Source organism: Nicotiana tomentosiformis, chromosome 12 (genome assembly GCF_000390325.3).
Source record: "Nicotiana tomentosiformis chromosome 12, ASM39032v3, whole genome shotgun sequence".
Classification (NCBI taxonomy): Eukaryota; Viridiplantae; Streptophyta; class Magnoliopsida; order Solanales; family Solanaceae; genus Nicotiana; species Nicotiana tomentosiformis.
This window is the reverse complement of record NC_090823.1, coordinates 50,689,264-50,761,352: the sequence shown is the minus strand read 5'-3', so window position 1 is coordinate 50,761,352 and position 72,089 is coordinate 50,689,264. Positions and strand designations below refer to the sequence as shown.

General features: G+C 39.0%; 2 protein-coding genes across 5 annotated transcripts; one reads left to right on the top strand and one right to left on the bottom strand.

Moving 5' to 3' along the window:
* The first annotated feature begins 37,257 nt into the window (after positions 1-37,257).
* On the top strand, positions 37,258-53,184 carry LOC104119946 (uncharacterized). 4 transcript variants are annotated; one of them, XM_009631580.4, is made up of 7 exons: positions 37,258-37,439; positions 37,653-37,798; positions 47,410-48,255; positions 48,325-48,474; positions 52,149-52,243; positions 52,621-52,689; positions 52,848-53,184. In XM_009631580.4, the coding sequence occupies exons 2-7, from the start codon at positions 37,663-37,665 to the stop codon at positions 52,989-52,991; spliced, it is 1,440 nt and encodes a 479-aa protein (XP_009629875.1). In that variant the 5' UTR covers positions 37,258-37,439; positions 37,653-37,662; the 3' UTR covers positions 52,992-53,184. The 4 variants fall into 4 exon arrangements, with proteins under 4 accessions (XP_009629875.1, XP_009629874.1, XP_070048399.1 ...); XM_009631579.3 differs by having other exon boundaries at positions 52,811-53,184; XM_070192298.1 differs by having other exon boundaries at positions 37,431-37,568.
* A 7,094-nt stretch (positions 53,185-60,278) lies between these two features.
* On the bottom strand, positions 60,279-61,384 carry LOC138902621 (uncharacterized). Its single transcript, XM_070190505.1, has 4 exons — positions 61,299-61,384; positions 60,977-61,099; positions 60,543-60,796; positions 60,279-60,442 (listed from the first exon to the last, which is right to left on the bottom strand). Exons 1-4 carry the CDS (start codon positions 61,382-61,384, stop codon positions 60,279-60,281), a joined length of 627 nt encoding a protein of 208 aa, XP_070046606.1.
* Positions 61,385-72,089: the final 10,705 nt, after the last annotated feature.

The following is a 72,089-nucleotide window of genomic DNA, read 5'->3' as shown; positions in this document are numbered from 1 at the left end:
CTGAGTCGATTCTCTTGACAATCCTCTAACACCCGTTAATTGTGACAAAACACGGAACAAGTCGTATGAAAATCTCGAAGCAATCATGTTGCTATGCAAAGAAACTCTTGGTCGAAACCTTTCCTTAAGAACTTAGCAACAACGTTGCTATTTGGAAAGTGAATTAATGTTGCTAGCATTAGAATCCTTTGTGTTCTGATTCAAGCATAATTCTCTTGATTTTTGAGAAGTCTTTTACTAAGTGGGGGTGGGCCCCACTTGTGGCTTATTTGGCCAAAACATTTTCCAAGTTTTGCCACATTTCATGTGAATTCAAGAGTCACATTTATATGAAGTATTTGGCTGCCACGTTAATGAGGTTCAAACTTTATCCAATATCATTATTAATCAACCACTAATCCCTTGATTAACTTAATAATCTCTCACTATCCAATAATTAACCAATTACCCATATAATTAAAAATTATCTCAAATTATTTAAAATACTATTCATTGTTAACACACCTTATATACCTCACTATCATGGCCATGTGGTACCTTGTATGGTAATAGTCCAAAAATACCGGATATTTTAGCTCGGGCTGAATTTTACCTTAAAATGTCAAACTTGACGAAACTCATTTTCTTCCACTTGATCACCCTCTCACCTTCACGGATTTACTTATCACTGGTTTGAAGTAGCATAATACTTATAATCCCAAAATAATCTCATTCCCGAACTTACGTCGATTATCTTACGACGAAACTTTAACGTACAAAAATGCGGGATATAACATCTCATTCCCGAGCTTTTATCAATTTACTTATAGCGTACTTTCATGTACGAAAATATGGGGTGTAACATCATTCCCCCCTTTGGAACATTCGTCCTCGAATGTTGACTGATGCCCTTATCATTTTCATAACCTATAGCTCTTGCGAACACTTTAATACTCTCCTTGTCATCTAGGCAACTGTTCGGCGAATAACTCTAATGGCCTGGGCATTCCCTTCTTTAGGCCTCTTTCCCACACCACGACTTATGGTCGGAATCTTTCCAATCTTGTTACTGTTGCTACTTTTTAGCATGCAGCCTATACGACTCTGACTTTGTAAGTGCGTCTATACGACTTTTCTCTCCTTTTTCCTCCAGCTTCTAGCCAATGTCTAGGCCTCACTTTGTAAACATATACAGAGCTTGATAAGATGTCCCTCTAGGCATCTATAGGTATACTGAAGTTCTTTGCTCGATACTTTGTTGAACTTACGAATATTGCTATACCTTAATTCATAGACTCGGTTATTCATTTGTATGACTTTACTGCATCTAAATAGGTCATACTATACCATAACTCTTACTTTGATTTATCGTTGTTGAGGTCTGCTACCAAACTCCAGATTGCTCTCGTTTGCTTATCCTATAGGTATAAATCTCAGTCCTTTAATGCTTCTTCATTACCATTAATCTTAATAATGATGGTCTAATCTCATGTCATACTTTGTAAATTTTATCCATCCATTGTTTATTCACCTCAATATTTATCTACAATTTACCACTGATAACTTGAAACTTCTTATGTAATCACTAGGGCTCACGTTTCATCGGGGAACAACTGAAATGATTAGACTGATCCACCTCTTTTCGTAACCATATTTCACATGTAATTCATCGTACGTGGGTATTTTAATCCTGTAGAATTCATGAAATCCCTTTCTTTTCTTTTTCAAATCATAACGAAGGCCCAAACATCATTCTTTATCTATCACAATTATACCATTATTCTACTACCAGGGTTGCATTCTATCTCATCTAAATACTACTAGTCTTAGATTCCTTTGAGTTCATTCAGGCTATACAGAATTTTCTATAACTTAGAGAAACCATTAGCTCTCCTGTTTTCATGGGCTTAATCCTGAGGACTTATTCATTCTCGTCACCTTCTCACTTGCCCTTTCTTATCCTTGCTCCTGTCTTCTAGAACCTTGTCGTTTTACCATACAATAGCTTGCGACCTGCACATTTCTATTTATACTACTCGCAACTTTCCTTCAACTTGCTTGTACCATAGATTCCCTCGCGTTATTCTAGAACATCAAGCGAGACATCACATCATTTCTAACTCTTTTTTACTCTCGTAACTGGACCTCTCGATACCTAGAAATCATCGACTAGAAGATATGTCACTAACGATGCCGCTATCATTCCTGAATACTGAATCCCCACGCTTCTAGCTTTCTATCCGCAGTACGGACTATTCCCAACCTTTTGCATTTAAGTATCTCGTACGTTGTTCACTTTTACCTTACTTACCTTAAAATCTTGCATCACATCTTCTATCTCTTTCATGATCTCCCTTTCACATAGTTATAATTCATATCCACAACTTGAAGCTCTATTATAATACTTGCACCTCTGGTGCACATACTATCCGGTGGGAGCTTCATACTGATTTCTTATAAGGCTTGTACTTTTCTGACTAGCATTATCGTAGAGCCGTTATAGAATATGGCTAATGTACTATCTATCTTGTATTTAAGAGTGATCATTCAATGTTCTCAATAATGAGGTCTAAAATTTTCTTGGTCCAATAATCAGACTCCTGATTTACTGAGTTGATGTAACTCTTTAGTTTCCTCTTCCTTTTGATCAGTCTTCATGTAGGCTTAAACTATCTTCCGATATGCGGCTCCTGTGATTAGTTATCACTTTAGCCTTTCATGGGCGCTATGGACTATCCATGACACAATCTTCTAACAATTCAATCCTCTGTTTATGCCTTGGGCTCAATTCTTTCTTTTACTTATACCGGAGTCTTCTACAACTGTATGATTGTCACATATATGTTGCATCAATAATACTCTGAAATCTTACGTGTATTCATAACGTAACTCACTCTGGATCACTGATCGAATAATTCCTTTCGTTCCTTCTCCACTTTCTTTAAATGTAAGCAATTACTTTTCCTGGTCGTTTTGCCACTTATTGCATGTATACTTGGCTTATCTTAGTTCCCGCGCATACCAAAATTTTCGTGCAACTCATATGATCTCGAATATTACTTTTGATTTTTCTTCCCGTTCCTTAGCCACTGTAGGTACCACTTCCTTATAGAGAGCATACAATGTAGTTGTGAGACTGTTGTTACAAAACCATTTCCTCTTTAGGTTACTGAGCTTAGGTTGAAGCCTTCTTCCTTACTTCCTCATCTAGTCTTTCATTGTAGTATTTAGGGAGAATCCTCTGATTCTTGTAAAGTTGTGAGCTTATCACATCGTATACCCGATAGAATTTTTGATGTCCTTCCTCGCCTATAATTGCCCGTAGTTACTTACCTCCATGCCCTTATGCTTGTAGGGTTACTTGTGAACTGATATTTTGACTGTCTTCCCAGTGGGATGCTTTTTTATTTCCGTAACACTCATACGGTACCTTTACTACCCTAACTCCTATCTGAATATTTCTCAAGGATCACGATGTCGTATCTGTGAGACTGAATTCCCCGTGTTGGGGTTCACTATGTTCATCTTGCACAATATATTGATTTATTTGTGTCCTCTTGTTTAGCCATAACTAGGCTCTTCCTGGATCAACTACTAACTACTCGTTGTCCCATTCTCATATAAATATTCCGCGTAATCTTTCTTGGGTTATTTCCTTTGCATTAACTTACGTTTCGCACTGGCTCCTTATTTATCAATAACATCTCGGGCAGGGACCCTTACTTTCTTTCCTTGACGTCGTGTTTGCATAATGTTCTGGAATCATAGCATATCTGTAGGCTTTGAATAAGTGAAATCTCATCCCTCTTCGCATTCTTCCCTTACCATTCCATAATTACTAGAACCACTTAATTCTGACTTAATACCACATCATTCCATATTCCCCCTTTAGGGGAGCACTAAGATTTAGTGTTAAGATGATCTACGTATAGATGTTTTACCTTCTCATCTGTGGCATAGTTTCACATCATCGATGATCCTTACTCACCTCGCGGTAATCATTCTGTACCAAGGATAACAAAATTCCTCGCTCGCGAGGGTGACACTTAGTGTAACTCGCACATACAGCCCCTTACGCTTAACTTTACTCACCTTGCTTACTTTGGGGAAGCGTCTTCCTAAATGACCTTTAAAGGGTATTCTTCTGTCCTCCATTCTATTATCGCCGGGACGCAATCTCTGAAATTCTCATGATGCCGACTACTACTCAGTCCCTAGTTCATGCTTAGTTTATCTTGTTCATCAGTCCATGCTGATTTCTTATTACTCTTGGGTATAACTTTTTCTTTTGGTAGTCGCGTTGGAGTCACGAACTTATTTCTTGAAATGAGAATATGACTTTATGGCCTATACTCTTTTGTTGTCTCAAGACCTGTAACCTCTCGCATTTTCCTTCACTTGAGTATAGACTCAGTAATACTGTCATCTTTTTTATCTACCGTTGTCATCCATGTATCACATCTTACTCATAATGCTTCATTAACTCTTTTCTTATTTCCCGCTAACATTTATGTCTATTACTTTATTCAGAAAACTTCAACAAGACATTCTTTGCTTTTAGCTCCCCTTGCTCCATCCCCTGGCTCTTCAGGTTGCCTAACATTCCCGTTCTACTAGGGACGGGAGCCACACTAAGGTAATGTTTATCCCTTCAAGGCTTTCAGTGCCTATCTTTGGAGTACTCATATCTAGCTGTACTATTTTAGAGTGCACCATCTGGGTGTCTCACAAGGATATCTATTACCACATTTGCAATACCTGTGGAAATGTCAATTAACACAAACAATCCATTCACCATTTTGGGTTACTCTAATCCCAGTCGGATCCTGATATCTCGTCCTTCTCTTAAACTACACTTGTCATCCCTTAGAGGGCATAACTGAAATGGGTGTGATCAATTGTATATACCTATATTATTGTTGAAGGTAACTCAAAAAGCTTATATTTCTCTACCTGAATTGTGAATACTGATAATCTTCATTAACTGGGTGCCTCGTACACTTCTTCATTTTGCTTCTTCTACTTGTTGAAACTTGTATCTATCTTCTGAATCTCATCGCCTTTCACCATAGGGGTGGATAGATATTCTTGCCTTAAGGCTCCTTATCAAGAGGCTTTCATATCTTAGTACACCCACGATCTACTGAATACCTCATATTTATCCATCACAAGCATGATGCAAAAATTGAGTTCCTCTGACTCAACTCTTCTACATCTATATCTCTTACCAACTATCTTTCTGGATGTAGGAATCGTCGTATTATGAATAAGATAGAGTTTAGGAAATTGAGTTCTTACAACTGAGCTCTACCACACGATCTAGAGTAAGAAGAAAGAGTGACAGTCTTAAATACCCTGTAGTATCCTGCTTATAAGTATGGTGCACAACACACCGATAAACAAGACTCTACTAGACACGGCTTGTAGACTCCCTAGGACAGAACTGCTCCGATACCACTTTTGTCACGATGCAAACCGATGGGCCGCGACGGGCACCCGGTACCTTACTTAATCGAGTACCAACGTAACGTATCTTTCTTATTACATCATCATATACACATGACATACGGGCCTAATAGGCCAACATCATCATTTATAAACTCAAAACATAGGCCGATAAGGCCGTACAATCTTTCACGTACACGATAGGGCCCCGCCATACTAATTAGTACATGTTCTAATCATACTGACCACATAAGCAACTACGTAACAAATGGAGTGCACCAACATCTTCTACTGAGTTGATCGCCTACTTGGAGGACTCTCGACGTGTCTATCGAGACATGCGGGCATGAAACACAGCGTCCCTAGGCAAAGAGACGTCAGTACAAATAATGTACCGAGTATGTAAGGAATGAAATTCAGTAAATAATAGACATGAGAGAAATATGGAGTAAAAGACTCGACATGTACGTCTGCATAGCTCTGTGAATCATTTCATTTTTATAATGTCATGCATATGCATATAAATTTCATATCATGCATTGGTATATGCGTTTATAATATCATCAAGCCTCTGAGGCATCCCATTATATCATTTCGGCCACTGTGGCCAAATCATCAACGTATACCAGCTGATCAGGTGGTGGTGCATATATAATGCCGTAACCTTTTCCCATATCCCATATACCTATAATATACATATATATGTGTATATAACGCCATCTGGTCATGGGTCAATGTGCATGTATAAATGAATGCAATGCATGAGAAGTACGTCAATAAAATATGTCGGAATGTCATAAGACCATTATGCCTTTGAATAATATCATGAAATAGACTTTATCAACTTACGTATTTTCTGAGACCCATGAACAGACGATAGAATAATAAGACTTATGGGAGAATAAGAATATACACATCTCTAGCATTTCTACGAATAGAATAATTTAAGGAAGTTGTGCATTTGCTCATTTCGTTTGTGTCGTATAGATCATGCCAAAAAGAAAGAAGGGATAGCCTTAACATACCTGAGTCGATTCTCTTGAAAATCCTCTATCACCCATTAATTACGAAAAAACACAAAACAAGTCATATGAAAAGGTCGAAGCAATCAAGTTGCTATGCAAAGAAAATCTTGGCCGAAACCTTTGCTTAAGAACTTAGCAACAACGTTGCTATTTGGAAAGTGAATTAATGTTGCTAGCATTAGAATCCTTTGTGTTCTGATTCAAGCATAATTCTCTTGATTTTTGAGAAGTCTTTTACTAAGTGGGGGTGGGGCCCACTTGTGGCTTAGTTGTCCAAAACATTTTCCAAGTTTTGCCATATTTCATGTGAATTCAAGAGTCACATTTATATAAAGTCTTTGGCTGCCACGTTAATGGGGTTCAAACTTTATCCAAAATCATTATTAATCAACCACTAATCCTTGATTAACTTAATAATCTCCCACTATCCAATAATTAACCAATTACTCATATAATTAAGAATTATCTCAAATTACTTAAAATACTACTCATTTTTAACACACCTTATACACCTCAGTATCACGTCCATATGGTACCTTGTTTGGTACTAGTCCATAAATACCAGGTATTTTAGCTCGGGCCGAATTTTACCTTAAAATCTCAAACTTGACGAAACTCGTTTTCTTCCACTCGATCACCCTCTCACCTTCACGGATTTACTTATCACTGGTTTGAAGTAGCATAATACTTATAATCCCAAAATAATCTCATTCCCGAACTTACATCGATTATCTTACGACGAAACTTTAACGTACAAAAATATGGGATATAACATCTCATTCCTGAGCTTTTATCAATTTACTTATAACGTACTTTCACGTATAAAAATATGGGGTGTAACAATTACCGTCGATTTGTGGAGGGGTTTTCATCTATAGCAGCCCCGTTGAGCAGGTTGACCCAGAAGGGTGCCCTATTCAGATGGTCAAACGAGTGTGAGGCGAGCTTTTAGAAACTCAAGACAGCTTTTACTATGGCACTGGTATTGGTGTTACCCTCAGGTTCAGGATCTTATACGGTATATTGTAATGCATCTCGTATTGGTCTGGGTGCGGTATTGATGCAGGGTGGCAAAGTTATTGCATATGCTTCATGGCAGTTGAAGGTTCAAGAAAAGAATTACCCTGTCCATGACTTAGATTTGGCAGTCATTGTTCATGCGCTGAAGATTTGGAGGCACTATCTTTACGGCATGTCACGTGAGGTTTTCACAGACCATCGGAGTTTACAGTACTTGTTCAAACAAAAGGATCTCAATTTGAGGTAGAGGAGGTGGTTAGAGCTATTGAAAGATTATGATATCACAGTCTTGTATCATCCCGGGAAGGCCAACGTGGTGGTCGATGCCTTAAGTAGGAAGTCAGTGAGTATGAGCAGCCTTGCGTATATTCCAGTCGGTGAGAGACCGCTTGCACTAGATGTTCAGGCTTTGGCCAATCAGTTCGTGAGGTTGGATGTTTCTAAGCCCAGTCGTGTTCTAGCTTGTACCATCGCTCGGTCTTCGTTGTTTGAGCGCATCAGGAAGTGGCAGTATGATGACCCTCATTTGCTTGTCCTTAGGGACACGGTGCGGCACGGTGATGCCAAGTAGGTTACAGTCGGAGATGATGGAGTTTTTAGGATGCAGGGTCGTGTTTGTATGCCTAATGTGGATGGACTTCGTGAGTTGATTCTAGAGGAGGCCCATAATTCCTGGTATTCTATTCATCCGGGCGCCGCCAAGATGTATCAGGACTTGCGGCAACATTATTGGTGGAGGGGGATAAAAAAGGATATAGTTGCATATGTAGCTCGGTGTCTAAATTGTCGGCAAGTCAAGTACAAGCATCAGAGACCTGGTGGGTTGCTTCGGAAGATAGAGATTCCTAAGTGGAAGTGGGAGCATATCAATATGGATTTCATTATTGGACTCCCACGGACTCAGAGGAAGTTCGATGCCATTTGGGTCATTGTGGACAGGCTGACTAAGTTAGAGTATTTCATTCCTGTGGCAGTTACCTATTCTTCGGAGCGGTTGGCAGAGATTTACTTATGCGAGATCATCCGTCTTCACGGTGTGCCCGTGTCTATCATTTCTGATCGAGGTACGCAGTTCACCTTGCACTTCTGGAGAACAGTATGGTGTAAGTTGGGCACGCGAGTTGAGTTGAGCAAAGCGTTTCATCCTCAGACAGACGGACAGTCCGAGCGTACTATTCAAATCTTGGAGGATATGCTCCGCGCATGTGTTATAGACTTCAGAGGATCGTGGGATCAGTTCTTGCCCCTTGCAGAGTTCGCCTACAACAACAGCTACCAGTCGAGCATTCAGATGGCTCCCTATGAGGCACTATATGGTAGACGGTGTCGATCACCGGTCGGATGGTTTGTGTCATGCCCCAAAATCGAGGAGCGCGACCGGCGCTCAACCGAGTGAACCCGACCGAGCAAGCCTGTTAAATTGCATTCTACCCAAACTTATCCACGAATGGAGATAATACATACTTTCATTAATTAGACAAAAAGGTGTTCATGTCTACAATACTAATTCATTACCAATAGTTTCATCATTTTTAAAGTCTAAAATGGACAAATAATACAACTACAACATAACATATTTTGACTTTCCCAGCACTAATACACAACCCACACTATGCCTACGGAGCCTCTATAGATAAAGAAGAGTACAATGATAATGCCGGCAACAAGGCCCTGGCTATACCTCAAACAGAATACACAAAGTACAAAGGATTCATGACCCCGGGATGAAGTGGGGCTCACTAAGTCAGCTAGGAAGAAGGTGTACTGCTATCACTAATCAATATCTCCTGTTGTAGAACCACCTACATCCATTTAAAGATGCAGCGACTCCGGAAAAAGGGACGTTAGTACCGTCGAATAGTACTAGTATGTATAACTAAATACCCTATCAATAGAATGACAAACAATACAACACGATTATCATAATATCAATGAAAGCCTTAATCAACATCAAACCTCAATTTAGGATCAAGACAGTGTTCAAATTAATTTCCATATCTCACATTGGGAGATTTTTAGTATCGATATACCATTGTCCAAAATACCATTATTCACAATACCAGTACCACTGTACTCTCAGCACGGAGTTCGATCATGACACTATCAGCTAGGCTATCTCATTAGAGACATCAACCACAATTACTCTCAATATCAATACCACCGTCTTTAACATGGAGTACGATCACGACCCGATCGGCTAGGCTATGTCCTTAGAGAATCAACCATAATTATTATCAATACCAATACCACCGTAATTTTAGCACGGGGTCCGATCACGACCCGATCGGCTAGGCTATCTTATTTGAAGACATCAACCAAAATCTCTATTTCAATTACAATTTCCAACATAATCACCACCATGTGTGTGGCATGGTGTCCGATCATGACCCGATCGGCTAGGCCGTCTTATTCGAGACATCAACCTTTTTATATCAATCATCGCATTTCATACTTCTTTTACATCTTTTCATCTCATTGGCACTAGTGGCCAAAATTATATAAATCATTCTTGGCACATTGGCCGTATTTAGTATTTCATGCTCACCTTTTCAATTTCAAATATCACCATCATCATCAACAACAAATACAATTCAAATCAAGGTGTGTAGTACACATGTGAGCAATTTAGAGTCTAAGGCACATAGAGATATTCCACAAAATTTGGCATAATAGCCTTCGTTTGAACTTGACTTGAAGTCGAAACATTATTAATGCACAGCCCATATTTAAACACATCCTCAATTGATAACATAACATGAATAATGCATTTGAGATACTTGTCGAATATATATCTTTCAACCCAATCTTACTTGGAATAGCCAATTTTATAATGAACCACTCGGGACTTACATAATTCACATGAATATCGTGGGATCCAATTCTAAGAGAAGAGTTTAGCTAACATACCTCACTTGAGCTTCCTTACATTCTAAATGTTTCGGAATTCTTAGCAACTTTAATCTATTTTAGAAATATAACAAATTGAACCAAAATTAGGAAGATGATCATGGTTCTAGCTCACTTGAGCATTTTATCAAACACTAGGTGTGCATAAGTTTTCAAGGTCCTTTTTATGAAGGATTCCATCATCCCACAACCTAATCTTTACCATTTTTATCTCAACAATCTTCCTACACCCTTTGATAACACATGCATGTAAAATAAACAAACCTCGTTCCCAAAAGTTATCTTGCTAATGATCCATTCCTACACAAAGTTCGAAATTGAGGGTTAGGGTGTAGATTTTAACCTCTAGGATGAAGACCTAGTGAGTTTTCCTCCTTAATCTTCCAAAACTTGAGCAAGAATTAAAGAACAATTATTGAAGAACACCTTCTCACTCTAGGGCACTCTCTCTCACTCTAAAGTGTCAAATTATTTCTCAAAAATGGCCAAAAGAGTGTATTTAACGAAATAGGGTCAGATTTTAAAAACCCAAAATGGAGCTCCGGAACTATTTCGCGGTCGCATATGCGACCGCATATCGGTCGAATAATTGCTGACAAAAATGATCAAAAATCTGTCTGTGTATGCGATCACTATGCGGTCGCATAGTCGACCGCATAGTTGCTTCCAGAATGGCCCTCTCCTGCTCACTTCTGAGGCCATTATGCGGCCCGCAGAGTGATTATGCGGTCGCATAATGGACCGCATAAACACACTTTTCCGCCAAAAATTTTCCTTTACTTTCCCGTGCATTGTTCAACCCAAAAAGTCAGAGCCGCAGCTCGCAAGCTCGCCGCGAAGAATTTCTATAATCCTCAACACGTAAGCCTAGTCCGGCACCATGAAACATTATTTTCTTTGCAAATTTTATCGGGCTTTACACTTAAGTACTTCAAAATTTTCCAGGGTGTTACAGTTTGAGCCGAGGGAGGCTCGGTTATTTGGTACAGATTTGGTACCGGATGCCTTGGACAAGGTCAAGATTATTCAAGATAGACTTCGCCCAGATCAGTCCAGGCAGAAGAGTTATGCCGACCGTAGAGTTCGTGATATTGCATTCATGGTCGGGGAGAGAGTGTTGCTTCGGGTGTCACCCATGAAGGGTGTAATGAGGTTCGAAATGAAGGGAAAGTTGAGCCCTAGGTATATCAGACCTTTTAAGATTCTGGAGAGAGTGGGAGCGGTGGCTTACAAGCTTGCGTTGCCACCAGGGTTATCATCAGTTCACCCGATATTCCATGTGTCCATGCTTCGAAATTATCACGGCGATCCGTCCTATGTGTTAGATTTTAGCTCTGTCCAGTTGGACAAGGATTTGACTTACGAGGAGGAGCCGGTGGCTATTCTAGCCCGGCAGGTTTGCCAGTTGAGATCAAAGAGTTATCCTTCAGTCCGAGTGTTGTGGATAGGTCAGCCCGTCGAGGCAGCTACTTGGGAGTCCGAGTCGGACATGCGGAGTAGATATCCACATCTTTTCACCCGCCCAGGTAGTTTTCTATGTCCGTTCGAGGACGAACGGTTATTTTAGAGGTGGAGAATGTGATGACCCGATAGGTCATCTTATATTTTATAACTTAATTCTGCATTTCGAGGTCTCAAAAAGCTCATCTTAGCCTTCCTCGATTTGTGTGCACAGTTCGAGTGTTCTTACGGAAGGCTTATATGTTAAAAACTGATAAAAAGAGAATTTTTGCCTTAAAAATCAAATTAAGTTGACTTCGGTCAACGTTTTTAGCAAATGGATCTGGACCCGTGTTTGACGGTCTCAGTGGGTCTATAATGAAATATGGGACTTGGGCGTATGCCCGGAATCGAATTTTGAGGTCCTTAGCTCGAGATATGAATTTTTGTTGAAAATGGAAAGATTGAAAATCTAATGGTTTTAAGAATTTGGTTTATGTTTGGCCTTGTGGATATCGGGTCTGTATTTTAGTTTCGGAGCCCAGTACAGGTTCATTATAATATTTAAGACTTGTCTGTGAAATTTAATGAGAAATGGAGTTGGTTTGACGTGATTCGGACGTCCGGTTGTAAAAATAGAGGTTTTAAAGCTTTCTTGAAAACTTCATTCGATTTGGTGTTCAATTCGTAGTTTTAGGTGTTATATTGGCGATTTGATCACGTGATCAAGTTCGTATGATATTTTAGAATTTGTGTGCATATTTGGGTTGGAAGCCCCGAGGGCTCGGGTGAGCTTCGGATAGGCTACGGGATGTTTGGACTTAGAAAATCTGGTATTTTTGCTGCAGTAGCTGTTCTGGTGTGTTCTTCTTCACGTTCGCGAAGATACTCTCGCGAACGCGAAGGGTAAGCTGGTCGAGGGTGATTTTTTCCTCTTCACGAACACGAAGGCCTGGTCGCGAACACGGAGTGATGGGGGCTTTACCCATCGTGAACGCAACCGGCTCATCGCGAACGCGTAGCATTTGGGACATGGGGGAGGGGTCAGACATTCCTTCTACGTGAACGCGTGCACGGGCTCGCGAATGCGAAGGCCAGGGGGCATAGCCTTCACGAACACGGTGAGGGTTTCACAATTGTGTAAGCCTAGTAGGGCAGCTCTTCGCGAACGCGATGAACACTGTCGCCCAGTTCATAAAGTCCCAAAACGGGACTTAAGCCATTCTTTCACATTTTCAAAAGCTAGACGGCCTAAGGGCAATTTTCAAAAGACATTTTCTTTTCCAAAGTGTTAGTAAGTGATTCTAAACCACATTCTTTCAATTACCCATTACATTTTATGAATTTTCAACCTAAAATATAAGGTTTTCATGGTGGAGTTGGGGATTTTTGGGTAGAAACTAGGGATTTCGAAATTTGGGGATTTAGACCTCAAATTGAGGTCGGATTCCAAAACCAATTATATATTAGGGCTTGGGGGTGAGTGGGTAAATGGATTTTGGTCCGAACCTCGGGTTTTGACCAAGCGGGCCCAAGGTCGATTTTTGACTTTTTGGGGGAAAGTTTGGAAAATCTAAATTTATGCAACGTAATTGATTCCTTTAGCAATATTTGATATTATTGAGTCGTTTTTAAATAGATATGAGTGGTTTGGAGGTGGATTCTAGAGGAAACGATGTGATTGAGTATTGAGTGGCCTTCGGAGCGAGGTAAGTGTCATGGTTAACCTTGGCTTGAGGGATTAGGTATCATTCGCTTATTTGCTACGTGTTTGTATATTGAGTACAATGTATATGTGAGGTGACTGGTACCTATGCGTTGTTGTCGAGTCATAACATGCGAGTGAGTCTTATTATTGTAATTGTGGTATTCCTTGATCATATTGATCATGATTAGACTAGCTATTCATTATGTTCAACAATTCTTATTATGTTTTACGAAAATTGGTATTGATTAGGTATTGACTCAAAGTTGAGGTTAGTAACATGGAATTGAATGTTGAAGTAAGACTTGTTCTTGATATTTCTATCTCCCTGTTGTTGTTGTTCATTGTCTTGGTGAGGGAGAGTGTTAAAGCATGAAGGGTGATGCCGTGCAACATTTTGTGAGTGAGTGTTAATGCACGAAGGGTCATGTCGTGCCAAGTTATGTCATTGAGAGCCCGAGAGACTGGAGATTTTGAGTGATATTGATGGGATTGGGCTGCACGACACAGCATATTTTATTTATTCATGCCTGGATCTGGCTTATTATAGTGCTTGGGCTGAAGGAGCCCCCCCGGAGTCTGCACCCCCTACATTGAGCATAGTTTCTTTATATTTGGGATGGAGTTCCCCAGGCATGGAGTTGCCTTATTTATTTATATTCGGGATGGAGTTCCCTAGGCATGGAGTTGCCTTATTTATTTATATTCGGGATGGTGTTCCCAAGGCAAGGAGTTGCCTTATTTATTTATATTCGGGATGGAGTTCCCTAGGCATAGAGTTGTCTTATTTATTTATATTTGGGATGGAGTTCCCTAGGTATGGAGTTGCCTTATTTATTTATATTCGGGATGGAGTTCCCTAGGCATAGAGTTGTCTTATTTATTTATATTTGGGATGGAGTTCCCTGGGCTGGATTGGCCTTGTACAGTACTGAGTGATTGAGTATTCTGAGTGTGTGAGTACACGAGGTTTCCATTGTGGTACATCATATACAGCATATATTTTTGGCATGTAGATATAGAGATGTCATATTCCTCATATCATGCAGAATTTATTTATTTTACTTGTATTGGGCTTATTTATTGAACTTGAGAACATGCCTACATTTTTGTACTGTTATTTTTATATTGGACTGTACCTGTTAAGCTCGTCACTACTTCCAGCCCAAAGGTTAGTCTTGTTACTTTTTGAGTACATGGGGTCGGTTATACTCATACTACACTCTGCACTTTGTGTGCAGATCCAGGTACTTCTGGATACGGCGTCTGCTAGATTTCGGAGTTTTACCTGCTGGAGATTATCGAGGTAGCTGCTTGGCGTCCGTAGATCTTGACTCTCTTCCCTTTCAGTTATTTGTGTTGTTCTATATTTCCAAATAGTATTTTTATTAGTCATACTGTGTTTTCATTTAGATGCTCATGTACTTAGTGACACCGGGTTTTGAGAGTGTATTTATATCAATATTTGTGGTATTTTCTATTGAATTAAAATATTATGTTTTCAAACTTAAAAGAATATAGTGTTTTATTGAGGTTATCGGATTGCCTAGTATTGAGATAGGCACCATCACGACATGTGAATTTTGGATCATGACAAGTTAGTATCATAGCCTAGGTTACATAGGTCTCACGAGTCATGAGTAGGTTTAATAGAGTCTTGCGGATCGATACGGAGACGTTTGTACTTATCATCGAGAGGCTGCTGAACCCTTAGGAAAATTTTACTTTCTTATATTCTGTCGTGCGAATTTGTTGATTCCGGAAACTAAATTTCTGTTATTCTATTCTTTCACAGATGATGAGGACACGTACTACCGGATCGGATGGCCAACCACCAGTGCCACCAGTTAGGGCCACGAGAGGTCGGGGCTGTGGTGGAGGCCGGGGTTGTGGTAGAGGTCGAGGTGTAGCTCGCACAGCAGTTAGAGCAGCACCTGTAGAACCACCAATTGCTCCAGATCAGGAGCCGGTTCCAGATATAGTTGAGCCGGCGGGGCCAACTCAGGCACCAGCTATGCCTATTGTGATTCCAGGCCTTCAGGAGGCTTTAGCCCAGATATTGACTATTTGCACTGGCCTTGCTTAGATGGTTTCGGCTCAGGCTGCACCAGCCACTTCTTAGGCTGGGGGAGGTACTTATACCCCTATCGCCCGTACTCCAGAGCAGGTAGTGCAGGGACTTCAGATACCGGGGCCACTACCAGTCCAGCCGGTTGCGGCTGCTGCTATTATGAATGACGATGAGCGGAAGAGATTAGAGAGGTTTGAGAGACTCCGTCCTCCAACTTTCAGTGGAACTGAGTTAGAGGATACTCGGGATTTCTTGGACAGATGCTAGTGAATGCTTCATACAGCAAGTATTCTGGAGACCAGTGGGGTCTCATTTACTACTTTTCAGCTGACCGGGGCATCCTTCAGATGGTGGTAGACTTATGAGAGGAACAGACCAGTTGGTGCAGCACCATTTTCATGGCATGAGTTCTCCATATTATTCCTGGAGAAGTTTGTACCACAGACCCGTAGAGAGAAACTGCGCATGCAGTTCAAGCAATTATGTTAGGAGGATCTTTCTGTGACCCAGTATGAGATGCGGTTTTCAGAATTGGCTCGTTATGCAGTTTGGTTGGTTCCCACTGAGAGGGAGAAGATCAGGAGGTTCATTAATGGCCTCAATAATCAGTTTCATTTTCTTATGACTTTGGGAAATGTAACAGGTGCTAAATTCGATGAGGTAGTTGACAGTGCTCGACAACTAGAAATGGTCCATACTCAGGAGCGTGAGGAGAGGGAGGCCACGAGGTCTCATGGTCTGGGTAATTCCAGCGGTATTCCTTCTGGGGGACAGTCCTATCACAGCAGGGGTTGACCTTATAGGCCGGCTCAGATGGCTCGTCCAACTCATCATGGCGCATCAGCTAGCCATGGTTCATATAGTGCTAGACCGAGTCAGTCTTCTCTTAGTGCGCTTCCAGCTCAGAGTTCATCTCATGCACCATCAGTTCAGGGTTCATCTGTACCAGGTTCTTCTGGTAGCTATTCTGGTTCTCGAGGTCCACCTCAATACTTGCCGCCATTGTTCGAGAAGGGTTGTTTTGAGTGTGGAGACTTGGGTCATATGAAGAGAAATTGTCCCCGCCTTTCGGGAGGTCCAACCCAGCAGAGGAGTCAGGCTGTGGCTCCCGCACCAGTTAATTAACTACCCGCCCAGCCAGCACGGGGTGGGGCACAAGCAGCTAGAGGTCACCCTATAGGGAGAGGTCGATCAGGAGGCGGTCAGGCCCGATTCTATGCTATTCCTGCCAGGCCAGATGTCGTTGCTTCAGATGCAGTAATCACAGGTATTGTCTCAGTATTCCACACGGAAGCTTCTATATTATTTGACCCTAGTTCCACATATTCGTATGTATCGTCATATTTTGCTCGTCATCTGAATATGCCTCGTGAGTCCTTAGTTTCACCTGTTCGTGTGTCTACACCGGTGGGCGATACTATTATTGTAGACTGTGTGCATCGGTCGTGTATGGTAACTATTGGGAGACTGGAGACTAGAGTTGATCTCTTATTACTTAGTATGGTTGATTTCGATGTAATCTTGGGTATGGATTGGTTGTCTCCATGTCATGCTATTCTGGACTGTCACGTAAAACCCGTGACGTTGGCGATACCGGGATTGCCGAAGATCGAGTGGAGAGGTTCTCTAGATTATGTTCCCAGCAGGGTAATTTCTTACTTAAAAGGTCCAACGAATGGTTGGGAAGGGGTGTTTGTTATCTTTGGCCTTTGTGAGAGATGTTGATGCAGACACTCCTCCTATTAATTTTGTATCGCTAGTGTGAGACTTTCCGGATGTATTTCCTGCAGACCTGCCGGGTATGCTACCCGACAGGGATATTGATTTTGGTATTGACTTGGTGCTAGGTACTCAACCCATTTCTATTCCTCTGTATCGCATGGCACTAGCTGAATTGAAAGAATTGAAAAAGAAACTTTAGGAACTTCTTGATAAGGGGTTTATTAGACCTAGTGTGTCGCCTTGGGGTGCACCAGCTCTATTTGTGAAAAAGAAAGACGGTACTATGCGGATGTGCATTGACTACAGGCAGTTGAACAAAGTTACAATCAAGAACAAGTATCCTTTGCCACGTATTGATGATTTATTTGACCAACTTCAAGGAGCGAGGGTGTTCTTCAAAATTGATCTGAAATCTGGGGATCACCAGTTAAAGATTCGGGATTCGGATATACTAAATATGGCATTCAGGACCCACTATGGTCATTATGAATTTCTCGTGATATCTTTTGGGCTGACCAACGCCCCAACAGCATTTATGCACTTGATGAATAGTATATTCCAGACGTATCTTGATTTGTTTGTCGTAGTATTTATCGATGATATCCTGGTGTACTCACGTATCCAGGAGGAACATGCACATCACTTGAGTATTGTATTACAGAGATTGAAGGAGGAGAAACTTTATGCCAAGTTCTCTAAGTGTAAGTTCTGGCTTAGTTCGGTGGCATTCTTGGGACACAAAGTGTCCAGTGAGGGAATTAAGGTAGATCTGAAGAAGATAGAGGTAGTTCAGAGTTGGCTCAGACCATCTTCAGCTACTGAGATTCGGAGTTTTCTCGGCTTGGCCGGGTATTATCATTGCTTTATGGAGGGCTTCCCGTCTATCGCGGTGCCTATGACTAAATTGACCCATAAAGGTGCTCCATTCAGGTGGTCGAATGAGTGTGAAGATAGCTTTCAGAAGCTCAAGACTGCCTTGACCACAGCTCCAGTTTTAGTTTTACCTTCAGCTTTAGGCTCTTATACAGTGTATTGTGATGCTTCTCGGATTAGTATTGGGTGTGTCTTAATGCAGGAGGGTAGAGTGATTGCTTATGCTTCACGCCAGTTGAAGCCACATGAAAAGAACTACCTTGTTCATGATTTAGAATTGGCAGCCATCGTTCATGCATTGAAGATTTGGAGGCACTATCTCTATGGTGTGTCTTGCGAGATATTTACAGATCATCGGAATCTCCAGCACTTGTTCAAACAAAAGGATCTAAATTTGAGGCAGCGGAGATGGTTGGAGCTGCTAAAGGACTATGATATTACTATTCTGTATCATCCCGGGAAGGCCAATATGGTGGCTAATGCCTTGAGTAGAAAGGTGGTGAGTATGGGTAGCCTTGCATTCATTCCTGTTGGTAGGAGGCCTCTTGCAGTTGATGTTCAGGCCTTGGCCAACCAGTTCATGATATTAGATGTTTCGGAGCCTAGTCGGGTTCTAGCTTGTGTGGTTTCTCGGTCTTCCTTATATGACCGCATCAGAGAGCGCCAGTATGATGATCCCCATTTGCTTGTCCTGAAGGACACAGTTCATCACGGTGATTCCAAATATGTTACTATCGGAGATGATGGGATGTTGAGGATGCAGGGTCGAATTTGTGTATAAAATGTAGATGGATTGCATGAGTTGATTCTTGAAGAAGCCCACAGTTCGCGGTATTCCATTCATCCGGGTGCCGCAAAGATGTATCAGGACTTGAGACAGCACTATTGGTGGAGAAGAATAAAGAAAGATATAGTGGGGTTTGTAACTAGGTGTTTAAATTGTCAGTAGGTAAAGTACGAGCATCAAAGACCGGGCGGATTGCTTCAGAGACTTGAAATTCTAGAGTTGAAGTGGGAGCGTATTACCATGGATTTCGTAGTCGGACTCCTATGGACTTTGAGGAAGTTTGATGTTGCTTAGGTAATTGTGGATCGGTTGACCAAGTCCGCGCATTTTATTCCAGTTGGGACTACTTACTCTTCAGAGTGGTTGGCTGAGATTTATATCTACGAAATTGTTCACCTTCACGGTGTGCCAGTGTCCATTATTTCAGATCAGGGCACGCAGTTTACATCACAGTTTTGGAGAGCAGAGCAGTGAGAGTTAGGCACACGGGTACAGTTGAGTACAACATTTCACCCTCAGACGAATGGGTAGTCCGAGCGCACTATTCAGATATTGGAAGATATGTTACACGCTTGTGTTATAGATTTTGGGGGTTCTTGGGATCAGTTTCTGCCGCTTGCAGAGTTTGCTTACAATAAAAGCTACCAATCGAGAATTTAGATGGCTCCGTATGAGGCTTTGTAAGGGAGACGGTATCGGTCTCCGGTGTGTTGGTTTGAGCCAGGTGAGGCTAGGCTATTAGGTACTGATTTAGTTCAGGATGCTTTGGAAAAGGTTAAATTGATTCGGGAACGACTTCGCACAGCAGTCTAGACAGAAGAGTTATGCCGACCGAAAGGTTCGCAATGTTGCTTACATGGTAGGAGAGAAGATATTACTCCGTGTTTCGCCTATGAAGGGTGTTATGAGGTTCGGGAAGAAGGGCAAGTTGAGTCCTAGGTATATTAGGCCTTTTAAAATACTTAAGAATATTGGAGAGGTGGCTTATGAACTTGCATTGCCGCCTACCCTATTGGGTGTTCATCCAGTGTTTCATGTATCCATGCTCCGGAAGTATGTCAGAGATCTGTCACATATTTTGGATTTCAGTGCAGCGCAGTTGGGTGGTAATTTGACTTATGATGTGGAGCTGGTGGCCATTTTGGACCGGCAGGTTCGAAAGTTGAGATCAAAGAACATAGCTTCAGTGAAAGTGCAGTGGAGAGGCCAGCCAGTCGGAGTAGCTACTTGGGAGATGGAGCGGGAGATGCAGACAAATATCCACACCTATTTAAGACTCCACGTATAATTCTAAACCCGTTCGAGGACGAACGTTTGTTTAGGGGGGAAATGTAACGACCCGGCTGGTCGTTTTGAGTCTTACAGTCCCGTTCCCCTATTTATTGCTTCTCCTGTGCTCAATTATAATTATGTAACTTGTCGGGGAGGTTTCAGAATGAATTGGAACACTTAGTTCCAAGAGTTAAAGCTTAAGTTGAAATGGTTGACCGGATGTTGACTTATGTGTAAACGACTCCGTAATAGAGTTTTGATGATTTTAATAGCTCCGTATGGTGATTTTGGACTTAGGAGTGTGTCCGGAAAATTATTTGGAAGTCCATAGTCGAATTAGGCTAGAAATGGCAAAAATAGGAATCTAAAGTTTGGAAGTTTGACCGGGAGATTGACTTTTTGATATCGGGGTCAGAATCCAATTTTGAAAATTTTCATAGGTCTGTTATGTCATTTATGACTTGTGTGCAAAATTTGAGGTCAATCAAACTTGATTTGATAGGTTTCGGCATCGAATGTAGAAGTTGGAATTTCTTAGTTTCATTAAACTTGAATTGGGGTGTGATTCATGTTTTTAGCATTGTTTGATATGATTTGAGGCCTCGACTAAGTTCGTATAATGTTTTAGGACTTGTTGGTATATTTGGTTGAGGTTTCGAGGGCCTCGGGTGAGTTTCGGATGGTTAACGGATCTAAATTTGGACTAGGAACAATTCTGGAAATTTTTCCAGTTCTGGTGCAATTGCACCTGCGATGGAATTGGTCGCAGGTGCACTGCCGTAGAAGAGACATATTGATCATAGAAACGGGCTAGAGCAGTGTGGTCAAAGGTCGCAGATGCGAGGGGGGTTCCACATCTGCGATCACGCAGATACGAGGGAGGCAGCGCAGAAGCGGAGGGACCTGGCATCGGGGAGTTCCGCAGAAGCGGTCCATGTCTCACAGAAGCGGATATGGGAGCGCAAAAGCAAAACCTCCGAAGGTACGGATGAATGACCGTAGAAGCGATTAAAGAGCCGCAGGTGCGAAAGCACTGGCAGTGTTAAAACGAGGGGTTCCGAGATTCTTTCTCATTTTTGGACGTTCAAGCACGGTTTGGGGTGATTTTTCAAAGGGAATTCATGGGAAAAGTTGAGGTAAGTCACTTGTGATCATTGTTAGTCAATAATATTGAATTATCATTAAGTATTTCAACTAGATTACGTGTTTTTGAGGTGAAATTCGAGGATTTGGGCCTAGGGATTTGAAAATAAGATTTGAGGATTTGAAGGTCGAGTTGATGTCGGAATTTGGTAAATTTGGCATGGTTGGACTCGTGGTTGAATGGGCGTTCATATTTTGTAACTTTTTTCGGGTTCCAAGACGTGGGCCCCACTGACGACTTTTGAGTTGAACTTCGGGTTTTGTTGGAAAAATAGTAATTTCATATGAAATTAATTCCTATAATTTGTGTTGACTGTATCGAATTAATTGTGACTAGATTCGAGGCAATCGAAAGTCGATTCGTGAGGCAAAGGCATATTGGAATAAAGAACTTGCACGGTTTGAGGTAAGTAACAATTCGAAACTTGGTTCTGAGGGTATGAATCCCTGAATTTCGTGTTATATGAATTGTTTGAAGGTGACGCACATGCTAGGTGATGGGCGTGTGGGCGTATGGGCGTGCACCGTAAAAAATTATGATTTAATTGATTCCGTGGAGTTGCATAGTCAAATACTCATGTCATTATCCACATATCCTCCACATGTTAGAGGAAATATAGCTAAGACTCATGTTAAAGATCATGTTTAGGCTACGTGCCGATATTTTGGGACCCACAGAGGTCTTATTGCTACTGAATACTTGTTTAAATTTAATATTTTGTACTCAGTCACATCTATCATTTGCATATCATATCTCAGTCTTTGTTGTCATTCATTGATACATCATATAATCATGTCGAGTTGATATTATGTCATTGAGAGCCCGAGCGACTGGAGATTTTGAGTGATATTTATGGGTTCGGGTTGCACGCCACAGCATGCTTTATTTAATTATGCCTGGATCTGGCTTATTATAGCACTTGGGCTGAAGGAGCCCCTCCGGAGTCTGCACCCCTATAGTGAGTGCAGTTGCTTTATATTCGGGATGGAGTTCCCTTGGCATGGAGTTGCCTTATTTATTTATATTCGGGATAGAGTTCCCTAGGCATGGAGTTGCCTTATTTATTTATATTCGGGATGGTGTTCCCTAGGCATGGAGTTGTCTTATTTATTTATATTCGGGATAGAGTTCCTAGGCATGGAGTGGTCTTATCTATTTATGGTGATACCAGTAAAGACGGAACTAAGTGCAGTATAAAAACAGTAAAGACAGTATAGAAAAGTCGTTAAAAACTTACTGAAGTTTATTGGATGAAGATTATAAAAATATAAGAACAGAAGAGAATAAGAGAATACTAGGGGAGAGAGGTCTTTGAAAATTGGGAGAATTTTCGGTGTTCCTCTTACAATGGGAATGGGGAGTCTTATATAGACTGAGAAGGGAAGCCATCTGATTCTAGGCTTACAAGTGTACCGTTAGCTTTGTCCGACAAAAACAAGTGGTCGACAAAAGCTAAAGTGGGGTGACTACTTTTGAAAAGTAAAGTGACTACTTTTATAAAGTAAAAGTTTAAAGAATAAGATTCCTTTTGATTTTGGCAGACCTAATGATGGATTTATAAAGTAAAAGTTTAAAGAATAAGATCCCTTTTGATTTTGGCAGACCTGATGATGGATCCCTTTCATCGCAATTGGGTTCCATGTAGGCCAGGGCTAATCCTTTTGGATTGCGCATGTCTCCATTGCTACTTTCTCCAGATGAAGCAGCATCTTCGATTAATTGCATAATCTGATGTTCTTCATACTTATCGAGCTCTATTTTTGATGTTGAAGCCTTTGTAAAGCTCTGTTGAACATTCTTTGTTATTTTGGGGGTTTGTTGTTTGGGAGTCCAGCCTTTGATCTTAATTTCTTTAGACAGAAATTTGATTCTTTCAAATTCTGCTTTTGAGAAATTCCAACTAATAATAAAGGAAATTCGTTTTTGAAAAAATTATTTGCACATTTTAATATGCTCTGGTAGGGATGAAATTGCTTCTTTGGTTTGAAAGTCTTCGAACCTGTTGAGGAATTGTTGTGGTAATATTTCTTTGTTACCTCCAAAAATGTTCCACCATTCGTAGAACCATCTTGGGATAATTGCTTTAGTAACTTCTAGGCAGTATTTGATGAACCAAGTGTGTCCTGGCCTGAGATATAAGAAATTGAACCAGGCAGCTTTGTAGTCATGCCAGTTGTAGGTCTGGGGTATGTGTGCCATTGACAGTGCTATGGGTGTGTGTAGGTAATCTGCAAACTATTCAAATGGTGATAGTATTTTCTTTATAGTGACTCTAGAGTAGTTGATATACTCCGATTTTTTCTCATTTAAGTGTACTCCACTTCTATGGAATCGGTATCTATTAGGATGGCCTCATAATACCTTCTTGTCTAGTATGGATTTTCTGTATCCACATAGTTGAAATTCGTGTAGCATGATTTAATAAGGTCTTCTATCCTGAGACCTTCATATTCTTTGTCAAGTGCCAATAAAGGTAGTACTTGGACAGTAATAAATTCAAATTTATCTTCTTTAGATGTGTCATCTTGTGATTTCTTTGGAGTTATTGATGGATTAACTATTTTGGCAAAAGTCTATGGGACTTTCATGGCATAACTTTCTTTGGTTTGAATTGAGGAACTTAAAGATGTTCCTCTTTCAAAAGGCTTTACTGATTGGAGATTAATCAGTTTTGCTGATGGAATTGGTACTGGAGATGGTAACTTGGGATACTCAGCCAATGGTGTATACCTGTTCTGGAAAGGGAGTTGGGGCCTTTGAGGGGCTGTTGTTTTGGTAGGAGTAAAGGGAGGAAGAACAAATGGTCTAGCCATTTGCGGGTTTTTTGTTTCTTTTCCTTTGATAGGAGGATCAGGTTTGAAGGGCCTCATTTTTTCCATGTAGAAATTCTCTTGTTAGAAAATCAAGTAAGGAGTTATTTTCTCCTTTAATAAAATCTATTTAAAATCAAAGCTAGATAGTAGAGCTTGCCATCTAGCAAATATTTGTTTTGAAACAAGGTTTTTGACATCCTTTTGAAGAATTTCTTTGGCAGCTTTACAATCAACTCTAACTAAAAATTCTTTGTTAATAAGGTCATTTTGAAATTTAGTAATACATAGTACTATAGACAAGACTTCTTTTTTAACAGTAGAATAATTTTTCTGGGCGGAATTTCAGATTCCAGATGTAAAATGAACAAGTTGTTCTGGAGATTCTAAGGTCTCCTTTTGTTTAAGTATTCCACTGTAACCTATATCAGAAGCATCTGTTTCTACAATCTTTAAGGCTTCTGGGTTAGGGATTCCTAAGCAAGGGAGGTTTTGTACTAAACCTTTTATTTGGATGACTGATTGAGTTTGTTCAGTGCCCCAAGGAACAAGATTTTTCCTAAGTCTTTTATATAAGGGCTCACAAACTTGTCCAATGTTAGGTATAAAATCAGCTACATAGTTGAGACTTCTTAGAAATCTTTGAAGCTGGGTTTTATCCGTAATTTCATTAGCGAATTTAGATGAGAACTCTATGGCTCTACAAATAGGTTTGTAAGATACTTGATATAGGTCATGGCCTAAGAATCTAATTGAAGTGAGGTGGAAGTCGGCTGACAAAGCATTTTTTCCAGAAATCTAGATGACAGTCAAGTCTAATCATAACCTTACTGATGAATTGATTTTTATACCAAATAAAGTCATCTAGGGTTGGGCAAGATAGATTGTTTAGGATCTGCAAATTTCTATCTTGGAAGAGTTTCGGTTCTCCAATGAAATGTTTTGCGATATGGTAGAGAAGGGTAGCACAAGCGTCTTCTCTAGTAATCTGAGAAGTAGTCTCAGTGGCGGTACCTTCAGTTTTTACAACTGTTTCAACGGCTATAGAGGAGTATATGGTCTGTTTGATATCATAAGTGAAATAATTATCCCACCAATGTTTTAACATGCATGTGAATTCAGCTACAATCATAGAAGCGGCTTCTTTGTCATAGGAGCCTCATATTTTATAGGCTGTGATAGAGACACCCATTTCATGGAGCTTATTGTATATCTGATGTTCAGCCAAACCATCGTTATTCCATTCCATGATGCTTCTTCCTTCGTGAGCAGAGGAGGAAAGAATAACATTTTCCTCGTACTGAATATTAGGGAATGAAGGACGCTTATGCTAATTTTTTTGATTATGATAGCGATCATTAGAAAGTTTGTGGAGAAGGGCTTCTTTCTCTTGAATAGTAGAAATTTTTCCCTTGTCGGAAATATTGAAGTTGGCCAATTGTTCATTGATTTTATCAAGGATGTTATTAGAGACATCAAAAGTATCTTTGAGTTTTGGGTACTTATCTCTGGAGAATTCAGTCATTTTGAAGACTGGTTTGGTTCAATATTTTGACCGGTGCTTGGTTTTAAAAGAGTTGGTTTTCCACTGAATAGAGATTTTTCTTTAGAATCTTCTATTTGTCTGGAGACAACATGAAGAAGTTGATTGGTGTAGTTATTTTGTTCAATAATTCGATCAATATCAGAACAAACAACCATACTGGTAGGCTTCTCTCTTTTAGCTTTGAAGGGAGAGGCAGGAATAATCGTGTTGGATACTGGGATTTTTATCCCTTCCAAAAGAGGAGTGACTGATTCAATGACTTTGTTAGTGGTTATGTACCACTTATTGATTAGGACTTGCAGAGAATCCTTTTGGTTGTCGATTTTGCCAGATATTTCAAACCACCTAAAGAATTCGATTTCACATCTAATTCTTTTCATGTCTAACATCCAACAATCTCTTAATTTTTCTCTTTGTTGAAGAGAATATGTGACAACATACCATTTTCTCTTAGTTTGATTGTCAGGATGAGTCCAGAGACGTTCAAGGATCTCTGGATCTGGGGTATATGGATTTCCTGACATTATCATTTTAAGAAAGACTGGTATATCTTGAGGAGGTTTTATCTCACTAGGGGTTGGACTAGCGGGATGGTCTTGGTAATAGACTTTGGGGATTGCATAGGAGAAATATACTCATGTGACTTTTCCTTTGTCGTTATCAGTAACGTTATCGGTAGTAACGTTATCAGTAGTGTTTTCCTCTGAGGTTTGGAAGAAGAAGGCACAGAAGGAACTGTAGACGTTCTTCTTCCAAACCCCCATAGGAAAACACTACTGATAACGTTACTACCGATAACGTTACTGATAATGACAAAGGAAAAGTCACATGAGTAGATTTCTTTCTAGGTGAATTTTCGAAAATTCTATGAGATTTGTTGCGATGAATCTTTTTAGAAGATTTAGAGTTTTTGTCTCTCTTTGAAGAGTGAGTAGAAGGGGTAGCAATGGAGGTGAATCAGTGAAAGTGCAGTGGAGAGGCCAGCCAGGCGGAGAAGCTACTTGGGAGACAGAGCGGGAGATGTAGAGCAAATATCTACACCTATTTGAGACTCCACGTATAATTCTAAACCCGTTCGAGGACGAACGTTTGTTTAAGAGGGGGAAAATATAACGACCCGATCGGTCGTTTTGAGTCTTACAGTCCCGTTCCCCCATTTATTGCTTCTCCTGTGCTCAATTATAATTATGTGACTTGTCGGGAAGGTTTCAGAATGAATTAGAACACTTAGTTCTAAGAGTTAAAGCTTAAGTTGAAATGGTTGATCGGATGTTGACTTATGTGTAAACGACTCCAGAATAGAGTTTTGATGATTTCAATAGCTCCGTATGGTGATTTTAGACTTAGGAGTGTGTCCGAAAAATTATTTGAAAGTCCGTAGTTGAATTAGGCTTGAAATGGCAAAAATAGAAATTTAAAGTTTAGAAGTTTGACCGGGAGATTGACTTTTTGATATCGGGGTTGGAATCCAGTTCTGGAAATTTTCATAGGTCTGTTATGTCATTTATGACTTGTGTGCAAAATTTGAGGTCAATCAGACTTGATTTGATAGGTTTCGGCATCGAATGTAGAAGTTAGAATTTCTTAGTTTCATTAAACTTGAATTGGGGTGTGATTCATGTTTTTAGCGTTGTTTGATGTGATTTGAGGCCTCGACTAAGTTCGTATAATGTTTTAGGACTTGTTGGTATATTTGGTTGAGGTCTCGAGGGCCTCGGGTGAGTTTCGGATGGTTAACGGGTCGAAATTTGGACTTAGAATAATTCTGGAAATATTTCCAGTTCTGGTGTAATCACACCTGCGATGGAATTGGTCGCAAGTGCGCGACTGTAGAAGCGACATATTGATCATAGAAATGGGCTGGAGCAGTGTGGGCAGAGGTCGCAGATGCGAGGGAGGTAGCGCAGAAGCGGAGGGACATGGCATGGGGGAGTTCCGCAGAAGCGGTTCATGTCTCGCAGAAGCGGATATGGGACCGCAAAAGCGGAACTTCCGCAAATGCGGATGAATGACTGCAGAAGCGATTAAAGGGCCGCAGGTGCGAAAGCACTGGCAGTGTTAAAACGAGGGGTTCCGAGATTCTTTCTCATTTTTGGACTTTTAATCACGGTTTGGGGCGATTGTTCAGAGGGAATTCATGGGAAAAGTTGAGGTAAGTCACTTGTGATCATTGTTAGTCAATAATATTGAATTATCATTTAGTATTTCGACTAGATTTCGTGTTTTTGAGGTGAAATTCGAGGATTTGGGCCTAGGGATTTAAAAATAAGATTTGAGGATTTGAAGGCCGAGTTGATGTCGGAATTTGGTAAATTTGGTATGGTTGGACTCGTGGTTGAATGCGCGTTCATATTTTGTAACTTTTGTTGGGCTCCGAGATGTGGGCCCCACTGACGATCTTTTAGTTGAATTTCGAATTTTGTTGGAAAAATATTATTTTCATATGGAATTATTTCCTATAATTTGTGTTGACTGTATCGAATTAATTGTGACTAGATTCGAGGCGTTCGAAAATTGATTCGTAGGCAAAGGCATATTGGAATAAAGAACTTGCACGGTTTGAGATAAGTAACACTTCTAAACTTGGTTCTGAGGGTATGAATCCCTGAATTTCGTGTTATATGAATTGTTTGAAGGTGACGCACATGTTAGGTGACGGGCGTGTGTGCGTGCACCATAGAAATTATGACTTAATTAATTCCGTGGAGTTGCATAGTCAAATACTCATGTCATTATCCACATATCCTCCATGTGTTAGAGGAAATATAGTTGAGACTCATGTTAAAGATCATGTTTAGGCTACGTGCCGATATTTTGGTAACCACAGAGGTCTTATTGCTATTGAATTACTTGTTTAAATTTAATATTTTGTACTCAGTCACATCTATTATTTGCATATCATATCTCAGTCTCTGTTGTCATTCATTGATACATCATATCATCATGTCGTGTTGATTTTATGTCATTGAGAGCCCGAGAGACTGGAGATTTTGAGTGATATTTATGGGATTGGGCTGCACGCCGCAGCATGTTTTATTTATTTATGCCTGGATCTAGCTTATTATAGCACTTGGGCTGAAGGAGCCCCTCCGGAGTCTGCACCCCCCACAGTGAGCTAGTTTCTTTATATTCGGGATGGAGTTCCCTTGGCATGGAGTTGCCTTATTTATTTATATTCGGGATGGAGTTCCCTAGGCATGGAGTTGCCTTATTTATTTATATTCGGGATGGTGTTCCCTAGGCATGGAGTTGCCTTATTTATTTATATTCGGGATGGAGTTCCCTAGGCATGGAGTTATCTTATTTATTTATATTTGGGATGGAGTTCCGTGGGCTAGATTGGTCTTGTACAGTACTGAGTAACTGACTGTCAGTTGATATATATGTATTTGGGATGGAGTTCCCTGGGCTGGATTGGCCATATACAATACGGAGTGATTGAGTATTCTGAGAGTGTGAGTACACGAGGTTTCCATTATGGTACATCATATACAACGTATATATTTTGCATGCAGATATAGAGATGTCATATTCCTCATATCATGCAAAATTTATTTATTTTACTTGTATTGGGCTTATTTGTTGAACTTGAGAACATACCTACATTTTTGTACTGTTATTTTTATATTGGACTGTACCTGTTAAGCTCGTCACTACTTTCATCCCAAGGAGCGTCTTGTTACTTATTGAGTACATGGGGTCGGTTATACTCATACTACACTTTGCACTTCATTTGCAGATTTAGGCACTTCCGGATACGGCGGCTGCTAGATTTCGGAATTTTACCTGCTGGAGATTATCGAGGTAGCTGCTTGGCGTCCACAGACCTTGACTCTCTTCCCTTTCAGTTATTTGTGATGTTCTATATTTTCAGATAGTATTTTTATCAGTCAGATTATGTTATCATTTAGATGCTCATGTACTCAGTAACACCGGATTTTGGGAGTGTATTTATATCAGTATTTATCGGATTTTTTATTGAATTCAAATATTATGTTTTCAAACTTAAAAGAATATAGTGTTTTATTGAGGTTATCGGCTTGCCTAGTATTGAGATAGGAGCTATCACGACATGTGAATTTTGGGTCGTGACACCGTTGTTGGGCGATTTCGAGTAAATATTCCTGAATCGTTGATACTTATTCTATTTGTTTGGCTGCGGTTTTAATGAATTCAATTGTTTGAGCTTGCAATTGTTTATGCCATATTTCTTGTTATTCTTGGGAAAGATTGACAAGGTTGTGTTAGTCAAACAAGAGTACTTCGGGTTGAATGAAGGAATTACTTAACCCAATTTAGAATCATTATGGGGACATCATGATTCGATTATGACCTAGAATTGGACGAATTTATTATCTTGATTATTTTGGAAAAAATAGTTCAAGAATGGTGTCGTTAGTAGTTGGGAAACTCTAGCGAACAACTTTAGGTCCAAGGTTGATAGAATAATGCCAAACAAAGTTTTAGGATTTCACTCAGAGTTAGCCCGGCAATTGGGGGATTCTTTACCTTAGGCTTTTTTATCATCTACAAATTTCTGATGAGCTCTTAGTGCATAGGAAATATTCACTCATTCTCCGTCAAATTCTAGTATAGTTTAAGATATCGTCCCACAGAGATTGGAAAATCTATGCTACAAACTTGTAATATTTTAGCTACTATTTGAGAGAACCAAATTGATGAAAAGAGATTAGGATTTTGAATTTGTAAATTACTTAAACAAAAACAACTTCTGAAAAATTTATATTTAAAAAGTGTTGGGAATCATTGAATTCACTTGATGATATTTTTATAATAAAATTTTAATTTTTATATATATTTCACTAATGGATAATTGCTTATTGCTAATACAATTATGCTTTGCTCACTAGAAAGTAAACAATTAATAATACTACTTGAGGTTATGTTATTAACTGACTTACAACTAGTGACAATAAGATCGAAATATATGTCTTGCCTGAATTGTGCCAAGAAATAGTAAAGACATCTTGAGATTATCTTTACGAAAAAATCAATAATATTGCTTATAACAATTCCTTCGTGAGAATTAAAATTGAACTAAGCAAAAATCAAGATTTGGAATGCTAGATTGCTGAAAACTACCCTCTATCTACTGATTCACACTAGTCAATATGTATCGATTTTGCTTCGTGAGAATTACAAAATCAATACAAGTAACTTTAGAAATTAATAAATAGATGTGACTAATTAAAATCTAACATCCCAGCACAATATAAAAGTGGAGCTAGAGAATCTCAGGCCAAGTATTTAATAAGATTGAGAAAACTATTATATATATATATATATATATATATATATATATATATATATATATATATATATATATATATATATATATATACAAGCTTCATCAACTATCCCAACAAAAAGACACTACTCCATTATCGAGTATTTAAAAAAGAAAGGACTTCTATAATATGGCCTATATTGCCAACACTACCGGAAAATCTAAAAATTACAAGAAGTAAAGAAAGAAAGAACAAGAAAGATTAAGAGACCAAAGCTTTAGAAAATAAAGTGGCTCTTTTGTTCCTTTTTCCTTGATGTCTACTACACAGAGAGTTGCCTTCTACTTATAGAAGTGCATTTCTTCTTAAAATGTTGTGATCTTAACTAAAGAAGATACGTAGTGAAGAGAATGTGTCCCGAGGAAGATGCATCTTGAAGAAGATGTGTAGTAACCTTCTTGCGTTGTGAATTGAACATGTTACAACCTTATCGTTTCTTTCATTTTTTTGCTTTATTAATAGTATTCTTGTCTCTTGCAAAACATTGTTAGAAAATACAGAGAATCAAAATATTATATAAATACTTTATTTAAAATAGTATATTTTTAAGTATATAATATATGAATATTTTATATTCATCAATTTTTGAAGTTATTCTCGACTTCTAGTTTAGTTTGTTGTTAGTTAGTCGAATTTAATTCATTGGTTAATATCCACAAAATCCAAGTATATTTGTCCATAGTTGTTCAACTTAGATTATTTAGCAATTGAGTCAACTAGAACGCTTCACAGCTCCTTGTGGGATTCGACCCCGACTCATAATTGAGTAAATTATATTGCATACGACCGTAGTATATCTCTTATCGAGGTGTGTTTTGGACGTCACCAATTTTGACGCCGTTGCCGGGGAGCTAACCGTTTAAATTTTAGTTTATAAAATAAAATTGCTAAGTGTTTAAAGTTGAACTTTTTTATTTTAAATTTTCAAGTGTTTGGGTTGTTTGGGAAGTAAGCGTACGTGCTTTGGTCCAAACTTTTGAATATTTGTACAGTCATTTTTCTTATCTTTATTCATTTTCTTGTTTGTTTTCTTGTTTATTTTTCTTGTTTATTTTCTTAGTTTTTGAAAATGGCATCACATAATGAAAATTGGTCGGGTGGTAGTTATTCATACTTTAATGACCCTTGTCCTTATTGTGGAGGACTACACCCATGACAAAGTTATTTAAATTCTCCCGGGGGGGAGGGGGGAGGATTGTGCACGCAATCTCAAACTTATGAGTGGAGTATATGCGATAGGTGTGGTGGTCAAAATGGTCATTTAAGCAATTGTGCTTGTTTGTCCTTCCTTTCCTCGAACCCCCACTATAACTATTCTAATTTTGATTTTGACATATATAGGGCTTTGGATGTGGAAGAAAATGTGGATGGGCAAAATGGAGAGTTCAAACTCATGATGAAGTGCCTATGTGAAGAAGGAAACCAAGAGCAAAAAGCCTTAGAGGAGATCTTGGAAAATAGTCTCCAAAATGGATTGGAACTTGAATTAAGAATTGAACATCCGCCAAATGACTCCATTCTTGTTGGCGATGCCGAAAAAAATCGGAATTAGAGTCAACATGCATAATTGAACATATGGTTGAAATTGACTCTAGTTCGGGGGAAAAAGAGAATGTCAAGATTCGGGCAAAATTGCAATTTGGAGGCTTGATGTCTCATTCCAAGTATTTTTTGACATTGGAGTTGTGTGGTGATATGGGAATTGAAACACATGAATCAATGGGGGATTGCAAAGAGGAAAGGCAAGAGCCTTATAATTTGAAGTTTGAAGGCGCAAAACGACAAAATGACATTCCTCATATGAACGTCACGAAATGCAAAATGAAGCAAAAGGCATTCGGCCTTTTCATCTACTTACCACCCCCCGCCGCTCGTGGTCACAAACTTGAGTCCAAGTTAGGCTCCTAATTCATATCCTCCAAGTGGAGAGAAAAGTGCAGTGAAAGTTGCAGAAGCAGCAAAGTAAGAGCGCTCGCTGACCTTGAGGTGCAGGGTTTCACTCCCCTGCTGCAATTTCTCACTCCCAATCTCATGTCCCTGGTTATTCTATGTGGAGATGTGATCGCTGCTACCACTTTTGTTGCTATTTCTTCTCTTGGCGACATTACTACTGGATCGAGGCCAGAGGATGGAGCCACTCCTGATGTGACAGTTTAGGGAAGTGCCTCTACACCCTACTTGCTTTATTTGTGTGTATTGGGGACAATGTATGATCATAAGTGTGGGGTGAGAGTATTCTTGCCTGTGAATACTTTTATTTTTATTATTTTATTCTTCTTTGTCGTTATAGTATAGTGGTGAGTATTCCCGCCTGTCATGCGGGTGACCCGGGTTCGAACCCCACAAATGATATCAAAATTGGTGACGTCCAAAACACAACTCCATAAGATATGATACAGTCGTATGCAATATAATTTACTCAACTATGAGTCGAGGTCGAATCCCACAGAGAGCTATGAAGCATTCTAGTTCACTCAATTACTAAATAATCTAAGTTGAACAAAAAGGACAAATATACTTGGATTTTATGGATATTAACTAGTGAATTAGATTCGACTAACTAACAACAAACTAAACTAGAAGTCAAGAATAACTTTAGAAATTTGTAGATGATAAAAAGGCCTAAGGTAGAGAATCCCCCAATTGCCGGGCTAACTGTGAGTGAAATCCTGAAACTTTGTTTGACATTATTCCATCAACCTTGGACCTAAAGTTGTTCGCTAGAGTTTTCCAAATACTAACGACACCATTCTTAAACTATTTATTCCAAAATAATCGGGATAATAAACTCGCCCAATTCTAGGTCACAGTCGAATCATGACGTCCCCATAACGATTCTAAATCGGGTTAAGTAATTCCTTAATTTAGCCTGAAGTACTGTTGTTTGACTAACCCAACCTTGTCAATCCTTTTCCAATAATAACAAGAAATAGGGCATAAACAATTGCGAGCTCAAACAATTAAATTCATTAAACCTGCAACCAAACAAATAGAATAAGTATCAACGATTCAGGAATATTTACTCAAAATCACCCAACAACGGGTTCATCAATACCCTAGATAGGGAATTTAGCTACTCATGTTTATACTAAAAAACATAATAACTATTCTCAAAACAATATCCAAAGTAAACGAAAATAAGAAAGGTTCACGGAAACTTTTCAAATTTTCAATTAGGATGGTTTTTGGACTCTTCCAAGCCCTTGCTTCGAAAGTAGTGTTCTCTTCTTTCTAGGTCGAGATGGTGGCTGGGGAGGCGAAAAAAAACTTTTATATCGTGTAAAATTTGCTCCAAAGACCAAAATATCCTTATAATTTTCACCCGAAAATATCTGCTCGCGTGCCAGGCTCGAGCCGCGCGGGCACCGTGCGCTCTGTATTTGACCTTGTCCAGATGAGCGCACATTAGTGGAAAATGCGATGTTTTTCACTTTGTCCTTTTCCTCAATTTGAGCAGATTTTTATCCCAAAACTTCAAAATTTCCTTCAATTCTTCTTTCAACTCCCTATCAACCAAAGAGCATCAATTAAGCACATTTTGGGTGAGTTTTAACCACTAAACTATTCAAGAACACTTGGAAGTGAAGTTAAACTACTATCAAAATATAGAGAATTATGCCAAATATCACCCTCCCACACCACAATGCCTCCTATTTCCCCTCATCATTTCCCCTCAGTTAATTTGACTGACGCAATTCCCTCCCAAAGATCTCAAATGATAAGAAATCTTCATGCACGAAAACCTAATGGTGAGAGAGTTAGCTTAAAAGGAAAGGAGTGTACGTTAGGGGAAAACAACTCCACTGTCAGTCAAGACACCAAAAATGGAGAAAAAAACAAATAATCCAACCACCAACACCAACATGCAGAGCTAGGAAGAAGACCTAGCCCCAATACTGGTATCATCGACCCCTATCCCACCTTAAGGACAATAGTTCTTTTGGTAAATATTTAGGGTTTCCCATCTTCCATAAGAGGCCCACTAACAGGGACTTCCAGTTCATCATTGATAGTATGCAAGCTAAGCTAGCTGGATGGAAAACTAACTTCATGAACATAATTGAGAGAACAACTCTAGCCAAGTCCTCTCTAGGGTGCATCCCTAGTCATATTATGCAGTATATTAAGTTACCTGCCCAGGTGTGCAACCAAATTGATAAGATTCGAACGAATTTCATCTGGGGTACTACTGTTGTTAAAAAGAAAATACACATGCTCAAGTAGGACACCATTACTAAACCTAGAGAGGCTGGTGGTCTTGGTGTGCATAAAGCTGACCTTAGGAACACTGCCAGCCATGCAGGTCTAGCTTGGAGGATGTATAACAATCCGAATGCCCTATGGGCCAGAGTTTTGTTTCACAAGCACTGCACTAGCACTCATCACAACAGACACATTGCCTCTAGAACTTGGACAAACATTAGGAATGGGTGAAAAGTGTGCAGGGAAGCCAATAGGTGGATAGTGCATAAGGGAGATAGAATCAACCTATATAATCACATATGGATACAAAATATGGAACCCCTTAGAGCCTTGGTTATTGGCCCTCTTAACAGGGAAGAGGAAAACAGGACACTGGCAACTTGCCTCCAAAATGGCCAATGAAATCCTAATAATCTTTCCTTCAACCTGCCTGACAGTGTTGTTTCTAGCATTAACTCCACTATTTCTAATGCTAATCCTCATAGAATATATAGGATGATGTGGAACCAAACCTGTAATGGGCTGTTTTCAACAAAGTGTGCTTCCTCCATAATCCTTAAGCAATCTGACAAGCAGAGCCACAATCCAGACAAGGACTTCAACTGGATATGGTCAAAAAAGGTTCCCAATAAAATCAAATACTTCTTGTGGCTGATGACCCATGGTAGACTTCCTACTAGAAAACACCTTCACTACAGGGGAATTAATCTGAACCCCACTTGTTTCTTCTGTAACAAAGAGGAGGAATCCATTGAACATATCATAGCCAATTGTGATAATGCTAAACTATTTTGGGATAATCTATCCCAAATGAGCCATAATAACCATAACATCACCACTTTTTTGAACACACAGAACCATTGGGGTTGTACCGCTAACATAACCCACAACCAAAAGTTTAACAATCTGCTCACGGGGGTTGAGTTGATCCCATTCTGTCTATGAGAGATTTGGCTCACTAGAAATAACAACTGTTTCAATGGGAAAAGAGAGCCAGTTTCCTGCAAGAATGCATAGCTAGAGCTGTTGAATTCATTCATGTGGCTGGTGGATGCACTATCATATCTAACACTGTTATACAAATTAAGTGGCATCCTCCCAGGAGAGGATCCTATAAGCTCAACATTGACGGTGCAACTCTCCAAAAGGGGCTTATAGGAGGATTATGAGGAGTAATAAGGAACATCAATGGGGATTGGGTAATGGGATTCATGGGAAAAATAAATTACACCAACACTCTCCACGCTGAACTGACGGCTCTTATGCAGGGACTAAGATTGGCAGTCTCAAACAATCTCATGCCTTTGGAAGTTTACATAGACTCAACAAAGGTATTACAATGTATCAATAAAGACAATCTGAATTATGAAAATATTATATGTGAATGCAGGTCACTCCTAACAGTGCTGGGGCATCCTCAAGTAAATCACAGCTACAGAGAGGCCAATAGGGTGGCGGACAAGCTGGCAAAGGAAGCAGCGAAGATGGCAGAAACAAGAACAAACTTTTTGATAGTTCCTCTGGTGTTGTCAATGAAGCAATATGGATAGACATCCTAGGAACTATTTTTGAAAAAAAGAGAAAGGGTTGTAATATTTCTAATGTAGCGATAGACTACTCTCTTTTTGTGGATGTTGATATTTCTCCACATATTACTATTGTAACAGACAGTTAAGTACGTTAGCTAATATATATATATATATATATATATATATATATATATATATAAGACAATCAGATTTTTTACAAATTATTTGGAAAGGGTTATATTGGATAACAAAATTTCTTTACTTTTTAAAAATAACCACCCATCCAATTGCTTAAATTAGAAATGGACAAATGCATAATATATGTTTAATCTATATATAATAATAACTGCATATAGTTATATATATATATATATAGTTATATATATATATATATATATATATATATAAATTAAAAAATAAATACAATTCGACCAGCTATTTCTTGTGGAATTGTCAACGGACAGGGCCCGAAACCCCGTTCTTAATCGCAAAAATAGAAGGATATGTTTTCTTTGTAGCTTGTTTCGAAAGTGCAAAATAAAAAGCCCTAGCTCTCCCTCACACAGCAGCAGTAGATACATGCGAAACCCATTCCTGCAAATAACAGTACATGGGGTTTTGTCGTTTAGCTTGAAATACCCACACAGAAAAGGTTTGTCCCTTGATATATATCTTGATTTCTCCAAACCCTAAATTTTCATTTCTAATTTCAAGAGTTATTAAAACAGAACTCCTTTTTATATTTTGTTCAAATTTCACCTTTCCAATTTCAAAATAATAAGTAAGGGGATGGTCAATTTTCTTTTTTCGCCTGATTAAAGTTTCTTGGAGTAATAAATTTGAATATGTATTCGTTTTGTTTCAGGTTAAATACAATGGACTTAGATGGGAAAAGTTCACCGCAAGAGAATGTTGATTCGAAGGGGGCATTCCGTAAGCTCTTCAATGATGCAGCTAACAGGAAATACAGGCGTCGCTCTCCTGTTGGTGGTGGTTCCTCATCGTCTGACGGTTAGTTTTTTAATTAACAGAAATTTTTATGCTGTTAAAATAATTAGAAAAAGAAAACATTCTGATTGCCTTTGTCAGTTCCTCCTTGTAAAACTTGAATAGAGTTGGAGGTTGCAGTGTTGATGACTATACATATATCTCCAAAACTGTATTGGAATGAAATGGACATGAATAGTGAGGAGTGAGTGGAGAGAATTTATAGAATCTCGTGGGATTGATTGATTAATCGAAAAGACGTTCTGTAGCAATTAATGTTTGATGCATATTTTGTGATTGAACTTTCAAGCAATATTGCAGTCTCTACCATGTATATAAAAGCCATAATCTGCACTCTAATAGCCTCTTGCTGATTTCACCTTGGAGCAGGATGCGTATTCATGCTATGCTCCCTCCTTTGTCACATCAAGCTGCTCTTATATTTTGCTAAATGGCATTTATAAAGCCAAATAATAATTCGATTTTCAGAACTCTTGCTCATTGCACAAAATTCGCTCTTTTTGGTTACAAAAATTAAAGCGACTTTGATCTTCTCCTAGCAATTGTTTGCCATATTTCAGTCTTTACTGTTCAAGAGGTTATTTAGTTCAGTCAAGTAAAATGGGAACCTCTCAGGATTTGACATTAGAATGTGTTAAATAGTTATGTGTAAATAGTCCTAGTTCCATATGTAGTAGGAGTAGAATATGTCCTAGTCCCATATGTAGTAGGAGTAGAATATGTCCTAGTCCCATATGTAGTAGGAGTAGAATATGTCCTAGTCCCATATGTAGTAGGAGTAGAATATGTCCTAATCCCATATGTAGTAGGAGTGGAATATGTATTATATATAGGGCTCATTGCATCATTGTTAAAATAGATTTTTCTCCCGTGCTTTCTCACATGGTATCAGAGCTTTAGTGAGAAAATTATCGCGGTGCGTCATTCCAGCGACATCCGGGAAAAAAGATCTCATCGCCGTGCAATTTTCTGGCAACTTCGTCTTGTTCCCAAGGTTCATCACTGCTACAGTGGTAGACCACTGTGCATATACCAGTACCACCATCAGATCCGAAACCCTTGTGCGAACAAACTCCAGAAATCCCAGTCCCATCGGACCAGAAAAGTCGGTCACCGTGCGTCTTTCCGGTTGATGACTCAAGATTGATTTGCGTTATCTCCTCATCGGTAAGTGTTGTGCGAAAACCAATACTACCATCTTGTTGGAAAAAGTCAGGCGACAAAACCCTAGTCAATCGCTTGGCAGAAAGTCCCTCACGCGCCTCCCCGCGCCGCTAGAACTAGGGTTCCGGCGAGCTAGAATAATTTTTCCGGCGCGTGTGAGCCATTCCGTCCACTTTTTGACAAAACTTCTTCAGGACAACTTACTCGTCCAGTGATTCCGAGCCTACCCATATAAATTACATCAAATTCTGATAACTTTTATTTTATCTTTCCGGCGTGAACAATGCACTTTTTCCAGCGTGAACAATGCACTTTTTCCAGCGTGAACCGTGATTTCCGGTGTGAACAGTAATTTTCAGAAAAGTTTCTGTTTTATGGTGGTGTTTTAAAACCTATTCTGTAGTGTGAAATTCGGCTTAGTCTCACAATTTTCAAATTCAAATTTTTCCGGCGACTTTTCGGCCAATTTCTGTTTATCAGCAACAACCTGATTTTGTTGCTCAGGGAGAGTCTAATGGACTTATATGTCGAATGATCAGCTTGCAGATATTTTCACCAAATCCCTCACTGATCCTCGTATTAGTTACATATGTAACAAGCTCGGTACATATGATTTGTATGCACCGGTTTAAGGGGGAGTGTTAGATAGTTATGTGTAAATAGTCCTAGTCCCATATGTAGTAGGTGTGGAATATGTCCTAGTCCCATATGTAGTAGGAGTAGAATATGTCCTAATCCCATATGTAGTAGGAGCAGAATATATATTATATATAGGGCTCATTGTATCATTGTTAAAATAAATTTTTCTTCCGTGCATTCTCACAGAATGCATGTTAGTCTAAAAGTATACCTGGGGAGAAAAACAATTATTTGGAGATTTTGGGTTTGCCCGAGGTGACTAATATCAATTTGGATTCTGTTTCGTGCCAAATTAGGCTTTTGTATTTAATATTGTACGCCATGATTGATGCAGCAAGTATAATTAGAGAGACTAGTCTTTAGATACGCGCTTTGCGCGTGAACCATATTTTAACTAATATACAATTTTTAAAATTAATTAACTACAATATTAAATAACATATTTGAGTTTTAAAATAAAAATTTAAAGAAAGAAAGAAAGTAGACTATGATTACTTTGTGTATAAATTAAAAGTTAGTGATTTTTCTCCTTACCAGTTTGACTTTGTTTATGGAACAATCAGTTTTAATTTTTTTTTTGGTTTAACTGGAAAATTTTATTCAAGCAAATTAAGCATGTACAAGACACCCGCTCATTGGACTATAGAGACAGATCTACCAAAAATAACCAAAACTTCTGCTAAGTATTCTTATGCCAAAACTTTCACACTACTAATTAGCCACAATTTTAATCTAAGACGTACAATGTTTTTGGAAATAATTCTTTATTTTCTTTATAAGTATGGTTATGGCAAAAGAAGTATTAACTTGAATATATATTACATATTCAAATAAGTAATAAAAAGCATAACAACATAAATAGAAACAATATGAATGAGAAATAATTTTTTTAAAAAAAATATATCTTTCTTAATCGGCACAAACTACATTTCGCTAAGGGGCTTCGTGTTTTTAATATAGTATAGATATAGATAGCGGGATGCGTGTGTACCTCATCTCAATGAATAAAAATTATTTAAAAAATATATTAATAGTATGTTTAGTAATTTTCATAAAGTATTACTATAAGATACAATATATGTTTTATGGCCTTTTTATACGGCTGAATAGAACTTTTGTTGCAATATTAGTGTCTTTATTATAGAGTTCAATATACTAAGCATCTTATATGTATCACTAGGAATAATCTGTGCATACACAACAGCATATATGCCGTATCAAAGAGTATACCATTTTTAAAAATCATAAAAATATTATTAAGAATATGTCTTAGTTATAAAATTAAAATTTTGAAAAAAGTTTAAACTCTTGAAAATACTATGATCTTTATACTTATTTGAGGAAATATATAACTTGCAAAATCAAGGCTAAGTGTCACAAGTCTGCGCATTTCTAACTAAGAAGATGTAGAGATATCTTTGACATGAGGAACATTAGAATTATGACCACATGAAATATTGGTGGCAAAATGGATTAAAAAAAACAGTTATTCATCCATATTATCTATTGAAAAATGCGTTGAGATAATTAACTTTTTAAAAATGGGTCATATATGGATAAGATCCATATTATCCACTTAAAAAATGGATAACTAATGAGTTTAACTTTTACATTTTGCAAAGACTCAAATTGGGGGTTACTCAAGTTTGGAAGACTAGGAATTCTTCATGATATTCAAGAAATCATGAATAATATGAATATCCATATTATCCGCCGGTTAACCCATTTTCAATCGGTATTAAGTATGGGTCAGGTCGGATAATTTATTCGTTTTGCATTTGCATTACCCGTTTTCGACCCGTATCTGACTTGCCCCGCCCCGCCCGCTTGCCACCCCTAACATGAAATAATAATCTTTAAGCTTCTTTCCTACAAATATATCGTTCATTGCTGTTAGTTATTCTTTATCACGGTAATGATAACACTAAAAAAACACGACCGAAATGAAAAAAAGAATCAATATCAAATTCAATCCGATTCTTTCTACTTTGTAATTGTCATTTGGAATCCTCACCTTAAAGAAATAGGTTTTCAAAAAATTCACACGTTACGTCATATATACTACGTAATTATGTTTTACTTTAGAGTTTTATAAGGTACTCTCTATGTTTAATCTGTTAGTGAGAAAATCATGCAAATAACGATTTATCTCTTCTTGGATTTGCTTCAGAAGCCAGCTGGGAGACTATTGGTTAATTGTTTAGTAGTTTCATGTTTGGTTTTAGATCTATGCTTTGTTTGTGAAGGACAAAATGAAAGGTAAAGGAAGAGAAATTGTACTACTATTTATTCTCTTGTTTGGTAAAGTCAGGGAAGGGAGAGAAAGGAAAAAGTACCAAACTTTTTCTCCCTCGAGGAAAGTGGAATATCGATATTCTATACTAATATCTCAAAAAAACTATTAATCACAATTTATTTCTAGACCTAACAATAAATACGTTATTTCTAGAGAAGATATAGCGATATTGCTTAAGAATTATAACTTACATATTCTATGCCATCATTTATATTCACATTTAGATGTATATATGTCTTAAATATTAGGACTTCTCCTAAGTCTAAATGGAGGAAATTCAGAACTGGAAGTAGTTTGAAAAATTAAAGTCCTAAATATTAGGAAAATAATTAATATCTATTCCTAAATATTAGAGAAGTTATTAAATAATTATTCCTAAATATTAGGAAAATAATAAAAGACTATTTTGTCCAGTGTGAACTTTATTTTAAATAGGTAAAACAGACAAACGACATTTTGCTAAAGAGCTTTGTGCTTTTAATATAGTATAGATTTAAGGTGTTTTGGTATAATATCAATGTTTTCTCACAAAATATTGTACTTAGATGAATGGGAGAAATTGACGTAACTCATTTCGAGGTGTAAATCATTTCCTCTACTAGTATCTTTGCTCTTGCTATACTACTTTTACTCCTACCATCTGTAGGTATTATTATCAACTTTTGTAACACACAAAAAAGACCAAAAAAACTGCTCCTATATCCTATTCCTACCTGTACTTATCTAAAGCTCAACCATCAGAAAGTAATTTATGAAATGTTCAAGAGTAGTAGATGTCACACCTCCGTTTTCCGGGGATGGGCAAAGGAGTTTTTCCAATTAAAGTGACATAATTTGAATAGGGATTGATTTTTATTATTTAAGGAGTCGCCACTTGGAATTATTTGATTCTGGTGTTTCAAATCACCAATTTTAAAATCTCGATTCAAGGAAATTTTTAACTCCGAATATGGTCCGCAAACACAGAAGACTGGGTTAGGAATTCTGTTAACTTGGGAGGCATAAGGCACTCCCGAGTTCCATGGTTTTAGCATGGTCGCTTAACAATATATACTTGGCTTGATTAATGCAATTTTCCATGTTTTAAGGATTTTATGCATTTTTCGCCGTTATCCGCTTTAAAATTGCTTTTATTTGCTTATTTAAGGAATTATGGAATTATCTTGAAATAAGTCACGCGTAAGCGTACTCATTTTGTTTTTCGTGTCAAGAATCATGTCACGCATACGTGTACACAATTAATAAACTTTTATTATTATTATTATTATTATAATTATTATTAATAATAATTATTAATTTGTCAAGTTATGCGAACGCATACTTTGTTCCCTTGGTTATGGATCATAATTATGTTACGCGAACGTATACATAGTTATGGTATTTGGATTTGCTTAGACGTGCCTAAGAGGACAGTAGCGTGTTTGTGATTATTCTCTAACTATATTTGAGATTAATATAAGCTATGAATATAAAGTTGTGGATAGCGGGTAGGTTTCAACTAATGTGAATAGAGAATCACGTATGTATACTAAAACTATTTGGAGATTATGGCAGCTCATTGGGTATTTACAATTACTAAGAGGTTATGTGATTAAAGCTAAGTTTGATGTCTAGTGAATTATTTAGAGTTCTTATGAATTTCAACCCAAACGGACCTAATAAAATGCTCTGATATTTATATCTTCATTTATTCAAACAGCAGTGAGTGAAATAACGAGGATAAAAGGAAATGAAACTACTAATCAAGTGTAAAGTACTAACTTATTTTGTTAACAAGGATTAGTCTTTTAGTTTCTCAACACCCGATTGTATTCACATATGTAGCGATGGGCCCTATAATCACACAAACTCAAACCCAATTAACCCTGAAATTTTTGAGTCAGCAGACTCGTCTTTTGGGCCTGAAAGACCATTTCTGGCCCTTTCCAACTGTAAACAAACTCACTCATTTGCCACTTTGCAAAGGGTTACAAATTCATACATAAATCTTTACATACATAGCCACTAGAAACTCTACATTGCAATCAGAGGGACTATCTATTACTGTATTACAAAAGTAGCTAGTTTTGGTCTTTAAAGCTGATGTATAAGGCATAGCCACGTCTGCTCTTCATGATATGGATCCCCTTTCCGATTTGGTTCCAAATAACCGCCTATCAAGTTTGCGAAAATAACCACAGGGCTATCCCGAACATCCAGATTGAACTTCAAAGCCTAATTAAAGATTGACACACGTATGTATACAGAAGGGTTATCTAAAAAAAGGTAAAAAGATATATGATCAGATTGAGTCTTAAATTCTAACCTCCGACCACCCTGGAGTCAGGTTCTCAAATTTTAAACTTATGAGCAATTTTGTTCATGCATTCATGTGATCCTAAGATGACATTAAACAAGCAGCCAAAACTAGAACTAGAATATTACTTCATCAGTCATAACTGAACCAAACATCATCATACATTTTCATTCAAGACAAGATACATAAACACATTTCAGGCCTTCAAGAGAGTAGATTTTTGCATTTTCACACAATCTCATTTAGGAATAATCTGAAAGTTACATAATGATTAGAGACTGGTACCTTGAGTTGCAGTAACAATACCAAATCACAAAGAGAAAAGAAGACAGGATAGAAGGATGGAGCTCAGTAACAGTGTAATGGTCAACCAATCAGCACCAGAAAGTAACCTAAATAGCTCTTGAAAAACCAGCAAAGTAACCGGAATTGACAACCCAAAATCTCAGGAAAAAGAGTAACCTAGATCAAACAGGCACCTCTCATTCTAATCCTTCTGATTTTACAGCTCTTTTCACTAGAATTCATCTCTGTTCTTTAGTTTTTCTTAGATTGCTTTGCCTCAGAGAAATTTTTCTTAGGGTGATCTCTCGAAAAGTCTCAGAAAATAGGTGCTCCAAGTCACGCCCCTCAAGTGACAGGGGAATGAGTTTATATAGACCTAATGCCCTAGAGTTTCCTCTCCTCTCTCATTTCCCTATTCTACCCCCTAGCTAATGGATCCAGTGCCACCAGCCAATAGAAAATCCCCTCCCTCCTTTCCTAGCACCTTCTCAGCAATTGCTATAAGATTCCCTTAGTGGTTTTTTCCACAATGCCCCTCAAATCCTCAGACCGTATCTTGTTCCAGCTTACTCACTCCCTCTAGAACCTTCTTTCTTCGATTTTTCCCCTTTTAAACATTCCCGTTATCCTTCCATACTTACCCGACCTGCTATCCCCTTTTCAAGATGGGTCTTGGGCTCAACCAAACGACCCATATATGGCAGAATCTTATGCTATTAGCGCTCTCAGGGCCTGCCTGCAAATCAAGACAGGCCCAACCTAACTAACCAATTTCAAACCCAAGTCCCCACTCCCTGATTTGAAACTCTAAACTAAAATTAAATCAAATCAGATCAAAACTTTTGACATAAGGATTGATCAAAACGACACACACTTACACATGCAATCTAATTATCAATTACACTAAAGCAATCAAACCAGAGTTAAAAGTAAACCTAATCATCTAGCATGCATTCCAGTTTCCAAATAGCGAGAACAGTTCGCATGTAGGTAATGAAACATAAACTTAAAACTTTAATTAACTCAAAAGAACGCAAGAAAGAAGGAAAAGGGGAAGTAGTTACCATCCAGAGCCATTGCCGCCAGAAAGAGTGATTTTCGGGCGGCAATTCTCATTATAACATGAGCACTGGCTTGTGCTTTAAGATTCAGCTAGTGCTACATGTTACAATGACACCTACAAATCGGAATAAGGAAGAAATAAATGGAGACTTGAAAATTCCGACCGGTCAACGGTGAGTTGACCGGCACCGGCCACCCCGAAATGGCACAAAATTAACACCAATCGAAAGATGTTAGTGAGATCAATCGATTGGTATAAGTTTTACGACCTTCGGGGCTCTGGTGAAGGGTGAAATTGGAAAGGGACAAAGGCTAGGGTTTCAATTTCGATTCGTGGGATTTGCTTGAGATTTAGATGGAATGGGTGAGAAATTTGGAGAGAGGGAGGCGAGGAGAGGCAGTGGTGTAATTTTGGGGGCAATTGGAGATCAACCGCCGCCGGAGGCGATTTCTGGACGGCGTCAGGTGGTGGTGGAAGTGGTGGTTTGCGACCGATGCAATTTCCGGCCACTGCAAACTCTTAAACTAGGCGGAGAGATTGAGAGACTTGGGATTGAAGTTGTAAAGATTGAATCTTTGGCTTTTACTCATATTAAAAGGGGCCTTACACTTTTGAGTGCATACTGCACCATTTTTATGTCTCTAACGGCAGACTTCAAACGGACCAGGTCGGGGATTGGGCCTCTGCTTTTGGGCCACTGAATTGGACTCTCTGATTGCACAAACAACCTATATCCTCCTTTTGCTTTTATACAATTAGCCACTTAAACATGATTTTCAATTAGGTCTTCTTTTCACTCCTAGCTTATTTATCTTATTATCAAATAATTTACCACTAAAATTACTAATTGACCTACTTAACTAATTAATCATGCAACTACGAAGTTTCTAAAAATGCAAAATAAAAGACAATTGGTATTTATATTTTTGTAATTTTGTTAGTTTAAAGTGCAACTAAAATGCAATTAAATGCAATGAAATGCAATTAACAATAAATGCAACTACAATGCAAACAAAACAAATAAAAATTCCTAAAACTCCTAACAAGTCAAAAATAATTAAATCACTAATCTAAAATATTTTAGGAGCATTTTTTTGAGCAAAAATCACATGCTCACAGTAGATCATATCCAATGAAAGAAAAAATAGAATAATTGGAATCCATAGTTGTGATGCATTGTTGTGGATCTCGATCCAAAGGTTCTTTGTTGATTTAGCTACAAGGATGGGGCAGTATGGAAAGATAAAATGTGGAACCTAATAGAAATTACTAGTTTTAGAATCTAGTTGAACAAAAAAAAAAGATTTTTTTTTCATGCGATTGTGTGATAACTTTTTCTATAAAGCATCTCGGACAATGTTTTATTTGGAAAACATTTTATGTCATACGAGCACAGCCTTACGTAATTTTGCATCTCCAGTTCTAAGCTAAACATTTAGGGGTCGTTTGGTACGCAGACTATATTATCCCGGGACTATAATCCCTGGATTATTTTATTCCATCTGGGAGGTGGGATAAAATAATCCCAAGTTTGATGGGATATAAGGTGGGATAAGATGGGATATCCTAGATTAAGTCTGTTTGGTTTGCGGTATAAATTTATCCTGGGCTAAATTTATACCACTAACCAAACAGAGTATACATTTAATCCCACGTCTTATCCCACCTTATCCCGCATACCAAAAGACCCCTTAAGCCCTATAATAAGACTTACTATTACTGCTTCATATATATGACTGGGCATCATTTTGGGTCTTGCTTGTGAATATGATTTTCATCTTTTTAAAGATCTTTTTGTGCTGATGAAAAAGATTTTTGTAAAGCTGGCATGTGATTTTGCTTCTTAACTATCCTATCTTCTTTGATTGTAGGGAGCCCTGCCCGCCAGAGGAGCTCTAGTCCTATCCCATCAAGGAAGGATGAATGGCAACATAAGGAGTTCTCGCACAGGCAGGGTCGAATAGGTGAATCTCACAAGCAGTCTGATCGACAATCTTCTAAGAGTTCTCGCACTCACCACAGGAACGAGGATTATTCCAGGCATGACAGGCATACTGATGATGATGATAGAGGATATTCAAAGCTATCCTCTCATTCTCATCGTGACTCAAGAGTGAATAATTATTCCAATAACTCCAGGCGAGATAATGATCATAGATCAAGAGTCTACCCACGTGACATTGACAAACACTACCGAGGTAGGTATGATGATTCAGGGCATAGAAGCAAGGATCGGGAGAGAGAAACTTCATCAATCAAAGGCAGAGATCCATCATTTGATAGAGTAGGATCAGGTAGGCGTTACAATAACTCTAGCATTGGCGATAGTAGATACAGGGAAAGGGATAGGTATAAGGAGTGTAGAGACAGCCGAGATGAGAAGGGAGACCATACGAGCGATCACAAAAGTGATAATTCACCTGCTTATGAGGACTCTAGAAGCAACCGAAATGAGTCGAATTCAAGAAAAGACAGTTCTGGGCATCGGCTGAAGGAAGCTTCACAATTTGATGAAATGGTGTTGGATGGTGAGAAATACACTAAAGAGGAAAGGAAGAAATATGAAGACCGTGATCAGTACAAGGAGAGAAGCTACTACAGAGAAACAAAGGAGAAATTTGAAGACAGAAATGTTGAGTTTGGTAAAGGGCGAGAGTCTCCAGCTAAGAAGTCAAAGTTCTCAGGCATGGACCAGAGTTCAGAGCAGGGAATAGATGGTATTAAGCATCTTATTCTTCTTCCTGGACAGTATCATTTATGTTATAATTGCACTCTTTATTTTTCAGGTATGGATCCAGTAAGCGCGGCTGATGGAAAACTTTCTCCGAGTTCAAAACAAGGTCAAGGTCCAAACAGTGAATTGGCCTTGGAGCAGGGCGTGAAAGACTCTGATATAGATGCTGCAAAAGTTGCTGCAATGAAGGCTGCTGAACTAGGTATATTTCTTCTTTTTCTTTTTGGGTATGTTCTGCATCTATATATTCTTGTATTGCCCAAGTATCCTCTCCTTGTTCTGGTAAGAGTAAAGAATATGAACAACTGGCTAGGTTGGGGGTGAATTAAATTGAAGTCCTGGTTATTTTACTTTCCATTTTTGCTTCTTTTTGTTAAACCTGGCTAGGTTTGAAAAGAGAAAAAGGGGGTGGAGCCGTGGAGGATCTGATGATGTACAGTGGTATCTCAGGTGGCGCTGGATTTAGTTTTTGTTTTTTTTCAAAAAAACAAATCTTTAGAACAATTTTAGAAAAATATATTTTGGAAAAAGCTGTGTTTGGAATAGTTTTGCCGACGAGTTTTTCGAACATGTATGAGTTTTCCTAGAAACATACCTTTAGATTGTTTTGGTTTTCAGGCAACAATTTGATCTGATTTCTGGAAGTCGAAATTGTTCTTTAACCAAAGAGTTATGGTTTTGTTTTGGATAAGATTTTTTTATAAGCTCTTTAAATTAGATGGGACTTAAGAACATTTTAGGGTGTATTACATTATACCTATATGATTCTTGCTCCTCGGTTGATCTCCATGTAGTGTGTAACAGGCTAAAAGCTGCCTTGTGGTTATAGAAATCTGAAACACACTAACCTGTACTGGCTTAGTTTTCCTCCAAAAACAACTCTTGCAATATGTCCAAAATACCATCATCTCTCAAGTGTAAGAACCCGTAAATTTTCTTACCGTTCCTTCAAATTGGTTTGGAGCATCAACACTCCAAGTCCCCCTCCCCCAAACCAACCAACCCCACATTTAATCTCTAACTAATTGAAGGGACTTTTGGGAATTAATGAATCTAGTGCAAGTGTAGCAATAGGGTATAAACCTTAGTTTCAATTAGCTTGTATCACTTTTACTTATATGAATCCTTCGTCTCATTTATGTTCTGTTCCTTCACTAAATATATAAGGATTCCAAAGAAATTGCAGGTTGTTTGAGTTGATTTCCCTCCATGTGATTTAGGCTACCTCTATGTGTTATTTACACAATCTGCCATATAAGATCATTCCTGATCTTGTCTTAACGTGTATGACCGCACATTCATCCTAACATCCGCTTTTCTATGGTATTCATTTTACGAATATGTACTAAATCCAATATTTGCTCCTTATAATATTGTTGGTCGTACAACCGTTCTATAAATTTTTGTTTCACTCCATCTATCTTATTTTAGTTCTATGTGTTTGATTTTCATCTGTCATGTCGTTCTCCTAGAATCGTTAGAATCCCCGCTAATTCCTTCACTTTAGTTTCATTCTTCTTATGGGAGCAAAACGTGCGATGCATATATTTTGTATGTCTTCTACTTATTCTAAAGCCTCTATTCTAGCATTATTCGTAAGTCAAACTTTTGGTTATTCTCTTGTGGGGGCATTTGCTTGTTGGCACTGGCTGCGGGCGGAAGCTGAGGAAGCTGCCCGCTGACTGGCACTGTGGGCATTGCGGACTGACGAATGTGGGCACAAGCTACTGGTAGGGGTGACATAGGCACATACACACTTGTCACTTGGCTCGCCCAAGACTATGGGGCCGTTCATGGCACTAGGTGCTGGGAGGCTTGGGCAAGGCTCCATGGGACGCGACCAAGGGGTCATGGGGCATGGGGCATGGGCAAGGCTCCATGGTACACAGCCAGACCTCTCTATAACAGCATCCTCATATAACAACCATTCACTATAAAAGTCAAGTTTTTCTCGGAATCAATTTTTTAGGTTATATTTTACCTCTATAACAACTTTTTACCTATAAAAGCAACATCCATCTTAATAGCAGTACACTCTTTGTAAAATTACCCCTTTCTAACATCCATGTAGAATCTCTAATAAGATCACCAATAATAAGTTTAAAGATTTTGATCTCAATCGGCTACTACTTTGATTGAGATAGAAGATTTAACTGTTAACCTCTTAGATTGCCTTCAAGGAAAAGCTATTAGATATCCTTTTGCTGAAAGTTTGGACGCAAATCAAGCATTATATCGCTAGTAAGAGACTGAAATCTACAAAACAAGCTACAATCACTGAACTTTTTCATCAATCTTGAAATAATTTAATCTTCTAATAACTTTAAAATGTATGCTTTAGAGTTTAAATCCTTATACATTTAGTTACGAATTTATTAATAATGTATTAGTTTTTTTAATATTTAATTAGTAAAATTTACATATCTTTTGAGTATTTAAATTTGAATATTTTTTTTTTATTTTTTATATATAACATTACATAAATTTGATTTTTGGATAGTTTTTGTTTATAATAGCCAAAATATATTTAGACGTCAAATGCTATTATAGATGTATAACAACCAACAACAACAAGCCCAATGAAATCCCACAAGTGGGGTATGGGGAGGGTAAAGTGTACGCAGACCTTACCCCTACTTATGGCGGTAGAGAGGCTATTTTCAAAAGACCCTCGGCTCAAAAGAAGTGAAAATGAAGCAATAAACAGACAGTAGCAACAACAAAGTAATTAGACATGAGCGCAAATGAAGATACGTGCAATAACAAATATCTAAAAATACGACACTATTAAAATAGAGTCAATCTTGCGGGAAATAATGACACAATGCGAAATAGCAAGGGGCTAGGAATAGCAAAATGCAAGACTAGTACTAATACTACTGGGATGCCTAGATGAAACACTAGACTGCCTGTCAACCCACAACCCTAATCCTCGACCTCTACACCCTCCTATCGAGGGTCATGTCCTCGGTAAGCTGAAATAGCGTCATGTCCTGCCTAATCACCTCACCCCAGTACTTCTTAGGCCTCCCTCTACCCCTCCTTTGACCGGCCATGGTCGACTGAAACACTAGACTGCCTGTCAATCCACAACCCTAATCCTCGACCTCCACACCCTCCTATCGAGGGTCATGTCCTCGGTAAACTGAAGTAGCGTCATGTCCTGCCTAATCACCTCACCCCAGTACTTCTTAGGCCTCCCTCTACCCCTCCTTTGACCGGCCATGGTCAACCTCTCACACCTCCTAACCGGGGCATCATGGTCTCTCCTCTTCACATGTCCGAACCATCTCAGCCTCGATTCCCGCAACTTATCTTCTATAGGAGTCACACCCACCTTGTCCCTAATATACTCGTTCCTAATCTTATCTCTCCTGGTATGCCCACACATTCATCTCTACATCCTCATTTCCGCTACTTTCAACTTCTGGACATGATATTTCTTACACTCGGCTCCATACAAGATGGCCGGTCTAACTACCGCTTTATAGAACTTGCCCTCAAGTCCAGGTGGCACATTCTTGTCATACAAAACACCAGAAGCGAGCCTCCATTTCTTCCATCCCGCTCCGATACGGTGTGCGACATCCACGTCCACTTCTGCTTCATGGTTGTTATAGATGTATAACAACCATTCACTATAAAAGCCAAAATATATCAGAACAAACGATGCTGTTATAGAGATGTTTGACTGTATATATATATATGTATATAATCTATATATGTTTCCTTAGTTGTCTATGCTGATGGTTGTTTGACTATATGTGCTTTATTCGAGCACTATTACAAAGTTCTTTTTTTTTGCAATTATATCTCAGTAATTCGTTCTGCTAACCATGTTCTCTTATTTGATTTAATCTTCGCAATGAATCACAGTTAATAGAAACCTTATTGGAACGGGTATCATGACTGCCGACCAAAAGAAGAAGCTGCTGTGGGGAAACAAGAAAACCACCACTGATACTGAAGAGGTAAATTTACTGTCTGTCTGTCCTCTCCTCCTCCTCTGTGTCTGGCAAGTTTTTCCCATATAATAACTCTGCATGTCCACCTATAGCACCTTCACCTCTCCGTAAAACTTGTTATTCCTTGGTCGTCTAACAGGGAAGCAGTATGAGATAAATTAGTTCCATTTCAAGGTGATGCATATCTTAAAGTCTCATTTGATCACTTTTGCTGACATCAGCCTGATTATTAGGTTGCTCATGCTTTAAAGAATCGGAGAAACTTGATTTTGGCTGCTGCATCAATAGATGTTTATTGTTAGCTTGTTAAATCTCTCTATCCTATGCTCAATGTTATTCACTCTCTTGGTCTTTGTATGTTCAATTGATGGTCGAATATGTAGTCCACTCATCGTTGGGATACATCACTATTTGGTGATCGCGAGCGGCAAGAAAAATTCAACAAACTCATGGTAATTTCTGTTCCTTTTATTTTGCTTTAGATTGTCAGAAGTAATAGCCTCCATCAGTATTTAGTCTTAATAACTTGTCCCCTCAGCAAAATCTCTTCGTATGTACTAACACACTTTTTAGAGTCTGAGGTTGCCTTGGTACATATGGCCAATTGTAGGGTGTGAAAGGCGACGTGAAGACGGAGAACAAACCAGTCATCCACGACGCAGAGAGGCAGAGGGAGCTCCAGATGGATTTGGAGAAGCAATATACTGCTGGACTTCGCCGAAGAGATGGTCGTACTGTTGGACTAGGGCTCTAAGGTTTTGCCTGAATCATCTTTGTACTTTTACAAGGCCCGCTGTGGTTGTATTGTGTTATTTTGCCCTTCTGGAGCTGCATGTATTACATCTTACTAAACTATGTATCCTGAAATCTCCGGTATTTTGTGATTCTGGATTGTATTGGTCATAACTTGCATCGTTAATTTTATGATGGAGAAATCTTTTGTTGTAGCTGCTTTTCCCAGTGGGCACAGTTGTGTTGTAGGCATGTTGGTTCTGTTGGGACCTGGGGTCGTTGATACACTCGTGGCTTGTGGAGAATAGCTATAATTCCATGCATTACAAGGGATTTCCGTAAAATACTTGCTCGGTGTTTATATTGCATGACGTGTCTATTCCAGGCATTACAACTAGCTATGATTACTTAGTAATGATACTTTTCCAAGTATATCACATAGGATGTGTTTGGTATATTTTTTCAATTTTTTCATGTTGGGTTGTTTTAAATGTTTTGGATAATATTTTCTTCATGAATTTATTTTACTCCAATTAGTATCAAAAGGAGGAAAAATATTTTTCAACCTTAATGCCCATCTCCCCAACTGCCCACCCCTTCTAACCCACCCACCCTACTTGCCCCGCCCACCTAGCCCCACCCTACCCATCCTCACTCACCACCCCACCCTTACCTCCACCCCAACCCTGCCTCCATTCTCACCCCATCGTGTTTGCATAATTTATATTTTTAAAATAATATTTTTTACTCACTAATCAAACATTAGAAAAAGAAAATATTTTTCGCAAAAAGTTTTTCACTTACTAACCAAATATAGGAAAATATTTTTCAAGAAAAATATTTTTTAAGGAAAATATTTTTCAAGAAAAATATTTTTTAAGGAAAATATTTTCCTTCTATAATGACCCGATTGGTCGTTTTGAGCTTTAGCATTCTGTTCGGTAGATTGAGTCCTTGAGTAGATTCATATGATGCATTACGACTTGCAAGTACGGTTGGTTTGGATTTATGAGAGATTTAGAGGTGGTTTGGAAGAGATTCTTATTTTGGAAGCTTTAAGTTGGAAGAGTTGATAAATGTTTGACTTTTGAGTAAACGACCTGGAATTAAGATTTGATGGTTTCAATATGTTCGTCTGGTGATTTTGGACTTGGGCGTATACTCAGATTTTGATTTGGAGATTCCTAAAAGGTTTTAGTGCTATTTGTCGAAAGTTGGCAATTTGATGAATTGGAGAGTTCTTAAGTTTGATCGTGATCACGCCCAACTATGCCTTGTAAAAAGGACTAAGCGGTCGCTGCAAATATAATCCGGTTCAAGTCCGGAGTCGAATCCCAAAGGGAACTAACCTATTTACCACAACTTTTAACAATGCTAATGATAAGTTCAAACAACTTCCGGATGCAAGATTTTTAATGGAGTATAAGTAGAATTTATTTATCTAAGGAAAATGACAACAGAATTAGCAATAATCAAGAATAAGGTTGAATTCAAAGGTAAAAAGGATCTTGGGCTATTGATTTTCCCAATTGCCAGACTAATTCCTGACACGTTAGCTATAATCTCGCCGTAATACTCTATGAGGATTATGAGTTCTGGGCTACCGTAATTATCTCTCGATCAATTACGATAATTTACTAGAAGCATTCTCTGGAACTACTCTGGTTAACAATTTATGCAACTCAGAATTATCCCACCAAAGCTTCGTTATCTATAACCCCGTTTTTAAATTCAAGTAATTAATCTCTTAACTTACTCGAAAGTGGTGTTGTTTAACAACAATCTAACCAAGTGTTCTTTCTCAAGCAACACAAAGTAACTAGACATGATTAATCAAGGGCCCTTTCAATTAATCACAACACAACACATAGTTGAACAATCATAGAATAAGAACAACTCAATTATATCTAAACATAGTCAAAACTTTATCCAACAATTGGTTCCATCAACCCTAGATGATGGGTTTAGCTGCTCATACTAATGGATAAAAATTCACTATAACAATTCATAATTAACAATGGAAGTAAGAAGAAGAAGATGAAAACTCTTAGGAAATTCTCCGTCTTCTCTCTCTTGTTCTTGCCTCCAAAATCTCCTAAAAACAGCTCCCTCTATCTTCTGGGCGAATTAGGCTTCATATAGGTTTAGGTTAGGCGCCTTAGAAATTACATAATTGCCCCTGAGTTGTTGGCCTCCGTCCGCGGCCGCGGATTCGACCGCGGATCCGGCCTCGGATTTCAGCCAGTGTTCTGCCTCCAGTGCGCGGTCCAATTCGCGGTCAACTCCGCGGCCGCGCATCTGGAGGGGACCTCCCCGCTTGCTTTTCTCGCTCCTTTTCGACCGGGCTAACCTTCGATTGGCCTTCCACACTCCATATTGACTCCAAAAATACTCTTTAGCTTCCTCCTAGCTCGGAGTGGCTCCTGCAACGCATAAAATTCTTAATTAGAGCATTTTGTTATCTTTTAGCATTCAAATATCAATAAAGTGCGGCTAATTTAGAGTATAGATAGTGTCTAAATTGCATAAATATAGCCTACTATCAACACCCCACACTTAAATCATTGCTCGTCCCCGAGCAATCAAACCTCACTCTAAGAGGCCTAACTTCACTAAGCGACTTCCCTACTCGTCGCACCAAGAATATTTCACATAAATTGAGGACATTAGTGCAACATCTACACCTCAAGAATTGACTCCCTCTAGCCACGCAATGTTCCTAACCGGATTACTTACTCTAATTCAGAGGTCCAGACTTACCTCTCCTTCGTGAATCAAGTGCCTACTCACTACAAAAGAGACTCATTCCACAATCAATAAAATTCACGCACATTGAGGAACTTCAAAATAAACAGAATTCACTCACCCTCAGAAATGATATTCTTGTGCCACATAAAACGCTCCATAGGCATGCCCGTAGTGTACTACTCTACTAATTGAGCTTGTTCAGTCTAGGATCAAGTAGGACTTATTTGGCTATAATGTAGGCTGCAGGTCGGGTAGAATATATTTGGATATAATTGTGACTACACCTCCCCAATCACTTTAATACATATATTTTATAATCAAGCCAAATTTCCACCTTCTACACCACGTAAATTACCCTACACTTCTTTGAGCACAATCACCTTAAAAGCCACCACAGAATATTACTTATCAACATGATAAACTATTAACACATGATACATTTTTTTTTCCAACAAGGTGTAACTTTTTCCTGATTTCCATAGTTCCACTCAAAAGCCCCACCAACTACCCCATACTTTATCCTTTATAGATTCATAGTAATTCAAGTGCTTACGAGAGGTAAAGGGTTCAAAAAGATGGTCAATTCAAACAAAGGCTAAGGCTTGTAATGTGGTTGCCAAGGAAACATGATTACAAGCTCAACGGGGTTAACTACGATACATAACAAATAGGTGGGTGGAATATGTATATATATAGTTCAACAAAGAAATGCCTATATCACTTCCCAGACTAAACAAGACTACTATTTCGCTTTGCAGACACACAGGGCAAGTTCTAGGCATCAAATGTCGTGCACAGAACACAACAAGCCTCACACACACATGGCACATGACTCACTCCAGATCGGATCATCAAACACTTAGATCAGAGTACTTAAGCCAAATTAAGAACATACAGTTTAAGGCATTCTTATAAGAGTCAACAAATGAGCCTAAGCGTCACACTAAGTACCCGCTATATTCAAGGCATTACGAAGTTAAGAGATCCTATTCTAATCCTTCTTATAGCCCTTAAGTTCCTAACTAAAAAATAAAAACTAACTAAACCCGGTTCAAATGAAACCCTTGGAAAAGAACCGTGGTTTAAAGAAAAACCAAGGGGGAATTGATACACTACTACAAAAGAAAATCCACGCTCACCGCACCTTTTTTTACTTTTAACAATTTTATTTTTCTTTCGACTTTAGTCCCTCAAGAAACCCGTCGAATGATATCCATCATCGGGACAAGTCGAAAATTATTTATGTAAATAAACTACATAACTATTCTACATACAACATACAACAAAGTATCCCCCACCCCACACTTAAAAAGATGGCATGTCACCATGTCATACAAAATAAAGTAATGCGAGGTAAAGGAACTTCCCTGGTGGATCAGTCTTGATCAGAGATAGTGCCAGGGTCGAGGTGACATGCCCTCCTAGCGCACGTAGCCAGCCCATGATTTTCTTCTCTGACTTCGCATTTTGGGTGGCCAAGGCATCAACGCTAGCCCCCAATTCCGTGATGGAAGTGCGCAGCCCTGCCATATCCTGTTCTAAGGATGTCATCCGTGTACTCCGTCTGACCTGGGATGGTCCTTCAGCTGTTGCAGCTTGTTCTTGTGGGGGTGAGGCAGGTTCAAGCTCCTCCTGCCCTTCATCGCCCTCCTCCGGCGCATCGGAATCGTCACTATGAGTTGCCCCAGGTGCCACCGGGTCTTTCCCGATAGTCACTTTGTCTTCCCGAAACTTTGCTTCTTTCTTCACCATGCTATCCGCATTTGGGTTCTCAGGCACCCTTGCTCCCCGGCACAATCTAATGACCAGAGAGTGGAAAAAGAACCCATACCTCTTCTATGGTGAACGGACGAACATCTCAGACTGAATAACTTGGGCCACATCAAAATCGTGGCCAATCACGAAGCACCAGATCAAGGCAGCTCTCGGACCATTTACCTCCGTGGTGTTGTGGGACGGCAGCAAGCGACTGTTGATGATGTACAACCAGCACTTTCCTTCAAAAGTGAGTGAGGCAGAGTGTAGCTTCGATCCCGGCACAACCCACACTACTTCTTTGTCTGGTGCACAAATAGTTCTGAAAAACCTGTTCCATGTGATGGGTTCCCTCTTGTAAGTATCATAGAAATCCTCCTCCCCGTTGAATACAGGAAATCGATACACTCTCCTGATGGCTTCTATCGAGGCATCCACCCTCGTGTGTCGCACAGTGCATATTCTATCCTCATGTTCGGGGTAGTTGGCATAGAACTCCCAGACAAGCATCAAGTTACCCTCCTCTAGCACTTCGAAAAACTTGTCCAACTTGCACCTGATCAACTCCCGATACATATTAGGGCACTCATCCTGGAGGGACGCCCTGTCAATACCCCTTTTCGATACAAGTTTTTTAGTGGCCTTCAAACTGAAACGGTCTTGGGCTGCTCTGGAGACAAACCTGGTACGATCAAACTGAGCTGCACTGGCCGGTGCCCGTGACCAGGATGAACCTCCATGACCACTTGACGAGGCTCCGGTGGTGCGTCTCTTCTTTTAAGGTTTCATGGTACCTACACAACAAACACTACTATCAGTAATCGGCGGAATATGGGAACCAATAGCGGTTATTCAAACTTCACTCGCACAATTGGTCACAATTTACATTCAAACTCATTGTGGCAATTCAACAAACACTTATGGTGCATATACCCCCCAAGTTACCCAAAGCCCCAATTAAACTTCCATTCCTCACAAACCCAAGAATGTCTTCCCCCAATTCAACCAAATCTATTAGTCTCACATGCCACATATATACTACAATCCTAAACCAAGACAAGAGTACCCATGATTCTACTATCCTATACATACAATAGCAAAGGAAAAGAATGGGAAAAGTAAAAAATTGAAAACAAAACAAATACTAAGAAAGAGGAATAGAATCATGTTACTTACATCTAGATCTTGGGAGGAACGGAGATTGGGGATTGGTTGAGTGGAGAAGAGGAGGAAGGAGAAGAAGCTTTGTTTATGAGAGACATTTTGAGGGAGAGGGAGAGGGGGTGTGTGTTTTGTTTTAGGGGAAGGGGGAGGGTTTTAAATTTTGTGAATGGGGTGGCAAAGAAGAAGTGGGGGAGTGGGCGGTTGGGGCGGGGGGGTTAAGTAAAAGAAACTAATTAATAGGAAAGAAAAGAAAAGAAAAAAAAACAATAATAATAATAATAATCATAATAATAACAAATTTTGAACCTAGTACCGCCTCATCCGCGGTCGATCGCGTCCAATCCGCGGCCGCGGATGAGGAATCCAACAAAGTTTTGTCTTTTTCGCACTTTTACCTATCTCCAGGTTAATTTCGTCCCCCGAATCATTCCGATGCGCATAATTTTATCCCTGCACATTAGTAGCTCGGTAAATGCCATTCAAAATCAATTACAAATACAAGAGTAAAGAAAAATAATGGGTTGCCTTACAAAAAGCACCTGAGTTAACGTCGCGGCACAACGATTTACAACAAACCATGGGTTGCCTCCCAGGAAGCGCCTGATTTAACGTCGCGGCACGATGCAGGCTTTCATTATTACTCTTCGCTCGTGTATTGGGGCTCTTCCAAAGATATCACCACTCTATCCCCCTTTTCTTCGACCATTCCAAGGTAATGTTTCAACCTTTGCCCATTCACCGTGAACTTATTTGTCCCATCTTCGGATTCAATTTCTACAGCTCCACTTGAGAACACTTGCACCAATCTGAAGGGTCTTGACGATCGGGACTTCAACTTACCCGGAAACAATCTCAATCTCGAGTTGTATAACAACACTAGATCTCCGAGTTTGAAATTCCGATCTAGAATGTGATTATCATGCATCATTTTCATCCTTTCTTTGTACAATCTTGCATTCTCAAATGCATGGAACCTGAATTCCTCAAGTTCATGTAACTGAGTGACTCTGTTGGTGCTTGCGGTCTCCATATCCAAATTCAACTACCGCAGTGCCCAAAGGGCTGTATGTTCGAGCTCTACCGGAAGATGGCATGCTTTTCCAAACACCAACTTGTATGGTGACATACCAATTTGAGTTTTGAATGCTGTGCGGTACGCCCATAATGCATCATCCAGCTTCTTTGCCCAATCAGTCCTTGTCACATTCACTGTCTTGGTTAGGATACTTTTGATTTTCCTGTTGGACACTTCAACTTGCCCGCTCGTCTGTGGGTGGTAAGGTGTGGCTACCTTATGGCGAACTCCATACTTTTCCAACAGTCGTGCGAACGCTCTACTGCAAAAATGGGTTCCGCCATCCCTGATTATAGCTCTCGGGGTGCCAAAACGTGTGAAGATATTTTTCTTTAGGAAGTCTGTCACCCCTTTTGCATCATTGGTTGGGAGAGCCACCGCTTCGACCCATTTGAGGACATAGTCATTTGCCACAAATATGTATTTGTTACCATACGAGCTGACGAAAGGCCCCATAAAGTCAATCCCCCACATGTCAAAAACCTCCACCTCTTGAATTGTGGTCATCGGCATCTCGTGACGTCGAGATATGTTGCATGTCCTTTGGCACTCATCACAACTTTTTACTCAAGCATGGGCATCCTTGAACAGAGTTGGCCAATACAACCCCAATTCCAACACTTTTGCTGCTGTCCGGATTCCTCCAAAGTGTCCACCATATGGTGAGGCATGGCAAGCCTGTAAAATTGAAGGTTGATCTTTCTCGGGGATACACCTCCGGATCATGTTATCTACACATATTCTAAAAAGTAGAGGTTCATACCAATAATAAGATCGACAATAATAAGAACTTTTTCTTTTGAATTGAAAAGAGTTCATAAGGTACAATACTGCTTGCTAAATAGTTAGCAATATCAGCATACCATAGCGTCTCCTCCATTGTCACAGCGAGTAACTGTTCATCCGGGAATGTCTCTGTTATATCTTCAACCTCCATCTTCTTTTCAGCTCCTTCCAACCTTGAGAGGTGGTCTGCCACTTGATTGTCCGTCCCTTTTCTGTCATGGATTTCCAGATCGAATTCTTGTAGCAAAAGAACCCAGCGGATTAAGCGTGGCTTTGACTCCTTCTTTGCTATCAAGTACCTAATTGCTGCATGGTCAGTATAAACAATAACTTTTGAACCAATTAAGTACGACCTGAATTTGTCGAAGGCAAACACTACAACCAACATTTCCTTTTCAGTTACGGTGTAATTGAGTGGTGCACCACTGAGCGTCCTGCTTGCATAGTAAATTGGGTGCATCATCTTGTCTTTTCGCTACCCCAAGACTGCTCCTATAGCATAATCATTGGCGTCGCACATGAGCTCGAACGGTTGCTCCCAGTTGGGTGCAACAATGATGGGTGCAGTTACCGGTCTCTTCTTCAGCTCCTCAAATGCCAACCTGCAATCATTAGAAAACACAAAGGGCTGATCCTTTTCAAGAAGTTTACATAAAGGGTTAGCAATCTTGGAAAAATCTATTATGAATCGCCTGTAGAACCCGGTGTGCCCAAGGAAACTTCTCACTGCCTTGACCGAAGTGGGCGGTGGCAATTTCTCAATCATATCAACCTCAGCATGGTCGATCTTAATTCCCTTACTGGACACTCGATGCCCCAAAACTATTCCTTTTTGTACCATAAAATGACACTTTTCCCAATTCAGCACCAAATTTATCTCCACACATCTTTTGAGCACTCTTCTTAAATTGTGAAGACAATCTTAGAATGAATCCCCCACCATGGAGAAATCATCCATAAACACCTCCATAATGTCTTCAACCATATCAGTGAAAATGGCTAACATGCATCGCTGGAATATAGCCGGCGCATTGCAAAGTCCAAAAGGCATTCTCCGAAAGGTAAAGATGCCATACGGACAAGTGAAGGACGTTTTCTCTCTATCTTCAGGGGCTATAGAGATCTGGTTGTACCCCGAATATCCATCCAAGAAATAGAAGTGAGACCGCCCAGCTAACCTGTCCAACATTAGTTCAATGAAAGGCAAGGGAAAATGGTCCTTCCGGGTGGCTGTGTTCAATTTCCGATAGTCCAGGCAAATCCGCCACCCCGTGACTGTACGAGTTGAGATCAACTCATTATTCTCATTTTGTACGACCGTCATCCCTCCCTTTTTCGGTATACGCTGAACAGGGCTGACCTAGTTGTTGTTAGAGACGGGGAAGATGATACCCGCATCCAGCCACTTGATCACTTCCTTCTTCACCACCTCTTTCATATTCGGGTTCAGCCGTCATTGATGCTCTCTGGAAGGTTTGTGCCCCTCTTCTAAGAGAATCTTGTGCATACAAAAGGCTGGGCTGATACCCTTTATATCTGCCATGGTCCACCCAATGATAGTCTTACATTCTTGTAACACCTGTAAGAGTTGCTCTACCTACACAGCTAGCAAACCAGATGATATAATAACAGGAAAAGTAGAATTAGGCCCTAAGAAAGCGTACCTGAGGTGAGCTAGCGGTTTCAGGTCCAACTGTGGTGGCTCCTCTATTGATGGTTTTGCAGGTGGTGTTGCTCTTTCTTCTAAGCGTAGGGGATCGAACCGAGGTTCCCTTTTCTAGAACCCTTGACCCTCGAGAGCCATGACCTACTCCGCCAGCCCTTCACCATCCATCTCTTCCAAATTCATCAAACAAGCTTCTAGCGGATCCCCGACATTAAGGGTCTCATCCTCCTCTTGCAGTATCACATCCACGGCCTCCACTAGCGAGCAATATGCAAATTCTCCGGGTCTCCTCATGGATTGTTGAACGTTGAATATTATTTCTTCATTGTTCAACCTCATTTTCAACTCTCCAGTCTCACAATCAATCAATGCTCTCCTAGTGGGTAAGAACAACCTTACCAGAATGATGGGTATCTCTTCATACACTTGACAGTCAAGAATAACAAAGTCTGCAAGGAATACAAATTTCCCCACTTGAACAAGCACATCATCAAGAATTCCTGTCGGTCTTTTGACTGTGCGATCAGCCAGTTGCAACAACATTGAGGTCGGTCTAGCTCTGCCAATGCCCAGTTTTGTATAGATTGCCAAGGGCATCAAGTTTATACTGGCCCCCAAGTCACACAATGCTTTAGCAAAATCATAACTCCCAATGGTGTATGGAATAGTGAAACTACCTGGATCAGACACTTTTTAAGCCATATGTCTTGTCACTACCGCGCTGTAGGTCTGCGTCAGAGTTACAGTGGACAGGTCCTGGAAGTCAAATTTTTGCGACATCAGATCCTTCATCATTTTTGCATACCCTGGCATTTCCCTCAAAGCATCCATCAGTGGAATATTCAATTGAATTTGTCGAAGCATTTCCATGAATTTCCTGTATTGATCATCTTTCTTTTGCTTTGCCAATCTTTGAGGGAATGGTGCAGGAGTCAACCTCTGCCCACTGCTTGGTGTCGTTTCTTTGTTGGAAGCTTTTTCTACCACCTGTTCTGAGAGTTGTTCACCTTCCTTCTTCTTACCCTTGTCAACCTGTGCTTGTTCAATTACAACCTCGGTGAGCTCTGCTGACTCATCTGCCTCTAATGTAATTGGGGTAGTTGGCGTAGTCTCTCTCCTAGATTGAGCAACTTCTTGCTCTCTGTCTAAATCTCTTCCATTCCTTAGACTCACTGCCATTAGCTGATTTGGGTTCTGTTCCTTTGGGTTAATATTTGTATCTGCAAGAAATGTTCCTTGTGGGCGATTGTTCAAAGCCATAGACAACTGTCCCAATTGAGTTTTAATGCCTTTGATTGTCGAATCATGTGCTGCTAACTTTTCTTGCATCTTACCATTTATCCCAATGAGTTGTTGCAGCATGCCCCTGATTTCTGTCATGTTGCTATCCTGCTGTTGATGAGGTGGTTGGTAGGCCAACTGTTGCTGATGCTGCTGATTATAGCCCTGTTGCCTTTGATAAGACACGACTTGGCCTTGTGGTCGTGCGCTTCCTGGATTGGGGTTGTGTTGTGGCTGGTTTGGTCTTTACTGCTGGTTTGGTGCTGGTCCCCATTGCTGTCCACCTTGCCTCTGACCTCGGAAATTGTTGACATAATTCATGTCTTCTCTAAAGCCCTGGTTGTCGTTCTCTCCACTCCACGAGCACACATATGACTGGTTTATGCAAGGAGTGCACAAGCCTCCATTTGTTGTATCAACAATGTGCACTTGCTTTGTACCAATCTCATCAATTTTCTTTGTCAGTAAGCTCATCTGGGTCATGAGAGTGGCTATGTTCTCTGCATTGGAATTGCTTGGGTCAAGAGCAAAAGAATGCACTATTTGTGTAAGTGTCGTACCTCTAGTGATCCAGCCTGAATTTTGAGCCATCTTGTTGAGAAGAATCTTGCACTCTGTGAACGTTTTCTCAAAAATGCACCCCCAGCTGAAGCATCTACATTGGCCTTCAAACTGTCTACCAAACCCATGTAGAATCTCTGTCCCAGCATCTGATCTGGAATGCCATGGTGTGGACACTTCACTAGCATACCTTTAAACCTCTCCCAGGTTTCTTGCAAGGTCTCAGTCGGTTTCTGCCTGAACTGCAATATCTCATCAATTTGCCTTGCAGTCTTGTTGGGAGGATAAAACTTGTTTAAGAACTTCTTGACTAATTCTTCCCAAGTAGCAATGGAGTTTATTGGGAGTGAATTCTACCAAGTTTGAGCCTCTCCAGTCACTGAGAATGGGAACAATAATAGCTTAATTGCTTTAGGAATCACATTCGGCTGTCTTTGAGTCACACAAATTGATAGGAAGTTCTTCAGATGTTGTTGTGGGTCTTCGATGTATGACCCGGAGAACAGTCCCTTATTCTGCAACAGGTGCAGCATGTTGTTGGTAATCTGGAATGTCTCCGCTTGTATCTGAGAAACAGCAATGGCGGTGGCCAAGTTATCAGCAGTTGGTTGTGCCCAATCATAAAGAGCAACTTCCGGCACAAGAGGTGCTACCACTCCATTGTTTGGGTCAACACGATCATTCCGATTGTTTATGTTGACGTCGTCCACGTTGTCCTTTTCACTTTTGAGTTGGTCTTTTTGTTTTAACTGTTTATTCTTCTTGTTGGCCCGATTCAATGCCCTGAATGCTTTCTCGGGGTCTGAGAGTCCTTCAAAAAGTTCACCAGTCCTCAGAGAGCTTCTAGGTATACACCTGAGTCACAGAAGAGTTCAAATGTGAGAATTTCAATGGAAAATATTTTAACACCGTAGGAAATTGATCTAAACTAAGAATTATAGAAATTCTTCTAAGTTGTAATAAATAACACCGTTAGTTCCCCGGAGACGATGCCAAAATTTGATCACGCCCAACTATGCCTTGTAAAAAGGGACTAAGCGGTCGCTGCAAATATAATTCGGTTCAAGTCCGGAGTCGAATCCCACAGGGAACTAACCTATTTACCACAACTTTTAACAATGCTAATGATAAGCTCAGACAACTTCCGGATGCAAGATTTTTAATGGAGTATAAGTGGAATTTATTTATCTAAGGAAAATGACAACAAAATTAGCAATAATCAAGAATAAGATTGAATTCAAAGGTAAAAAGGATCTAGGGCTATTGATTTCCTATATTGTCGGACTAATTCCTGACACGTTAGCTATAATCTCGCCATAATACTCTATGAGGATTATGAGTTCTGGGCTACCGTAATTATCTCTCGATCAATTACGATAATTTACTAGAAGCATTCTCTCGAACTACTCTGGTTAACAATTTATGCAACTCAGAATTATCCCACCAAAGTTTCGTTATCTATAACCCCATTTTTAAATTCAAGTAATTAATCTCTTAACTTACTCGAAAGTAGTGTTGTTTAACAACAATCTAACCAAGTGTTCTTTCTCAAGCAACACAAAGTAACTAGACACGATTAATCAAGGGCCATTTCAATTAATCACAACACAACACATAGTTGAACAATCATAGAATAAGAACGGCTCAATTATATCTAAGCATAGTCAAAACTCTGTCCAATAATTGGTTCCATCAACCCTAGATGATGGGTTTAACTGCTCATACTAATGGATAAAAATTCACTATAACAATTCATAATCAACAATGGAAGTAAGAAGAAGAAGATGAAAACTCTTAGGAAATTCTCCGTCTTCTCTCTCTTGTTCTTGCCTCCAAAATCTCTTAAAAACAACTCCCTCTCTCTTCTGGGCGAATTAGGTTTCATATTGGTTTAGGTTAGTCGCCTTAGAAATTACATAATTGCCCTTGAGTTGTTGGCCTCCGTCCGCGGATTTCAGCCAGTGTTCTGCCTCCAATGCGTGGTCCAATTAGCGGTCAACTCCGCGGCCGCGCATCTAGAGGGGACCTCCCCGCTTGCTTTTCTCGCTCCTTTTCGACCGGACTAACTTTCGATTGGCCTTCCACATTCTATTTTGACTCCAAAACACTCTTCATCTTTCTCCTAGCTCGGAGTGGCTCCTGCAACGCATAAAATTCTTAATTAGAGTATTTTGTTATCTTTTAGCACTTAAATATTAATAAAGTGCGGCTAATTTAGAGTATAGATAGTGTCTAAATTGCATAAATATAGCCTCCTATCAGATCGCTAGTTGACTTTTTGGCTAACGAGCATTAATGGTGGTTTCGAGACTTTGGATGGGTTCATTTGGTTGAATGGAACTTGTGTTCAAAGTTTGGTTGTAATCCGGAATATCTAAGGGGTCGTTTGGTAGGATACATTAGATAAAATAATACATGCATTAACTTTGTGTATTAATAATAGGCAATATACATAACTTACCCCCTGAACTATGGACCAAATCCCTGTTACATACTTTTTATGGACGAAAATCATCTTACACACCCAACCTTTCCAGAGTGTGCCTAAAACACATCACTTTTACTACGTAGCAGACGCATGCATAACCAAAGAAATAAAGAGCGTGAAGACTTAGAAACAAAAATTTCAATCCTTGTTTAGTGCCACGTGTCAAAATTTTAATTATTTTCTTTATTACTTAAATTATTTGGCCCCCAGAACCCCACCCCCTCGCTTCTCTTCTTCTTCCTCATACGCTGTCCCCCTTTTTCAACTTTTTTTACACATAAATTTTACTCACACTTCCCACAATTGCTCCACCAGCTTGCCACCAAATATGATCCCGCTAGGACATCACAGAATAACCTCTTAGTATCTCATCTCTATTTCAACATCAGATTAAGTTTCATATTCGAATGACATAACACCTACATTTTTTAACTTTAACTAAGATTTGAGTTTTACTTCAATAAAAAATTAATTACTTTTCTTGGAAGTAATCTACAATAGAGTTTAAACATGTAATGTATCTGGAATTCGGTGGTTTGCTAGTCGGAGAAGTTGACTGCGAATTAGGCAGCCATAATATCTTTTCTAATTTGGAGTTGTGGGTCCTGATTTTCTTGTGTTAGATCTAAAATTAAAATAAAATATTTGGAACTAAATCTATTTGGGCTACTAAGTTTTAGTTTGAAATCGGAAGGTGGCAGTTCCGGTATTATTGGCAGCAATGGAGAGCGAGGGAGAACAGAAAGAAATGAAAAGAAGGGTGTAACTATAATTTTCTTGTCGGATATGAAAGATAAATGAATGTGGAGAAGGGTGGCAGTGAATATATCTAATTTCATGGTTATGGGGTATTCGACAAGATGAAATGAAAGGGGGTAATTTGCAGAGAAGAGAAAGAGATGAAATGAAAAAGATGGTTAAGGAGTGTAATTGTAATTTTATGTGGTTTATTTTTTTAATAAAAATAGTGACACATGTCATGACTTTATTGGTGCGTGACATTGCACATGTTTTGAAAAAACTAGTCAAAAAAAGGTGGTGTGTCTTAGGCACACTCTGTAAAGGTTGGGTGTGTAAAGTAATTTTCCTCCGTAAAAAGTATATAACAGGGATTTGGTCCATAGTTCAGGGGGTAAGTTATGTATTTTGCCTTAATAATATCTTGTTTGGTACACTTTTTGAACCTATGCATTAGTATGCAAGCATTATTTATACACCTTATTTGGTATTATCCTATGCATAACTAATGTATAAGAAATCATGGTATTAACAATGCAATGGGTTTTAAAGCATGCATTAGCTTAGTTAAAGACAAAATTGTCCTTCAAAATTTATGCTTGATTAAAATATACTATTATATTAATGCAAGTTTGAAATACTCCAAGAAAGTGAGAAATAAAATTATATCCCTAATACTTAGCATATTTTCTTTTTTATAAATAAATATTTAGTTCAATACTACAATATAGGTAGACAAATCAATTTTTTTTAAAAAATCTTTTCATATAAAAACATTCCTCAACATATATTTCTTTTAAAAGATAAAGTGATGGACTGGTTATGAGGGTATTTTTGTAAACAAATAATTCTTTTAGAAATTGTGCAATGCTTTAACACATCAAACCAAATAATGGATAAGAAATATGTCAGCATAACTAATACCAGCATTACTAATACGCCATATTCAGTATTATTATTATTATACACTCTACCAAACGACCCCTAAGTGTGATTCGGACGCGGTTGGCGAAGTTGGAATGTTTGGAAGTCAAGAGGTGATTTTTTGATCTTCAATTCTTGGTTGTGTTCTTTTTTTTTTTTTTAATGTTTTATGCCTTGGGACAAGTTTGGATAAGATATTCAGACTTGTTGGTATATTGGATGGGAGACTGAGAGGCTCGGGTGAGTTTCAAAGTGGTTTTGGACAATTTCGGACCATGTTGGAGCTGCTGGATTTTTCTGATATCTAGTGTATCGCACCTACGGAGAGAGTCATGCGGGTGCAAAGGTCACACCTATGGTGCTTGGAGCGCACCTACGAAAGTGGGTGGTCCAGTGGGTGGTCACTTCTGCGAAGAGGGTAACATGAATGTGAAGGCGCACCTGCGGAGCTTCGTGTGCACCTGCGAGAGTGAGGCAGGCATGAGGAAGTGCATCTGCGCAAGGACGTGCACACCTGCGAGGCCACAAATGCGATAGTGGTGTCGCAGGTGCGATGGCTGGCTGTGAAGGAGCTCACAGATACGAGCGTGTGGCCGCAGAAGCGGACTCGCAAATAGGAGTAACTGGGCCGCAAATGCGATATTACTGGCAAACTTATTTATTTCGAGGGTTAGCTTATATTTAACTATTTTGAGTTTTAGAGCACGGGAAGAGACAATTTTGAAAGGGATTTCACTACGACTTTGTCGGTAAGTAACTTTCATTTGGGTTTGATTATAAATCTTGATTACCCATGGATTTATACACTTGTAACATGTGTTTTAAAGAGAAATTTGGGGTTTTTGCCTATATAATTTGAGAGAGTATAATTTGGGGGATTTGAGTACTAATTTGGACTCGATTTTAGAATCTAATTTCACATAATTGGACTCGTGGGATTATGGGGAGTCGGGATCACCCCTTGACTCGAGTTTTGACCATGTTAGCCGGTTTGGCTTTTGGGAATTTGGCTAAAAATTGAAGTTTTATTATTTGAAATTGATTCTTATAGCTTTGTTTGACGTTATTGAGTTATATTTGACTAGATTCACGTCGTTTGTTTTTGAATTTTGAAAGGAAAGGTGGTTGATTGATTGATTTAAGCTTTTGCTAGGTTGAGGTAAGTCTCTTGTCTATCCTTGTAAAAGGGAATTCTCATTGTAGGTGATTTATTTGCTACTTGCTACATGATTTAGGTACCACGTATATGCGAGATGACGAGCGTATATGGTAGCTAGGTTATGACCGTAGTAGAATAGAGTTAGGCTTATATATTGCCAATTGGACTATGTGAATTTTCTCTTCATATTTCATTGATTCTCTGACTATGTGATGAAGCTAATCCACGATTAGAAACCATGCTTAGGGTATTGGCTTGTTGATTTGGCGGCATTCATTTTATAGCCTTACTTGACTTATAATTTAGTGATTATTGGCTTCGTTGCTCATGTTTAATATCATGATCGGGCTTAAGGATATTAAATGAACATATTGAACTGTTATTAGAAGTTGAATTATTTGATTAGCCATAACTATCTCTTATTCATGTTATTATTCATCCGCATTTTATTACTATGTGCATCTTCATCATATCATCTCATATATGCATACATGAGTTGGAGAGTTGGATATTGAGAAAAGTTGAAAATTTTGGCACCAAGGACATTGTGAGGGGATATTGATTATAGATGATGTTATTAGTAGATCAGGTTGCACGCCGTAATGGCGTTTGAATATTGATCCATCCCACCGGAATCAGGCGATTACCCATATTACTTTGGCTCTAAGAGTGCAGACATCTAGATTGGTGCTAGTTTGGACACTTTGCCAGTGCCAGACACATGAATTTGTACTGTGAGATGTCAAGATTGGATCATGAGCATGCATTGGTAGCTTAGACTTATGTAGTGTATCTTATATACATTTTGATATTGGATCACGAGCATGCATTGGTAGTTTAGACTCATGCAGTGACTCTTATATATATATGAATGTCAATTGACTCATACCATGATAATGAATAATTGAGATAACTGATATTGTATTCCGTCTCTTTATTTATAAAGCATGACTAAATCCTAAATTTAGTATACTTTTGCTTTTGTACGTGACTGATGATATCATGCCTTATCACATGTTCTAATTATATTTTCATATGCTTATTGGGTTGGTAGTAGTTGTAGTGTCGACCCTTCGTCACTGCTTTTTCGAGGCTAGACTTGAAACTTGCTGAGTACTTTGGTTTTGTACTCATACTATATTTCTTTACATATTTATGCAGGATTTGAGGCTAGTATTAGCGGTACCCATTAAACTAAGTAGGAGAAATTTGTTGGAGACTTTATGGTGGGCTGCTTTACTTGTCCGATCTACAGCACATGAAGTCTTCCTTCCCTACTCGTTTATATTTATCTATATATTTTTGTTTCCGGACAGATATTATTGTTCAGTTGAGACTATGTACTCTTGTTAGATGCTCATGATGATATTGTGATAATAGGTATTAGGAGAGTTTGTGAGACCGTGGTGGTCGTGTTTAGGCATTGTCATTGATTTGTGCATTATTGATTTTGATTTGAGATTTATTCCACATTGTTATTTATACCAAAACACTGTTAATGGCTTAATAATTGAATTCTAATATTGATGTTGAGTATTGACTTGCCTAGCAAGTATGTTAAGCGTCATCTCGACTGTTGGTGTAATTGTGATCGTGACACTTTCATACCAAACATACCCTTAGTAATGATTAATTAGTAAACATCGGATATGGGTAATTATTTTGGGCCTTCTATGCATAACAAAGATTGTTTCTTTGTTCTGATTTTCCTGTTTTGTTTTTATCTATGTTGGTGACTTAATCTGCTGTTTAGTTCACTTCAACTAGCTCTATATTGTAGTGTGAGATTTTGTCTATTTGCTGGATGCTATGTCCAAGTAATAGTAGTAGTGCATTCTATTATACATCTATGATTATCCTAGTCCGAAGTTGATCTAAAGTCTATTCCTCTCTCTCCTTGTATGTGAATGGAAGAGGAGCTGATTGATTCACTTCTATAATTATTGATAAATGATATATTTGATATCCGATTACCTAACAAGCATGCCTTTTAATCGTAAATCTGATATGTAAGAAATGTGCATACTAAGTTATGGCGTATCACTACACAATATCTGTGTATACGGTCAAAATCGAATTTGCCCTTCGTATGACTAATCGAGATTGGAACATGATAGACCAAGGTTCAACTCTGTGTAATATCGAGCCATGAAGCGAAATTAGGTAGCCGAGCTCGAGACCGATGAAGATCGAGATCGACCAAGATCGAGGTCAAGCAAAATAGAGGCCGATCAAGATCGAAATTGAGCAAAATAAAGATCAATCAAGATCGAGATTGGCCAAGATCGAGATCGAGTAAAATAGAGATCGATCGAGGTCGAGATCATCCGAAATCAAGGAAAGCTTATCGAGCCAAAAACAGAAAGTCGGAATATCCGCAATTGGGCGAGAATCTCGGCGGAAATCACAGCGCATATCAATAAGAGGTCAATTAATTAATCTATCATGGGATTCGTTGCTGTATTTAAAAAATGGTATTAAGAATAAGACTTTCCTACTATATAAAGGGGGTCTGATCATTTGTAAAGGGACAGATACACATATATATTCACATTCACAAGGAGATTCAGATTCATAATATACAAAGCAATATACTGCCTTTTTCTTCTGATTTTGATATTTAGTCACTTTGTTCTTGTATCAGTTACTCTTCATTCAATTTGAGGGTAATCAAACTTGAGGGCCTAGGCTAATTAATTCATTCGGTTGGCATTCATTTCTTTTACAGTTAATTTCGATATTCATTTATATATTTTCTCAATTTGTACCAAGTTA

Coding starts and splice junctions, on each gene's coding strand:
- LOC138902621 (XM_070190505.1), bottom strand. CDS start 61,384: ATGTGTGGAGATAAATTTGGTGCTGAATTGGGAAAAGTGTCATTTTAT. Junction 60,797..60,976: donor GCTATAGGAGCAGTCTTGGG/GTAGCGAAAAGA, acceptor TGCAGCAATTAG/GTACTTGATAGCAAAGAAGG. Junction 60,443..60,542: donor TGCTAACTATTTAGCAAGCA/GTATTGTACCTT, acceptor GAATATGTGTAG/ATAACATGATCCGGAGGTGT.
- LOC104119946 (XM_009631579.3), top strand. CDS start 37,663: ATGGACTTAGATGGGAAAAGTTCACCGCAAGAGAATGTTGATTCGAAG. Junction 48,256..48,324: donor TTCAGAGCAGGGAATAGATG/GTATTAAGCATC, acceptor TTTATTTTTCAG/GTATGGATCCAGTAAGCGCG. Junction 52,690..52,810: donor AAAAATTCAACAAACTCATG/GTAATTTCTGTT, acceptor CACACTTTTTAG/AGTCTGAGGTTGCCTTGGTA.